The following is a 72,089-nucleotide window of genomic DNA, read 5'->3' on the forward strand; positions in this document are numbered from 1 at the left end:
CATCTCATTTGGACAAGTGGAAGGCAGTCAATGAAAATCAGAAAGTCAAAGCAATTTTGAACATGCTCAATGAAGTCAACCAAACATGCATCAACTTAGAAAAATCATAAATCAGAGATGGTGTATGATAAATGAATGGGACTAAAACCATGGCAAAGATGAGGATGTCTAGTTATCTCATGTAAAATTTCATGTCCATCCAATAAAGTATGAGAATTTCACAAATGAAATGGGAACATGTGTCACACAAAGTCAACATATAACCAAGCAGGGGAGAAAATCTCAAACAATTAGGAAATGCCACAAATAATTCCAAGAAAATTCACATGTAAACTAGACATATAAGAGTAGGTTCATGCAAAAAATCAGATCAATTGGAGGTCAAGAAGCATGGTAATGAAAATTATGAAGTTGGACATCAATGGTGTGACACAAATTGTCACACCCTAATTCAAAAAATCATAACTCACAAACCAGCAATGATAAATTCACAAACTCTACACCAAAATCACCATGAGTGTGTCTAGTTTAAGCACAAAATATTTGGGAGCCATTGGATAAAGTATCATCATTTCACAAATGTTTTGGCAAAGTGTACAAAATATGCATACATGTCACAAACCCTAATACCAATTAAAATCCATTGATCACAAAATTCTGGAAAAAATATGATTAAAAACTAGAGATTGAGATGAACACAATGCAAAAAATCCCATGATTTTTGGATTAAAATTGGATGCACGATGATTTTTGTGAGTTGATGCATCAAAATGAAATAATAATTGAAAACACACATGGTTTAATGGTTCAATGGGGTCCGGAAATGGCATTTTTGTAAATAAGCCATCCACTAAACAAAACGCCGCGTTTTGGCACGGCAGATGAAATGTTCCTATTGGCTTGCGCTAACAGAAGGCCATGCAGTACGTGAAGAACACAAAAATTCTGGGAAATTACATTTGAAAATTAGGGTTCTTAAGCACAGTAGCATTGTTCATCCCTTCCCAAATCGAGTTTCACAAATTTTTCCAGAAATCAAGATTGAGTACACATACATGATCAGCAAGCAATGACAAACATGAATCCATCATTGGTTTTCACTAAAACAAGTTATAACTCATGAATCGAGCAAGGAAAGAATCCATCATCAAACTTCAAACCAACATATCTTTGGAATTACTCAATCATTTTTAAAGCCAAAACCATCAATGAACTCAGCATCAAGAGACCTACCTAAAGCATGCATCTATTTCAAAAAACAAAGAGATCGAATTTTTACCAAAATGGAAAGGCAGATGAGATTCAGCTGTTGTTTGGTGCTTTTGGAGTGAAACAGATGAGCCTTAAGCTTCCTACAGTTGAATGATGCAAGGGACTTGGCTTGAGATGGCTTGGGATAGCTTCAAACAACTTCTGCCATGGATGAATGTTCTGCAAAAACAGTGCTGCAAGAAGCTTTTACAGGTGGAGAAACATGGTTGCAACAGGTCCACAATGTTGCTTGGACATTGTTTTAAGCCAGGCAAAGTTTTGTTCTTTGGGAGTTTTGGACAGAAAGTTGGAAAATGCCAAAAGTGTGATTTTTGAGAGAATGAGTTTTTTTCTGTGTTAGATGTGTTTGATGGCTGCTTCTGGTTTCATTTTTGACAGGAAATGATGTTTTGATCTTCTGTTTTGTGTTGCTTGTTGTTTTGAATAGAATTTGCAATTTGGTCCAAATGCCAAATGAGAGAGAATGAGGATTTTAGCATGAGTGAGTTCTGTTGGTTTTTTTTTTTCTTCTGCTGATTTCATGTGACAGAATATGATGTTAAGATTTTCTGTTTTTGAGTACCAAGCATGGTCCATGGATTTGTGGGATGGAGTTGTTGAGAGTTGTACTTTCTTTCAAGATTTCAAGCAACTTGGCATGGGCTATGTGTACTGCACAAAAAGGACTTGGAACATGCTGCAAATAACATTCTAAACAATTCCCAATTGGCCAAATGGTTTAAAAATCACTAATTCAAAAAGTCAACCTTTGGTCCACACTTGAATTTAAATGAGACAAGTCAAAAAATGCCATTTTGATTGGTGAAGTTTTGGTACATGAAAGTTACATTTTTGGAAAGAGGGGATCAAATGTGACTTGTAGGAAAAAACCCCACCCAAATTGGCCAAATGGTTTGAGAGATATGGCCTTTTGAAGTTCCAAAATTTCTGAAATCGATTCGATCATAACTTGCCAACCACACATGGGAATTGAGAGTTCTTGGACTTTTTGGAAATGGGAGAACAAGATCTTCAACTTTCATGTTGGGCAAAAATTCATTTGAAGCTTGTATCATGATGTAAGTTTGAGGATCAAGACTTTCCATTTTTGGTAAGTTTCAGTTACAGGTCCAGTTTCCATTTTTGGAAATTTCTGATCTGGCTTCAAATTCTTCCATGATGGTGTTTGACATGATATATGAGGACTATTTGGACATGAATAAACTCTCTCAAACCAAATCCAATCATCAAATCCCTGATTAAATGGACAGTTGACCAACAGTTGACTTTTAGGGTTTCTGGCTGTCTGTGCATTGACTGATGATTTCTGACCATCCAATCCTTGACCAAAACACTTCAAATGGATCCCCGTCATGTGAACATGTTGGACCAACCCTAGGGCCTTGGCTCCTTGAGAATTGTGCTTGCTTGCTTGACTGACTGATCTCCTAACTAGTTTGACCTAATTTCTTGATTGGCTTGCACTTGAGGCAAATGAGACAATGCAATGCTATGCAGTGGACCATGATATGCTATGACCTAATATGAGAATGTATGTACAATGATGGGTGCAAATTTGAGGTGCTACAGCTGCCCCTATTCAATCAGCTGGGAACCCGAATGGATGAGAGCAACGGCTGTCAGACTTTCAGGGTAAACAGGGATTGAATACCAAGAACCGTAGAATTTGCACAATACAGGGATCCACCAATGGAAACGTGAAATTCTGGTGTAGTCAGAATTCAGATGTTATCCACCACGACATGACATCTGATCTAACATTGTAACTAATACAGCAAGATAGTTATTAACCACTGTACTAATATGCACAGGTTCACAGATGTCACGACATCTCATTCTATGTCACCCTAGAATGTATGAACCCCTGGTTCTGTGCTTCAGGAAGAAAGACTCAACAGAAGTCAAACCTAGCACTCACTTCAGTTGTTTTCTTCCACAGTTATCAGCATGATGTCTTACTGTTGATTTGAACATCATCTGTTACAGCATTACAGGTTTACCTTATTTTATAACTGGCAAAATTATAACATGCAAAAGGTAAAAACACAAGTAATTGTTAACCCAGTTCAGTCCAACATGACCTACATCTGGGGGCTACCAAGCCAGGAAGAAGATCCACTATTAGTAGTATCAATTCAGAGTTAAACTCCCCCGTTTACAACTCATCACTTAATCCCTACCCAATGCAATCTATACCTAGGAACTCCTAGATAGAAACCTCCAGTTTCCATTCCTATCACTACAAATACAATGTAATGTGCAAACACCTTGAACTTGCTTCACAGCTTCATTCAAGAACATAATTACTCTTGCCTACAGGCTTTGAGTAACAAACACTCTCAGGTTTACCACTGAGAGACACATGGTAACCTTCCCACAGATTGGGAGGTTTACCTTACACACACCCTTAAAAATTCATTCTAAGAGGCTTACAAAGACTAGATTACAATCAGCTATTTATAACCTAATCACCCAAGTGGATTTGGGCCTTCAGAAATCGCAGCAAACTTCTCCTTTGCTGTTACAACATCAGCAGAAACTTTCTGCTACAAACAAGGTCTTCAATCTTTTAGTTCCTAAAATATCTCCATATTTAGTTCCTAAAATATCTCCATATTTAGTTCCTAAAATATCTCCATATTTAGTTCCTAAAATATCTCCAGACCTCCACAAATAATGCCACATAGGATTCTAACTAATTTCCACATATTAGTGTGCTAACAAATAGGCTATTTGTTAGGTTCCTTAATTGTAGCTTGGTTGTTGGTTTCCTGGATTTTCTCTAAGCTGTTGACTTCCTGAAGAATAGCCCAAGAAAAAGCTGAAACAGAAAACTGAACAACCTACAATTTAGCATATGTTGTCAGGCATGAATGTCACGACATTCAGCTTGACATCAAGGTCCATATGCTGAGTCTGTTTTTCCAGAAAACAGACTGTACAATTTGGCTGACCTGTACATGATCAACATGACCATACTACAGTAACAGCTTACATTAATAAATGTCAAAGTGTCCAACTTAACATTTACACATTTGGCCTTAAGTTAGTTCTGTTATTCTCTTGAAGAACAAACTAAGTTACATGCTGAAGTATAACATAACACCACTCTGTCTAATCTTCAGCAGCTGCTTTCAATGATGAATGTCATAACATCCAGTTTGACATTCAGTCAGTAGGCCTTATGCCAGGTCTGGTTCTTCCTTGATAACCAGACTGCACTTAAATACTAAGTTCTAACAGAACTCCTGCTGTTCTATTCCTTAGTATCTGTTGACAGGTATGAATGTCACATCATCCAGTTTGACATTCAATAAATCCTGTGTTAGCTAGTCCTGCAGTAACTACAATGTAGTTACACGTACATGTCATGACATCAGTCAAGACATTAGTACCCATCTAGTGTTTTACCATATAATGCAGCCAATTAAACACCTACAAACTCCCCCTTTGGCAAATTTTTGGCTAAAACACTTTGATCCCCATAACAGAGTTCATAGCAGCGGAATAATACTAGCTAATACACTCAGAGTGGCAGCACACTCACACACATGGAAGTTAAATAAAAACTTCACATAGCAGCACACACATATTAGAAGTTGCACCTAAACTTCAACATCAGCTGCAGGGGGAGGGAATCTTCAGATCTGTCATGAGAGTCTGTTGTAGAGACCCACTCTGTTTGTCAGGGGTGGTGGTTATTACTCCCCCTTTTTGTCAAAAATGTTGCCAAAGACAACAACAAGGCCAGAGAATAATGACAGAGTTACAGACTTGGTTTTACTTCACAGTTTCAACCAAGTTAGCATCCACTTGATCTTGCTTCACAGCTTTGATCAAGTAATCACCCACTTTTGCTTTACAGTAGGTACAACCATATCAGATTCCAAGACTTTGAGTCTGACATCTTGATCCACTCCTGCATGAACACTTTCTTGACTCCAGCAGGCACAGAAGATATCTTATGTTAAGACATCACATATGACATCTTGTGAATACTCTGTCCTTTTTGTTAACAAGGCAAACTATCAGCAGTTTAAACCACATAATAGTAGTTTAGTCAGCAGCAGGAGCAAAAACAATTACTAGTTATGGCTACTAGTAATACACATATGCACAAGGGTACTTCTTCTCCCCCTAAATCTGTGCATTCATCAAATAACAGCTGCTGTAACTCCAGCACCTGTACCAGCCAGAATGTCCTACTGGCATATGCTTCCATATTGTCATGACATCCGGTCAGACATTCTTCTCCTCACTCAGCCTTGACACATACCAACTTTATCCCACTAGCTAACAGGTTTCCAAACCTTGTTATCTGAGAACACATAGACCACAAGCTTGATGATTACTTGCAGTGCAAGGACAGAACTCCCCCTGTCATGAACAACCCATTCTCCTCTTGAAGCTTGGAGAACACACAAGGGCATATCCAACATCCCAAAGTTGGACCTTCACATACTTCCTGATTCAAAGAGACTCCAGACCACTTGATGAATGGAAAACATAAGACGCATCTTCATGTCTTCAAGAGCACACCCTCTGTTCAACCCTCTTAGCTGAACACATTCACACTCTGTGTCAATCTCTCTTCTAACCAGAACAGAAGACCACTTCACAAGATGTTCTAACATCAGCTGGGACATCCTTCATAACAGGACAAGACACACCATCTGATAGTCTTCAGATATCACTGAGTCACCGGGTTGATCAAGAAGAACCCAGACATCCATTGGGACATATACATTTTCATCCCATTACAAGAGATAATCTTCCATAGATAGCTCAGAACTCCTACCACAAGCTCCAAGGGATGAATAGAAAACACCTCCTTTAGTCTTCAACTTACTACTTTTCTGCTCAAAAGTAATTTGTCTCAGACTTTCCTCAAGAATAATCAGCTGCCATATGGATTATCTTGATTCTTCGAACTCACTCCTGAGATAGACCAAATGCCACTGGTTGATTACCTCCTTCATGAATCCTCATATGAAAAGGTCAAATGCTGCTTTTTGACCTCCCCAAGTTTATCAGACTTCTCCCAAAGATATTCTGACCTTCCAAGTGAGACTTGAACTTCAAGCTTTTTGAAGTATCCAATCTACAACCCTGTAGACCTTTCTATCTCAAGTTGATGTGCCACTTCACCAACTAAGAGTCTGATGTTGAACCAAATGTCACAACATTGTTTTGACATCTAGCTGTTGAATTCAGCTCCTTCTTCTGCCACTTGAAAGAGCTTCCTCCCTTCACAGAACAAGAGTTCAATGTTCTCATAGACTTGATTGTGGAACCAAGTTTGAGTAAACAACCTCCATCCTGCAGGTTTGCAGTTAAGTCATCCAAGCTCACACCTTGATGAATCCCTGCTTCTTCTCCAAAGACATCAGACACTCTGATGTATGAGTCTTCAGAAGGACCAGTTAGAAACTAACCCTTCAGCTCTACCAAGGATTCCACATCCTAAGGCAAGGCTGTTTCCATGATGTCAAGACTGCTGCCACTTGTTCTTGACTTCACAGTGTGCATAAGCTAATGCACTTCCTTACCTAGATCAGAAATAAACTGATCCAAGTAACCACCATCAAGACTGTGATGTCTTCTTCTTCTTGTACATACCAAGGCTGAACATGTTTCTTGCCAGGAAACCTTTTCAGAGATCATATGCTTTTGCTGCCACCAAAGAGATAGATCATAAGCCAAAGTACTATCCTTCCTGTGATTCTGCACAGGGGCTTGAAGAAGTGATGTTCCACCATCTTTAAGAACATCCGTTATCTTGAGCTCCAAGGATAATCAATTAAACACTTGCACTTGGCACAAGTAGACATTGATCTTAAATCCTTTCCCAATCATCCCTTCAGATACTTCCACCATAAGAATACTTTGAAAATACTCTTCTTGTGTCAACATCTTCTGCTTGCAAGCACCTAGACAATTTTGAAAGTCTTCCCAGATTAAATTCACCCTTAGGAATGAGAGAGATGAATTCTTCCTTGCAAATGTGTCACACAACCACCAGAACCCATGTGACACAGGTCAACAGCCAACCAGACCCTAGGCTGACCAGACTTGAGGAGGTTAACCAAAACTCCCCCTCAACTTAACAATCATGGATACTCCACACCAATATCCATGCATTGTACACATATGTCTCAACATGACATACACTATCCCTACCAGTGGCAACTAACTCCTCCAATCAGACTCCAGCTGACCATAAGTACTAGTGAGACACACAATACCAGTCGATAGTAGTTATGCATTGCCAGGGCATACTAATTCAACCAACCTCTGAATCTTCATATTCTTACTCCTTGACAGAACTGCCACTTCTGCACGTGGTGTTTGAATAACATGATTCATGGTTCCAATCCTCGTAGATGATACAGCACTCAGGTTACCCCATTATTGACTGCTAACATCCAGGGGACTTGTCTTTCACCACAGCATAGTACTTCAGGGAACACCTATCCAACCCTGCTCAATCTACAGGAATATGCCAAGCAGCAGGAGATTGCACACTGCCACAACTCAACCAGCTCAACTTTTAGAGATCAGACTTCTAAGGTGACCTTCTTGAGCACACATACAGTTGACCCTTCCCTTGTCAACTTAGCACACACAGATGTCTCCTCTTCCAGGTCAGGAGTAGGTTCCAAACAGAAGTATCCCTTTGTTTGATACCTAAAAACATCTGCTCTTCAACCAGTAGCTGCATACTTGTTGAACAACATGTTCTAACATCGCATAGAACATCAGTTCCACCTCCTTGGAACAAACCTTCCTTGAAGGTCTTCAAGGTCTTCATACACCCTACTCAAGTGAGTAAAAGAATCAGTGATTAAGTGATTCTTACCATCCTGAAGTGAGAACGTCATGATGAGTGGACTTGAGGGGACTCAAGTATCTTTGACATCTTCAGTAGATTATGATGAGATCTTGAATACAGCAGCCTTACATCCACATGAGGGGAACAACATCAGAGTTTGAGTTTTGCCAGGTATTATGCAGCGGAAATCATAATACAACTCAACCTATGAACACACACTTCACCAGATCAGCCTCAAAGACCATACCACGTTTGAATGTGATTCAATACTGGCACAGCTGTCCCACACACAGGCCAATTGCCACCCTCCAGAGACAGGTACACACCATTCCTGTCATGAACAGTCCATCCACCTACTTCAAGGGACCATTCAGGGAAAGTACATAACCTTTCACAGGTTCCAACATTAGTACTACCATAACTTCTTGCAAGATACCAGAAAGTATCACCCATGGATCTCATCCAGAGACAGAACAGGATGCCTGCTCTGATACCAATTGAAATTCTGGTGTAGTCAGAATTCAGATGTTATCCACCACGACATGACATCTGATCTAACATTGTAACTAATACAGCAAGATAGTTATTAACCACTGTACTAATATGCACAGGTTCACAGATGTCACGACATCTCATTCTATGTCACCCTAGAATGTATGAACCCCTGGTTCTGTGCTTCAGGAAGAAAGACTCAACAGAAGTCAAACCTAGCACTCACTTCAGTTGTTTTCTTCCACAGTTATCAGCATGATGTCTTACTGTTGATTTGAACATCATCTGTTACAGCATTACAGGTTTACCTTATTTTATAACTGGCAAAATTATAACATGCAAAAGGTAAAAACACAAGTAATTGTTAACCCAGTTCAGTCCAACATGACCTACATCTGGGGGCTACCAAGCCAGGAAGAAGATCCACTATTAGTAGTATCAATTCAGAGTTAAACTCCCCCGTTTACAACTCATCACTTAATCCCTACCCAATGCAATCTATACCTAGGAACTCCTAGATAGAAACCTCCAGTTTCCATTCCTATCACTACAAATACAATGTAATGTGCAAACACCTTGAACTTGCTTCACAGCTTCATTCAAGAACATAATTACTCTTGCCTACAGGCTTTGAGTAACAAACACTCTCAGGTTTACCACTGAGAGACACATGGTAACCTTCCCACAGATTGGGAGGTTTACCTTACACACACCCTTAAAAATTCATTCTAAGAGGCTTACAAAGACTAGATTACAATCAGCTATTTATAACCTAATCACCCAAGTGGATTTGGGCCTTCAGAAATCGCAGCAAACTTCTCCTTTGCTGTTACAACATCAGCAGAAACTTTCTGCTACAAACAAGGTCTTCAATCTTTTAGTTCCTAAAATATCTCCATATTTAGTTCCTAAAATATCTCCATATTTAGTTCCTAAAATATCTCCATATTTAGTTCCTAAAATATCTCCAGACCTCCACAAATAATGCCACATAGGATTCTAACTAATTTCCACATATTAGTGTGCTAACAAATAGGCTATTTGTTAGGTTCCTTAATTGTAGCTTGGTTGTTGGTTTCCTGGATTTTCTCTAAGCTGTTGACTTCCTGAAGAATAGCCCAAGAAAAAGCTGAAACAGAAAACTGAACAACCTACAATTTAGCATATGCTGTCAGGCATGAATGTCACGACATTCAGCTTGACATCAAGGTCCATATGCTGAGTCTGTTTTTCCAGAAAACAGACTGTACAATTTTGCTGACCTGTACATGATCAACATGACCATACTACAGTAACAGCTTACATTAATAAATGTCAAAGTGTCCAACTTAACATTTACACATTTGGCCTTAAGTTAGTTCTGTTATTCTCTTGAAGAACAAACTAAGTTACATGCTGAAGTATAACATAACACCACTCTGTCTAATCTTCAGCAGCTGCTTTCAATGATGAATGTCATAACATCCAGTTTGACATTCAGTCAGTAGGCCTTATGCCAGGTCTGGTTCTTCCTTGATAACCAGACTGCACTTAAATACTAAGTTCTAACAGAACTCCTGCTGTTCTATTCCTTAGTATCTGTTGACAGGTATGAATGTCACATCATCCAGTTTGACATTCAATAAATCCTGTGTTAGCTAGTCCTGCAGTAACTACAATGTAGTTACACGTACATGTCATGACATCAGTCAAGACATTAGTACCCATCTAGTGTTTTACCATATAATGCAGCCAATTAAACACCTACAAACTCCCCCTTTGGCAAATTTTTGGCTAAAACACTTTGATCCCCATAACAGAGTTCATAGCAGCGGAATAATACTAGCTAATACACTCAGAGTGGCAGCACACTCACACACATGGAAGTTAAATAAAAACTTCACATAGCAGCACACACATATTAGAAGTTGCACCTAAACTTCAACATCAGCTGCAGGGGAGGGAATCTTCAGATCTGTCATGAGAGTCTGTTGTAGAGACCCACTCTGTTTGTCAGGGGTGGTGGTTATTACTCCCCCTTTTTGTCAAAAATGTTGCCAAAGACAACAACAAGGCCAGAGAATAATGACAGAGTTACAGACTTGGTTTTACTTCACAGTTTCAACCAAGTTAGCATCCACTTGATCTTGCTTCACAGCTTTGATCAAGTAATCACCCACTTTTGCTTTACAGTAGGTACAACCATATCAGATTCCAAGACTTTGAGTCTGACATCTTGATCCACTCCTGCATGAACACTTTCTTGACTCCAGCAGGCACAGAAGATATCTTATGTTAAGACATCACATATGACATCTTGTGAATACTCTGTCCTTTTTGTTAACAAGGCAAACTATCAGCAGTTTAAACCACATAATAGTAGTTTAGTCAGCAGCAGGAGCAAAAACAATTACTAGTTATGGCTACTAGTAATACACATATGCACAAGGGTACTTCTTCTCCCCCTAAATCTGTGCATTCATCAAATAACAGCTGCTGTAACTCCAGCACCTGTACCAGCCAGAATGTCCTACTGGCATATGCTTCCATATTGTCATGACATCCGGTCAGACATTCTTCTCCTCACTCAGCCTTGACACATACCAACTTTATCCCACTAGCTAACAGGTTTCCAAACCTTGTTATCTGAGAACACATAGACCACAAGCTTGATGATTACTTGCAGTGCAAGGACAGAACTCCCCCTGTCATGAACAACCCATTCTCCTCTTGAAGCTTGGAGAACACACAAGGGCATATCCAACATCCCAAAGTTGGACCTTCACATACTTCCTGATTCAAAGAGACTCCAGACCACTTGATGAATGGAAAACATAAGACGCATCTTCATGTCTTCAAGAGCACACCCTCTGTTCAACCCTCTTAGCTGAACACATTCACACTCTGTGTCAATCTCTCTTCTAACCAGAACAGAAGACCACTTCACAAGATGTTCTAACATCAGCTGGGACATCCTTCATAACAGGACAAGACACACCATCTGATAGTCTTCAGATATCACTGAGTCACCGGGTTGATCAAGAAGAACCCAGACATCCATTGGGACATATACATTTTCATCCCATTACAAGAGATAATCTTCCATAGATAGCTCAGAACTCCTACCACAAGCTCCAAGGGATGAATAGAAAACACCTCCTTTAGTCTTCAACTTACTACTTTTCTGCTCAAAAGTAATTTGTCTCAGACTTTCCTCAAGAATAATCAGCTGCCATATGGATTATCTTGATTCTTCGAACTCACTCCTGAGATAGACCAAATGCCACTGGTTGATTACCTCCTTCATGAATCCTCATATGAAAAGGTCAAATGCTGCTTTTTGACCTCCCCAAGTTTATCAGACTTCTCCCAAAGATATTCTGACCTTCCAAGTGAGACTTGAACTTCAAGCTTTTTGAAGTATCCAATCTACAACCCTGTAGACCTTTCTATCTCAAGTTGATGTGCCACTTCACCAACTAAGAGTCTGATGTTGAACCAAATGTCACAACATTGTTTTGACATCTAGCTGTTGAATTCAGCTCCTTCTTCTGCCACTTGAAAGAGCTTCCTCCCTTCACAGAACAAGAGTTCAATGTTCTCATAGACTTGATTGTGGAACCAAGTTTGAGTAAACAACCTCCATCCTGCAGGTTTGCAGTTAAGTCATCCAAGCTCACACCTTGATGAATCCCTGCTTCTTCTCCAAAGACATCAGACACTCTGATGTATGAGTCTTCAGAAGGACCAGTTAGAAACTAACCCTTCAGCTCTACCAAGGATTCCACATCCTAAGGCAAGGCTGTTTCCATGATGTCAAGACTGCTGCCACTTGTTCTTGACTTCACAGTGTGCATAAGCTAATGCACTTCCTTACCTAGATCAGAAATAAACTGATCCAAGTAACCACCATCAAGACTGTGATGTCTTCTTCTTCTTGTACATACCAAGGCTGAACATGTTTCTTGCCAGGAAACCTTTTCAGAGATCATATGCTTTTGCTGCCACCAAAGAGATAGATCATAAGCCAAAGTACTATCCTTCCTGTGATTCTGCACAGGGGCTTGAAGAAGTGATGTTCCACCATCTTTAAGAACATCCGTTATCTTGAGCTCCAAGGATAATCAATTAAACACTTGCACTTGGCACAAGTAGACATTGATCTTAAATCCTTTCCCAATCATCCCTTCAGATACTTCCACCATAAGAATACTTTGAAAATACTCTTCTTGTGTCAACATCTTCTGCTTGCAAGCACCTAGACAATTTTGAAAGTCTTCCCAGATTAAATTCACCCTTAGGAATGAGAGAGATGAATTCTTCCTTGCAAATGTGTCACACAACCACCAGAACCCATGTGACACAGGTCAACAGCCAACCAGACCCTAGGCTGACCAGACTTGAGGAGGTTAACCAAAACTCCCCCTCAACTTAACAATCATGGATACTCCACACCAATATCCATGCATTGTACACATATGTCTCAACATGACATACACTATCCCTACCAGTGGCAACTAACTCCTCCAATCAGACTCCAGCTGACCATAAGTACTAGTGAGACACACAATACCAGTCGATAGTAGTTATGCATTGCCAGGGCATACTACTTCAACCAACCTCTGAATCTTCATATTCTTACTCCTTGACAGAACTGCCACTTCTGCACGTGGTGTTTGAATAACATGATTCATGGTTCCAATCCTCGTAGATGATACAGCACTCAGGTTACCCCATTATTGACTGCTAACATCCAGGGGACTTGTCTTTCACCACAACATAGTACTTCAGGGAACACCTATCCAACCCTGCTCAATCTACAGGAATATGCCAAGCAGCAGGAGATTGCACACTGCCACAACTCAACCAGCTCAACTTTTAGAGATCAGACTTCTAAGGTGACCTTCTTGAGCACACATACAGTTGACCCTTCCCTTGTCAACTTAGCACACACAGATGTCTCCTCTTCCAGGTCAGGAGTAGGTTCCAAACAGAAGTATCCCTTTGTTTGATACCTAAAAACATCTGCTCTTCAACCAGTAGCTGCATACTTGTTGAACAACATGTTCTAACATCGCATAGAACATCAGTTCCACCTCCTTGGAACAAACCTTCCTTGAAGGTCTTCAAGGTCTTCATACACCCTACTCAAGAGCAACTGTAGCAGACTTGCTGTGCTGATGTTGAATGAAATGATCCGCCTCTGCCGGGGATACGGTCTGATTGGGTTAACATATGAATGCATATGTTTGAATTTTTCTATGGCGTAATGCTCCATATTGAATGGGAATGCTACGCAGTTTGAGGATGCAATGATCACTAGAAATGCAAAAAATGCAAAAATGATGAAAAACTCCGGCTGGGGAGCCAAAACTGATCGGGTACTCCAACTCTGCGGGGAGACTCTGCAGGGAGAGCAACGACTTCTCACTCATGTTGGAGAATAGCATTGCTGCTGGGGGAAGGTAAACTCCGTTGGGGATATCCTTCAGTTCGCAGATAGGATAAATGCTGGAGATAAATTTCAATGAACCTGCCTCACTCGGGGAGGAAATCGGCAAACACAGGCCTGCTGGGGATAGGCAATCCTTAGATCCGTTGGGGAATAGAAGGCACTATCCACAGACGTCTCCGCAGGGGAACATAGCTCTGATAGCTTCCAAACTTGCTTGGGGAAAATATCTGCTGAGGAAGCGTCCTCACAGATGCCAATCTAAAAAACAGCACAACAAACTGCCCCCAGGGGATACATAGACAAGATACGCTCAAGTGTCCTCAACATTCAAAATGATTTTCAAATGTTTCATCTTTTTGCACGCCATTGTTTAGCCTTCATGTTCTTATATGCAATGCTTATCAAAAATTCGGACATTTTTGCAAACAAAACAGTAAAAATAAAAACCAAAAAGCTATTTATCTGAATAACGACTTTTATTGATCGAAAATGTGCCTGAAGAGGCAAATACATGGGAAGCAATTCCTAGAAAGAGGTAATTGCGCACAAAAGGAAAAAATCTATCCTAATGGCAATGTGAACACGGCATCCACTATTTCCCAATTCTGTTATAACTCACAGATCATCAGTTTTCCTCCCAACTCCTTGCTTTCTGAGAAGAATGACTGGACGGATCACATCTTTCGAGATGGCAAACGACAAAGCTTGATGAAGTACAGACAACTCAGACTGTAGTCTTCGCTTTAATCCCTAACTTTTGCCTGGATCGCCCTTTCGGGTTTTCAATCCACCGGGATACCCATTTTTGCCTAAGCCGCCCTTGCGGGTTTTCGACTTACCGGGTGTACAAATTCTTTTCATTTTATCCCTAATTTTTGCCCGAACCTTTTCTTTCTGTTTTTTTGGTTCGCCGGGATGCCCATTTTTTGCCTGGATTCTTTTTTTCTTTTTGTCCAGCGGGTCAATTTATGCGAAGTATTTTTTGACTACATCTGAGTTAACAGGAGACGGAAAATCTTCACCATCCATAGTTGTAAGCATCAAGGCTCCACCGGAGAATACCTTCTTCACAACATACGGACCTTCATAATTAGGAGTCCACTTGCCCCTGTTATCTGTACCGGGAGGGAGGATCCTCTTCAGAACTAGATCACCGATCTGATAGCTTCGAGGACGCACTTTCTGATCAAAGGCTCGCTTCATCCTTCTCTGATACAACTGTCCATGACATACAGCTGCTAGCCGTCTCTCTTCGATAAGGCTCAACTCGTTAAACCTTGTTCGAATCCACTCGGCTTCGTCCAGCTTGACATCCAACAAAACTCTCAGAGAAGGAATCTCCACTTCAACAGGTAAGACAGCTTCCATACCATACACAAGGGAGTAAGGGGTTGCCCCGGTCGACGTACGTACTGAGGTACGGTACCCATGCAAAGCGAAAGGCAGCATCTCATGCCAATCCTTGTACGTAACGACCATTTTCTGCACAATCTTCTTGATATTTTTGTTCGCCGCTTCTACAGCACCATTCATCTTCGGTCTGTAAGGAGGAGAATTGTGATGTTCAATCTTGAAATCTTTACAAAGCTCTTTCATCATCTTGTTGTTGAGATTCGAACCATTGTCAGTGATGATTCTCTCAGGAACTCCATAACGACATATGATTTCTTTCTTGATGAACCGGGTAACCACTTGTTTGGTAACGTTAGCATAGGAAGCTGCTTCCACCCATTTGGTGAAATAGTCAATCGCAACCAAGATGAAGCGATGTCCATTCAAAGCGGTAGGCTCAATCTTCCCAATCATATCAATGCCCCACATGGCAAACGGCCAAGGCGAATTCATGACATTCAGAGGGCTTGGTGGTACATGCACCTTATCAGCATAAATTTGACACTTATGGCACTTCCGAGCATACTTGAAACAATCGGATTCCATGGTCATCCAGTAATAGCCCGCTCTCAACAATTTCTTAGCCATTGCATGTCCGCCGGCATGAGTACCGAAGGAACCTTCATGAACTTCCTGCATTAACATGTCTGCCTCGGGTCTGTCCACGCATCTGAGCAAGACCATGTCAAAGTTTCTCTTATACAACACATCGTCCTGATTCAAATAAAAGCTTCCAGCTAGCCTTCTCAGGGTTTTCTTGTCATTCTTCGACGCACCTTCAGGATACTCCTGAGTCTTGAGGAAGTTCTTGATGTCATAATACCACGGCTTCTCATCAATCACAACAGACTCTGCTGCAAACACATACGCAGGCCTCTCAAGTCGATTCACTGCAACATGTGGCACATGATTCCACCAATGAACCTTGATTATAGACGACAAAGTAGCCAAGGCATCGGCCATTTGATTCTCATCCCGGGGGACATGATACAACTTCACCTTCTTGAAGAACGTCAGTATTCTTCTGGTGTAATCTCTATACGGAATCAAATGCGGTTGGTTCGTATTCCAATCTCCGTTGACCTGATTGATCACTAGAGCTGAATCTCCATAAATGTCAAGAGTTTTGATCCTCAGATCAATGGCTTCTTCTATCCCCATGATACAAGCCTCATACTCAGCTTCGTTGTTGGTGATGTCAAACGTCAATCTGGCAGAAAAAGGTATATGAGCACCTTTAGGATTGATCAATACTGCACCAACACCGTTACCATTCATATTCACAGCCCCATCAAACATCAGTGTCCATTTGTCATCCGGGTCCGGTCCTTCCTCGACGAGAGGCTCTTCGCAATCTTTCATCTTCAGATACATGATGTCTTCATCAGGGAATTCAAACATCATAGGCTGATAATCTTCAATCGGTTGCTCGGCGAGGTAGTCTGACAGAATACTACCCTTGATGGCCTTTTGTGACGTGTACTGAATATCATATTCTGTTAGAATCATTTGCCAACGGGCAACACGTCCGGTGAGAGCCGGCTTCTCAAAGATGTACTTCACTGGATCCATCTTAGAAATCAATAAGGTAGTATGGTTCAACATATACTGCCTCAGTCGGCGAGCAGCCCAGGCCAAAGCACAGCAAGTTTTCTCGAGCAGTGAATATCTTGTTTCACAGTCGGTAAACTTTTTGCTAAGGTAGTATATGGCATACTCTTTTCGACCAGACTCGTCATGCTGTCCCAATACACACCCCATCGAGTTCTCAGTCACTGACAGGTACATTATCAGAGGTCTCCCTGGAACTGGAGGTATAAGGATTGGAGGTTTCTGTAGGTACTCTTTAATCTTGTCAAAAGCTTTCTGACAATCATCATTCCACTTGATCGCCTGATTCTTTCTGAGTAGTTTGAAAATTGGTTCGCACGTGGCTGTTAGATGAGATATGAACCTTGCAATGTAGTTCAATCTCCCTAAAAACCCACGGACCTGCTTTTCCGTTTTTGGTTCAGGCATCTCTTGAATAGCTTTGACTTTCGCTGGATCAACCTCAATCCCTTTCTCACTGACAATGAAGCCTAACAGCTTCCCTGATCTCACTCCAAACGTACACTTGTTCGGATTCAACCTCAGCTTGAACTTTCTCAACCGGTCAAATAGCTTCTGCAAATTAACCAGGTGTTCCTCTTCTGTCTGCGACTTTGCAATCATATCATCTACATACACTTCAATTTCTTTGTGCATCATGTCATGAAAAAGAGTCGTCATTGCCCTCTGATAGGTAGCACCGGCATTCTTTAGCCCAAATGGCATCACCTTATAGCAGAACGTGCCCCAAGGTGTAATGAATGTCGTCTTTTCCATGTCCTCTGGCGCCATCTTGATCTGATTATATCCAGAGAAACCATCCATGAAAGAGAACACCGAGGATTGAGCCGTATTATCAACCAATACATCAATGTGAGGTAATGGGAAATCATCTTTCGGACTCGCTCTATTCAAATCCCGGTAATCGACACACATTCTGACTTTACCATCCTTCTTCGGCACAGGAACGATGTTGGCCACCCATGGGGGATAACTTGTAACAGCCAAAAAACATGCATCCCACTGCTTCTGAACCTCTTCCTTGATCTTAGTTGCCATGTCAGGACTCGTTCTACGAAGCTTCTGCTTGACCGCAGGACATCCTTCTCTAAGAGGTAATCGGTGCACCACAATGTCTGTATCTAACCCAGGCATATCTTGATATGACCAGGCGAATATCTCCACATATTCTCTCAGCATCTCAATCAGCCTCCTCTTGACAGAGTCCTCTAAAGCAGCCCCAATCTTGATTTCTCTTTTGGCGTCCTCAGTACCTAAATTAACAACCTCCAACTCCTCCTGATGAGGTTGGATGACCCTTTCCTCCTGCTTCAACAATCTGACCAATTCTGCAGGAAGTTCACAGTCTTCCTCACTCTCCTCTTCAGCTTGGTAGATGGGATTGTCGAAATCATATTGAGCCATAACAGAACTGTTCATAGTGAATGCCATAAGATCGCTTCTGCATGTTTAATGCTTTGTTTTAGAAAAAAGAGTTCAATAAAGTCACAAAAAACAAAAACATTGCCATTTTTATTGTTTTGAAAAAGGATGAAAACAAAAAAAAAAAAGACAGGGATCACAAAGTTTGATTTCAAAAAATGTCCTTCATTAATGATAATCATTAAAACATGATGAGGCCCTACAATGAATCACTACGCCTTGGGCAGAACGTAGGATTTTCATGCAAAAATGACAAAACAACAGAAAATTACTCTGTCAGAAGAGTAACTTGAACCACTTCTTCAGCCGTCCAGTTGTTGATAGACCCCCCTGGTGCACACGGGCGAACCCAGTTGTCCAAATCACAATCACTGTCACAGTCTTCACTACCGGTTGCAGAGACGTCGCCATGATTCATCAGCCCAGCGCTGGTAAAGGTACTCGGACCCGCTTGACCATTCTGCTCTGCTTGGAGAGGCTCGTAACCAACGCCAAATTTGTCTTCTTTGATAGGCAAGTCCACCATCTTGCCCCAGCCTTCAGCTTTGCCAGAATCAACAACCTCCTTAGCCTGCTTGTAGGAAGTAATCGAAGCACCTGGCTTCCTCTGCTCAGCGTACGCCACTTTCTCAAGAGCCACAGTCTCAAACGCCTGGCATAAGGTTTCGTGGATCTCGCCATCCACCTCAACATATTTGAACGAGGATAGATGACTCACCAGAATCTCTTCTTCACCGCACACGGTCACAATCTGACCGTTCCAGACATATTTGAGCTTTTGATGGAGAGTCGACGAGACTGCCCCTGCTGCATGAATCCATGGACGCCCCAATAAACAACTATAGGCGGGCTGGATGTCCATAACATAGAAGATGATATCGAATACCTCAGGACCTATCTTCACAGGCAAGGTAACTTCCCCACACACAGAACGTTTGGATCCGTCGAAAGCACGAACAATCAGGTCACTGGGAGTAAGCACAAACCCTTCCACATCAATCTTCTTCAGAATCTGCTTAGGCAGCACATTCAGCGACGACCCGGTGTCTACCAATACGTGAGACAACACTGCCCCCTTGCACTCCATGGTGATGTGCAAGGCTTTGTTATGGTTTCGCCCTTCAGGCGTTAAGTCCAGGTTGGTGAATCCTACACCATGCCTGGTGCTCACATTGGCCATCACACCCTCCAGTTGATTGACAGAAATCTCCTGAGGTACGTAAGCCAGATTCAACATCTTCAGCAAGGCGTTACGGTGTGCCTCAGAGCACAACAACAGTGAAAGTATAGAAATCTTGGACGGGGTTTGATTCAACTGATCTACAATCTTGTAGTCACTCTTCTTGATTATCTTCATAAACTCCTCCACGTCCTTCTCAAATGACCCCTCGGGCGCTTCTTTCTGGACAGGTTCTTCCTCAACCACAGCCTGCTTACCCTTCGCTTTGGCGAGAGCCTCAGCATTATTGTCCCTCAAAGGCTGCGGTGCGAACAGACGACCGCTTCTGGTAAAACCTCCTGGACCCCCTACATTATCCACAGCTGGACCAACAGTTGCAGGAACTCTATTCGGTAAACCAATTGTCACTGGAGTTTGATTCACTGGTCTCGTCTGACTTTCAACCCTTCTGTAATTGCGGTGAGCATTATCATACTTCCACGGCACGACTCTACTATTCTCAACAGCCCTTCTTCCAGACGCAACGATAGTAGTTGGAGCCCTGATGGTTACAGGCACGGAAATGGTAACTGGGGTACCATTTGTTGCAGGTGCACTAACGACCCTTTGTCCACGTTCTTCAGACGGTTTAAAGTAAATGGTGATAGTGGACACTGTTCCACGATCTTTTACAGCCCTACTGAATTGCAAACAACCCTCATCCATCATACCCTGGATACTGGCCCTTAATCGGTCGCAACCATTCTCTGATTCTGCACAGCCTAAACAATCCTTATCACAGCCCGAGTAGATACCCCCATTCAGCAGACGGCCCTTCACAACTAGCAGAGAAGTCTGAACATCATCAACATTAACAACCAGATCTTCAGCTTCTTTCCCCTCAATATTGTTCACTCTATGCCCACCATGCTGAGGCATAGGGTTGTTTACGACGTTAGGCACTAGAGCGAAGTTGATCGCCTTGGCATCGATCAAATCTTGGACCTTGTGCTGGAGAGCCCGACACTTCTCAGTATGATGCCCTGGTGCCCCAGAGTGAAAGTCACAACGGACGTTGGCGTCGTACCCAGGAGGCAATACTGTAGGCGGAGCCATTGTATGCAACTCAACCATCCCCAACCTGAGTAGTTTGGGCAGCAGTTCGGCGTACGACATGGGTAGCGAATCAAAACGTCGATCAGGCATCCTTTGTCTGGGCTGGTACGGACGTTGCTGTTGTTGTTGTTGCGGTTGTTGAACTCTTTGCTGTTGTTGTTGACGAGGTTGAGGTGTCGGAATGGTTACTGTAGCAGCTTGACGGTATTCACCTCTGTTCTGATCTCTGCGGTGTTGAACAGCATTAGTTTCACCCTCTCTTCGACGAGGTGCCCCAGCAAATGGCTTCTTAGAAGAAGAGGAACCAACATCTTGGATCTTCCCAGTTTTAATCAAACTCTCAGTCCTCTCTCCACAAATGACAACATCAGAAAAACTACCGAATGGGCAGCTCCCCATCCGGTCCATAAACACACCCTGAAGAGTACCGATAAACATATCTGTCAACTCCCTCTCCAGCATAGGGGGTTGAACTCTAGCAGCCAGTTCACGCCACCTCTGGGCATACTCCTTGAAGCTCTCATTGGATTTCTGACAAAGACCCTGCAGCTGAGTCCGGCTCGGCGCCATGTCCACGTTGTGTTTGTATTGCCTCAAAAAGGCCTCACCCAAATCCCTCCAACAGCGGATAGAATCTCTCTTCAATTCCATGTACCAGTCCAAAGAAGCCCCAGATAGACTATCTTGGAAAAAATACATCCACATCTTTTCATCATCGGTATACGCAGAGATTTTTCGATAATAAGCCTGCACATGGGTGCGAGGGCAAGAAGTACCGTTGTATTTATCGAAGGACGGTGCTTTGAACTTGTGAGGGATTCTCAAACCTTCAACCAATCCCATGTTAGTAACGTCAAAACCAAGGGAGTTTTGACACTCCATAGCACGGATCTTCTCAGCAAGAGCCTCAACTTTGCGGTCCCTCTCATTAACTCTTCCCAGAACGTCTTCGTCTTCACTGAGCAGAGAGAACATATCCTCTTGTCTGTCAACAATCGGAACAGGATTACGGGCCGGGGCACGGACTGCTCTGGCATTAGCGGCATCTGGAACAATAGGTTGACCGTTGATTCGAATACCCCCCAACTCATCACCTACAGCATAGTTGTTGATGGGTACAGCAGCAGCAGCATTGTTATCATTGATCGGGCCTCCCTCTGGCGGAGCATGGTTGACCGGTGGATTTGCAGCCTCTTGTCTCTGAACCATGGCTCGAAGTTCTTCTTGACCTTGTGCAACCCCTTGCATCATATTCATAAACTGGGCCATGTTAGCCTTCATCTCAGCCAACTCAGCTTGAACTTGATCCATACCTCTCTGTTGATTCAGTCTTGTTGAGTAGCGGTGCGGACGTTGATCAGCTATCCTGCCTAAAACAGGAACCAGAGTGAGAAGCCACGACCAAGAACACCTGTTATGCAAAATGATATGAGTATGATGCTAATGATGCGTATGATGCACATGATATGCTCATTTCTCAGGCATTCAAAGAGCCTGACCCATCCTGAAAAATGGCAACTTGCAGCAACAAGAGAACAAACAGATACAAGGAAAATGAGAACAACAGGGAAATACTGGCAACCTTATCCATACATAAGGGTAAAAAGGTCAACAGAAAATTCGCATAAACAGAGTACAAAGAAATGAATCCCGTCCAACAAGCCTGGAGGTGATTCTCAACAATGAAGATCCAAAGACGGAGTACAAACAAATGAATCCCATCCAACAAGCCTGGAGGTGATTCTCAACAAAACACAAACAAAGATACAAACTAAGACAGACGGTCTTCTGGAATGAGGGTCTTCAGGTAATGGCACTGGTCTATCAACAGTGTGCATTCTGAACATTCTGGTAGAGGGGTAATCTTCTCCTTCAACTGTCTTCTAAGCTCTAAGACTTCTCCTCCAAGACGGTTCTCTGATGCCTGTCTCAAGTCTACTTCCTTCTTCAACTGGATGTCTTTATCTCTGAGTTGCTTCTCCAAGTCTCTGATCTTCTTTTGATAGTTGGCTTCTGCTCTCTGCAGCCTCAAGCACTCCCTATGCTCTGCATCCAACATGGATTCCATCTCATCATATGATCTCTTCTTGTTCCTTGCTCTGCTAGCATCCTCTCCTTGCACTTCCCTGAGTTGATGGGCCAAGTGCAGCTTATCAGCTTTAGCTTTGTACAGCTCCAATTGGGTATCTTGCTCCTTCCCTCTCAAACGGCGATTCTCCATCAGGGCTTGCTTGTAGTGCTCCGCAGGCACACTCTCAGCAAGGATCAAAGGTGGTTGCTCCTGCAACGGCTCCATCCTATCGTAGGGTAACAACAAAGTTTCTACTCTCTCCTTGACCCAATCAGTGTAATCGGGCATAGCAACGGCAAACTTCTTCCCTAAGGCAGATCCATCCTTCACACCGATAGACTTCCAAGCTCTTCCAATCTGCTCCAACCTAACAAGGTCATCCTTCTTCTCAAAATACACACTCTCGGTTACCTCAGCCTCAAGTGGTCTTCCTTTCATCACAAACCCCAACTGGCGAAGAGAAAGAACCGGGTTGTAATTGATGCAACCCTTAGTCCCCACGAGTGGCACATTACGGAATCCTCCACAGCTCATAATGACGTTACGCACATCCATCCGGTAAGATTGCCACCTGATATCATAGGAGGTAAGAGACATAACCCTCTGAGTCCACTTATGCGTGCTCTGAGCATCCACAAAAGGTCCGCTGACTGGCAGGAGAGACAAGAACCATCTGAGCCAGAGCGGGAGACAGCACCTGATAGCTCCACCCTTACCATGCCTACTGTGAATAGCATAGTAAGTGTCAGCTAATAGAGTAGGAACTGGATTTCCTCCAATGAAAATACTGACTGCAGCATAGTCAACAAAATTTGGCATACTCGGAAACAGGACGATCCCATAGATCATGACGGCCAACTGAGCATGAAAGGCTTCCCAACTTCCCTTCTCTGCTTCTTCTCTAGCTACCCTCAACAGAAACTTCAAAGGCAATCCTACAACATCCCCACTGGACTTCCAACTATCACTGACTTCCTTGATACCCAAATGGAGAGCTCTGGCGACAACTCTGAAATCAACCTCCTTGGGCACATCCAAGAAAGGAACCTGATACCGGACCGGGACACTCAGCAGAATGGAGTACTCCTCAAGAGTAGGCGCTAACTGATAATCTTGAAAGGTGAAACAATGAAGCTCTGGGTCGTAGAACTGTAGAAGAGTCTGCAACGGCACCGGATCGACTACCATCTTCAACAGGGTCAGAATATCTCCATACTGGTCAACAAACCCCTTCTGGTTACCACTGGTCATAAGGTTGCTCAACTCAATCAGAGACGTCAAAGGTTCACGGTGAAAGCTGTAGGAACAAGTCTTCCGCTTCAACTCTGGGACTGTTGCCATCTCTATCAGTGAACAAGCTATGGAATGTACCTGAGAAATGATATGCATGCAGGGATTAGTTTTTTTTTGTTTTTCCCCTTTTTTCTTTTTTTTTTGTATCTTTTTTATTGCGTTTCTTTTGAAAAATAAATATGCTATGATGCAAATGATGCAGACTGGACTGGTTGGCTGGGTCTCTCAGAACACAGGATCAAAGCTTCGGCTTGAACTCGGAACCACAAATTCATCTGAAACCCAAAGTCATCTGAGACCCCAAAATTCTGAACCAATAGTCACCAATAGGATCACAAGTCACCGACAAGTCACCAACTGTACCTGTAATAATGATCATTCCCTCCCCACTCACGGGTGTCGTCTAGGCCAGGGTAAGGTCGAGAGAAACGCAGCATAAATAACCTTTCGCAGAATATCATCATATACACACCCGAAGTATGTAACGATAATATCCCACCAGGGTCTGAACTGCTCGTGATATCAATGTTCCGCTAAGTGGCGCAATACCACCCGCTTCCCATGAATCACTCTATTCCTAAGTATCCTAGATTTCACTCATGGCCTGGGTATTGGGCCTTTTACCTCATGTAACTCCCACCCCAACAGAGAGAAACAGACAACCAGCCAGACGAACAGATGAATAAATGCAAGCATTAATGCAAACAATAAATGCAAACGATAAATGCACATATATACAAATGAATGCAATAAATACAACAGCAAACTGCAACCAAACCCTAACCTAGAGAGCGCTAGGAGAGACTCGCTTAGGGAAGATGGACCAGCATAGGTCAACTTCTCTTAGTCCCCAGCAGAGTCGCCAGCTGTCGCATCACGCGAAAAACCGGCGGGAAACAAAGAACAACAGAGCCGCCACCGTGCGTTATTTATCCCAAAAGAGGGAAAGGAAACGCTCAGAGTAAACCTGGAAAGAACATGGTCTCGCGACCAAAGAGAATGGGTTCGGGAGTCGGTTATGCGAAGGGAAGGTATTAGCACCCCTACGCATCCGTAGTACTCTACGGGATCCACGCACAATAGGAAGGAAAATGGTTGCTATAAACACTGCTCAAACACACATACACACTGGCTGAAAGAGACACAAGAAAACAAACAAGACTGACTCGGCAGGATATCGCATCCTGGGCCTACTTAGTCTATCAGGCATAGACATCAGAGTCGAAGTAGTTCGGATTGGGGAAACAACACATGCTCGCTAGGATATCGCATCCTATGCATACGTATCTCCTCGGACGAGAGAAGAATCATAGCATTCGTAGCTCGGCTGACACGCACACAAACAAACACAGGCAAACGTGGAGCCTGACTGCCAATCACTGGACTTACATCAGCATCCGAACCAAAACACACAAGAAGGCAAACATGGAGCCTGAACGCCAATCACTGGGCTTACATCAGCATCCGAACCAACAAACACACACAAGGGTGGTTAAGACACAAAGGGTTGAAAAAGAAAAAGGGCGCCCGGAGAGATCAGCTCAATCTCCTGCCTACATACTTCATCTGGTATGAAGATCAGGGCGATGTAGTTCCCCTACAGAGGGATAAAGGACTAGCCTAACCAGATAACAGAGGGAGACACAACTAGGGAGACTACGACTCGAGCCTAGATGTTATCATGCAAAATCGACCCTAAGTTAAGGTTTCTAGCTAACTTGCACAGGAAGCAAGCCTATCCTAAACATGACTTGCACAGGAAGCAAGCCACACACACACCTAACTTGCACAGGAAGCAAGCCAAACAATCCTAACTTGCACAGGAAGCAAGTCAAACAATCCTAACTTGCACAGGAAGCAAGTCAAACAAGCATACAAGCACAGATAGCACACACTATACATAAGCAAGTGGCTCAAACAAGGGTTAGGTTTTAGTCGAGGGGTCATATCAACCTCAAAAAACAAACCTCTGGCACTGGGTAAATGTTGCTCTTAACCTTGCCATTGAGAGACTAAGGTGAAGCAGATGAAAGGTGAGTGAAGATGAGACTTCACAGCTCTTATCCCTGGCCTGGGAGAGCTTAAGACAAGAATGTGTGGGTTCAGAAAGTGGGAACCCTTCTACACATTTGATACTGACTCAACTGTGCAATTGCACAAGATCTTGGGTTTTTATCTGTAATGCATCAACACAGTGGTGTGAGCAAAACAGGAGACACACTGAATAGCAGGGGATAGGTTGCTTATCCCTTGGTTCTGCCAATTGCCTCTTCACTTAGGAGGTCTTTGACTCTATGCAAGGACAAAATTAAACATCCACAAACATTGCCTCTTAAGGAGGACTTCAGACAGTTGCCTGGCCAAGTAACAGGCCAGGTCTTCCAGACTACATGAAGTTAGGAAGTTATACCTCAATGCAAATTGCTTATACAAGCAAAGCAAAGCAAAAGTTCACAAGGAACTGAGCAACTAAAAGCACCTGAAACAGTCAAGCAGATGTTAGTATGCAACTTCAAAACAAAGCAAAAGAAACAGACATCAACAGTTAGTCAGAAGCAAATGAATGTGCAAGGCACAAGGCTTAAGGCATGTGAGCCAAGCAACCTACAAAACAAAGAGGTTAGACAATGATATTTAAGCAAGCCCAATCAAAAAGAATTGGTCTCATTGGTCATTTGTTGGTCAACCTGAAAACACAAGCTCAAAAGTGAGTAACAGGACCACTAGGACAAGCCTAGGGTCAAAAAGGAATGAAAAAGTCAAAACAGCAAAGGGCAAGCATCCAAAATCATGTTCAAACAATCAAGAAGCAAACCCAATTGGGTTCACATTCATATCAATCATCATCATCATTTCATGAACAAATTAGGTCAGAGCATGGCATTTAGAAGCTCATAGAAGTCCACAGCAAGACTTGCATCAAAAGCAATCTTAAACATTTCCAAAAATCACCAAATAAATCATGATCAATCACAACCCACAGCATGGTAAGCATGTCAAATTTCATCTCATTTGGACAAGTGGAAGGCAGTCAATGAAAATCAGAAAGTCAAAGCAATTTTGAACATGCTCAATGAAGTCAACCAAACATGCATCAACTTAGAAAAATCATAAATCAGAGATGGTGTATGATAAATGAATGGGACTAAAACCATGGCAAAGATGAGGATGTCTAGTTATCTCATGTAAAATTTCATGTCCATCCAATAAAGTATGAGAATTTCACAAATGAAATGGGAACATGTGTCACACAAAGTCAACATATAACCAAGCAGAGGAGAAAATCTCAAACAATTAGGAAATGCCACAAATAATTCCAAGGAAATTCACATGTAAACTAGACATACAAGAGTAGGTTCATGCAAAAAATCAGATCAATTGGAGGTCAAGAAGCATGGTAATGAAAATTATGAAGTTGGACATCAATGGTGTGACACAAATTGTCACACCCTAATTCAAAAAATCATAACTCACAAACCAGCAATGATAAATTCACAAACTCTACACCAAAATCACCATGAGTGTGTCTAGTTTAAGCACAAAATATTTGGGAGCCATTGGATAAAGTATCATCATTTCACAAATGTTTTGGCAAAGTGTACAAAATATGCATACATGTCACAAACCCTAATACCAATTAAAATCCATTGATCACAAAATTCTGGAAAAAATATGATTAAAAACTAGAGATTGAGATGAACACAATGCAAAAAATCCCATGATTTTTGGATTAAAATTGGATGCACGATGATTTTTGTGAGTTGATGCATCAAAATGAAATAATAATTGAAAACACACATGGTTTAATGGTTCAATGGGGTCCGGAAATGGCATTTTTGTAAATAAGCCATCCACTAAACAAAACGCCGCGTTTTGGCACGGCAGATGAAATGTTCCTATTGGCTTGCGCTAACAGAAGGCCATGCAGTACGTGAAGAACACAAAAATTCTGGGAAATTACATTTGAAAATTAGGGTTCTTAAGCACAGTAGCATTGTTCATCCCTTCCCAAATCGAGTTTCACAAATTTTTCCAGAAATCAAGATTGAGTACACATACATGATCAGCAAGCAATGACAAACATGAATCCATCATTGGTTTTCACTAAAACAAGCTATAACTCATGAATCGAGCAAGGAAAGAATCCATCATCAAACTTCAAACCAACATATCTCTGGAATTACTCAATCATTTTTAAAGCCAAAACCATCAATGAACTCAGCATCAAGAGACCTACCTAAAGCATGCATCTATTTCAAAAAACAAAGAGATCGAATTTTTACCAAAATGGAAAGGCAGATGAGATTCAGCTGTTGTTTGGTGCTTTTGGAGTGAAACAGATGAGCCTTAAGCTTCCTACAGTTGAATGATGCAAGGGACTTGGCTTGAGATGGCTTGGGATAGCTTCAAACAACTTCTGCCATGGATGAATGTTCTGCAAAAACAGTGCTGCAAGAAGCTTTTACAGGTGGAGAAACATGGTTGCAACAGGTCCACAATGTTGCTTGGACATTGTTTTAAGCCAGGCAAAGTTTTGTTCTTTGGGAGTTTTGGACAGAAAGTTGGAAAATGCCAAAAGTGTGATTTTTGAGAGAATGAGTTTTTTTCTGTGTTAGATGTGTTTGATGGCTGCTTCTGGTTTCATTTTTGACAGGAAATGATGTTTTGATCTTCTGTTTTGTGTTGCTTGTTGTTTTGAATAGAATTTGCAATTTGGTCCAAATGCCAAATGAGAGAGAATGAGGATTTTAGCATGAGTGAGTTCTGTTGGTTTTTTTTTTCTTTTGCTGATTTCATGTGACAGAATATGATGTTAAGATTTTCTGTTTTTGAGTACCAAGCATGGTCCATGGATTTGTGGGATGGAGTTGTTGAGAGTTGTACTTTCTTTCAAGATTTCAAGCAACTTGGCATGGGCTATGTGTACTGCACAAAAAGGACTTGGAACATGCTGCAAATAACATTCTAAACAATTCCCAATTGGCCAAATGGTTTAAAAATCACTAATTCAAAAAGTCAACCTTTGGTCCACACTTGAATTTAAATGAGACAAGTCAAAAAATGCCATTTTGATTGGTGAAGTTTTGGTACATGAAAGTTACATTTTTGGAAAGAGGGGATCAAATGTGACTTGTAGGAAAAAACCCCACCCAAATTGGCCAAATGGTTTGAGAGATATGGCCTTTTGAAGTTCCAAAATTTCTGAAATCGATTCGATCATAACTTGCCAACCACACATGGGAATTGAGAGTTCTTGGACTTTTTGGAAATGGGAGAACAAGATCTTCAACTTTCATGTTGGGAAAAAATTCATTTGAAGCTTGTATCATGATGTAAGTTTGAGGATCAAGACTTTCCATTTTTGGTAAGTTTCAGTTACAGGTCCAGTTTCCATTTTTGGAAATTTCTGATCTGGCTTCAAATTCTTCCATGATGGTGTTTGACATGATATATGAGGACTATTTGGACATGAATAAACTCTCTCAAACCAAATCCAATCATCAAATCCCTGATTAAATGGACAGTTGACCAACAGTTGACTTTTAGGGTTTCTGGCTGTCTGTGCATTGACTGATGATTTCTGACCATCCAATCCTTGACCAAAACACTTCAAATGGATCCCCAAGTCATGTGAACATGTTGGACCAACCCTAGGGCCTTGGCTCCTTGAGAATTGTGCTTGCTTGCTTGACTGACTGATCTCCTGACCAGTTTGACCTAATTTCTTGATTGGCTTGCACTTGAGGCAAATGAGACAATGCAATGCTATGCAGTGGACCATGATATGCTATGACCTAATATGAGAATGTATGTACAATGATGGGTGCAAATTTGAGGTGCTACACTTTCATCTTCTCTTCGCCATATCTTTGCACAAAGGACCTCCTAGAAGCTTTGGACCTTGTGATTGCTCAAGCTACAAACAAGAGATGTTAGTGACATATTTTTGTGCTTTTGATTAGTAAATAAAAATGAGAAAAACAATAATATACAAATCAAGCATGCTTGGTGACCTCAAACCAATCACAAGAGATCCCACCCAAAGGCAAAGGGAACCAAGATGCTTATGATCCTTGAGGCTTTGCAAATGCAATGTTATGATGCCATGAGGGATCCTAGGGCCAAAATTGGGGTCTTACAATTACCCTGTCTTTCCTGATGGTTCCGTGAAAGTCATGTATGACTCATCATCTTGAGGAATTCCCAGAAGCTTGGAGGTTTTTCGTGTTAAACTCCAATGATGTTGGTTTTATTTGATTTCTTTGTAAAGAATTATCATAGCCTTTTGCGTGGATGATCTACTTATAAGAAGACTCCCGTTTATCTTTGTTTGTACAAATTCCATGTTAGAAATCTCCAAAATCTTTGATCGGATGGATTTCTTGTGAGAAATCTCCAGAACTGTCAGAGGTATTCTAAAGTGTCAGGTTGTGTATGTACCTATTGATGAAACTTGCTTTGTATGTTTTCCAATATTCTCAGGTCATGTATGAACCCATTGATAAAACTCACTTTGATTTTTCCCAAGTGATGTCAGGTCATGCATGAACCTGTTAATTGAGAATTCTTTGAATAGTCAAGTGTTGTCAGGTCATGTATGAACCTGTTGTTGAAAGTTCTTTGAATGTTCCTGTTTTGTCAGGTCATGTATGAACCTGTTAATTGAAATTCTCTGAATAGTCAAGTATTACCAGGTCATGTCTGAACCTGTTTTGAAGAATCTTTTTCTTTGATTATTCCAGTGTTGTCAGGTCATGTATAAACCTATTGCTGAACCTTTTGTTCCAATGTTGTCAAGTCATGTATGAACTTGTTGTGGAAATTTTCTCAAAATGTTCAAGTTGGTCATCAGGTCATGTATGAACCTGTTGATGTACTCTTTTTGAATTTTTCTGAGTTTGTTAGGTCATGTCTGAACCTGCTGCCAGAACTTCTTGATATCCCCCAGCATTGTCGAGCTTTCATTCCAGTATCACCAGGTCATGTATGAACCTATTTTGAAGAATCTTTCTCTATGATTGTTTCAGTGTTATCAGGTCATGTATGAACCTGTTGTAGAAATTTTTCTTATTCGGGTTTAGTAAGTCATGTGTGAACTTACTGCCGAAATCTCTTGTATTCTAAGTGTCGTTCCTCGAATTTCACTTAGAGTGCTCTCTAGTGTGTGTCTGATTCTCCAGCAGGATTGTTTTCCCCAGCGAGTTGGTTTTTACCATTTGTCTGTCTCCCTGTGGACCATCAGCATTCCCCACAGATCTTTGTTTCATTCTGTATCCATCATAAAGCATCATGCTAGTGTTTATCTTATGTCTGATCATATCCCTAGCAAATCAAATAAAATAGAGTCATTCATTCAGGCATTCATCTCATATCATATCCTATCATTTGCATTTCAGGATCAAAATTCGGGTCTTCTTAGTATTTAACTATCTCCCACTATGATCATATGAAGATTGTACTTCTTCATATTCTCATGTTGAAGATACTTAAATAGGGGCAACTGTCACACCCCAATTTTGACCCTGAATCGCTGATTCAATACATTCATCATAGTTATTGCATCTCTACATAGCATACCATGCATTCTATACCGCATAATGCCTAGGATGTCAGTCGAAATGAATTTTCAGATTTACAGACAAACCGGTTAAACCAATTATCAAATGTGTGTCAAAATAGCAGACGAAAAAGTTTCAAAATCAAGCTTGCAGACATCAGTTTTATTAATCTATGTTTCACGTAGTTTAACCTAGTATGCTCGATTTATTTTTCAGCTAATTTTTTGGTCACTTTTTGATCAGCTCGAGCCTGTTTAACCGGTCAAAATTTATTTCAAAATTAAAAGAAACGTTGTATTTTTCCAATAAGTTTATTTCGCAATGATCATTTTGGTGCATTCATTCTAATTTTTCGAGCACTTTTGCACCCGCCCTTTATCCATTTTGAGACATTTTATTTTTATCTCTTTGTCAAAATGTTTGATTCAATTAATTAGAATTTTCTACGTCTTTGTTTCAGTTTAATATAGTTTTTATTTTAATAATTTAATTTAATTTTAATTAGTTCTTAAAACTCATTTTGTTCTAAAACTTTGAAAAGAGGGGCATTTTGGTATTTGTCTCAAATTTAGCAACCCTAGTTTGACACTATATAAATCCTAAAGATGCTGATAAAAATGAGGGACGGCGCATTTCCTCTTGGAGTTAGCTCCATTTTCAAAATTTTATGTCAAAAAACTGAACAAGAAACGTTGAGGGAAAAGAGGACTTTCCTCTTCATTTTCATGCTACAGTAACCTCTTCTACCTTATTCATGTTGCACACTCCTTCATAAACTCACTTCCCTCATCTCTCAAACTACTCTTTCCATCCATACAACTTCACACCATGTTAACAATACCATAATCACACATAAACCATGTGGAGAGTGACATAACAGTACACCATAAACCTCTTGCTACGTTCACTCTTTATCACCCTCCAACAACCTTACAACACACATTCATATTTTCTCTCTCACACTTTCTCCCATTCTCATGCCGCAAGGCGGTATATTTGGTACATTTGTGATTTTCGATTTGTCTGGGTTTCTTTGGGTGTTGGTATGGTTGTCAGCAACATCGAGCACTCCGGACCGAAGTCCTTAAATATCAAAAATATGAGCTGGAGTATATGTTGAATAAAAGACAACAGTCTTTTCCGGTGGAGGCAAATAAAGTTAAAGTTATCCCTCCTTTCAGACGCTTGCTTTCAAAGATTCCAACATGGTCTCTAATTGTCGCAAACGCCATGCATAGCTGGGGGTTTTTTGTTGTTCTTTCTTGGATGCCAATATACTTCAACTCAGTATATCGGGTGGATCTCAGGCAGGCGGCATGGTTTAGTGTCGTTCTGTGGATTGTGATGGCTATCATGATTTACCTTGCTGGCTTTTGGTCAGATATGATGATACAAAGGGGTACAAGTGTTACTTTGACTCGTAAGATTATGCAGTCCATTGGTTTTGTTGGTCCTGGAGTTAGCCTCATTGGTTTAGCAACAACAAGAAACCCTTCGATTGCTTCAGCTTGGCTTACGTTACCCTTTGGCTCAAAATCTTTCGGTCACTCTGGTTTTCTTGTGAACTTTCAGGATATCGCACCACAGTACTCTGGTGTTTTACATGGAATGGCAAATACTGCTGGAACACTTGCTTCTATAATTGGAATAGTTGGAGCTGGCATTTTGTTGAGCTAGTTGGTTCGTTCCGAGGATTTGCCTCCGTGAGTTATAGATCCACACGAACACAAAAAAAACAAAAATATGCCATTGTTAAGAACAACAACACAGAGCCAGCATCACACACGGATCTGTCAGAACCGCAAGCCACCAGCCAGGTCAACAGTGAATACCGGCAACGGAACCCGGAAACTGCAGCTGCAAAACAGAATGTCAAAACAAAACCTTTTCTAACAGCCTGCAACAATCAAATCCAATGACGTTCCAACGGCACTTGATAACCTGAAAGATTGCGATGTGGAAGTCTTGCGAATGTATTTGATCCTTTCTTGGAACCATTGCAGACAAGGTTAGCGACCTCCTTGAGTAACACACATTGGGTGCCTCAGCCATTGATTTGAAGTTCTCACGAAATTTCCGGCGCCGCTCACTCCGAACGCACCTTCAAGCTGTCGTACCAGATCCGCCATTAAAGGACCTTTGTTTTACGAAACCCAGTTAGCTTTCTTCTTCAATCAAATCGCTTCTCGCGAACTCGCTCTGATCCACACTCAGAAAGAACAATTGAAGGACATCGCCGGTACGTCACCGTTTGGAATCGCCGGAACAACTCAGTGTCACCGGTAACATCGCCGCTTCCGTTGAACGCTTAGAGGAACCTTCCTACTCACACCGTTCGCCTTTATCGTCTGTGAAAGTACCCGTCTTGTTCGCACTGTTCGCTTCCATCATCCATGAAAACCTCTATTTGCTCAATATCTCCGTCGCCGGCTGAAAGAGAAATTACGGATTGAGAGATTTGTTATGTTGTTGGAGAAATAAAGGAAAAATGGAAATGAAATTGTGAGAACCATAGCAGGTATACTCTCTCATCAGCCTTCCCTATTTTGGAATACAATCTTTTTTTTCGTTGGTGTTTGGACATAGAGGTGGTCGAATGGGCCTTAGGCCCATGAAGTTTTGTTTTTTATTTTCCTTGCACACCCCCTCCTCTTTTCGTGTTTTTAAAAAAAAAATTAGGTTATTTGATTCATATGATTAATTACTAATTGGCAAGGTTAGTGATTAAGGTTATTATTTCACTTTGATCACAAATCAAATCATTTTCCATTTTTAATTTATTTTAAAATCCCAACCATTTTTTTTACCATTCCAATTTCAATTTAAATCTTGTCTCAATTTATTTGAATGAAACCTTGACCAGGTATCAATTGACCTCTCTTAAACCAAGTGCAATATTCAATTGTCTTTTCTCCATAAAGTTGGAAGAAAAAAGATTACCTTGATGGAATATCCAGTCGTAATCCCGAATATTGGGCCCAAGTTGTAAGAGCTTGTAAGCCCTATGTATTCGTCTTCTCTTCAAAATACTTATAAATATTGGACTTCTTTTCTCAGTAAGTTGGAAGAAACAGACTACCTGGGTGGAATATCCAGACGTAGTCCCGAACATTAGGCACAAGTTGTAAGAGCTTGCAAGCCATAAGTGTTCGTCTTCCCTCCAAAACATTCGTAAATATTTGAACCATTTCTTTAAGCAATTTTGGAAGAAAACGATTACTTGGGTGAAATATCCAGACGTAGTCCCGAGTATTAGTCCCAAGCTATAAGAGCTTGCAAGTCACATGTACTCGTCTTTCAAACTCCAAAGTACTTAATTCCTATCTTAACCTCTTTCAATAAGATGGAAATGGAACATGGTGGATACCGTGCACTCCTGAGATTAAGATTCGAGGTGGATGCCTCGCCTATCTTAGCTTTCACCATCATTTAAATTTGTCAATGCGATTTCTTCAAACCCTTTCTCAATCAAACCTCAAAACACTTAATTCTTATTAAACATTTTTTTCAAATAAGATGGAAATGGAACATGGTGGATACCGCGCACTCCTGAGACTAGGATTCGAGATGGATATCTCGCTCATCCAAGTTCTCGCCATTACTCAAAATAAATCCAACCAATTAAACTCTATCTCGCCGTCGTGCGATTAATCAGAAAACCGTTTTTATAAACGAAAGACATCTTGTCTTAAGATGATGCAAAGCAATGTTTCGGCCACGATTGTTGAGTTGAGATAAGAGACGTTTTTCCGAATGTTGATTTGTAAATCCATTTGATGTATGGTACACGTCTGCTCCTCGTCTATTTTGGGTAAAACAATGTTTTCGTCGATTAATACAATATAGCTTTCGCTAAAATCGACCAACAAACAAACATTTTTCTACCCAGAACTACGTAAGCCTTGATTTCTCTGTTGAGATACGTAGGAGCAGGATTTGTAAATCTTGTCATGCCCACTAATAAAAAACTTAGGTTTAGTCCTTCGTCAAAAATCCAAAAACATTCTCCTCTCTTCTATTCTTTCTTTCCCACCTAATAACTTGAAAAGCCTAACATTTCAAACTAACACTAACGCGCACAACTAACCTAATGGTTCCCGTTGAGTACAACGGACGTGAGGGGTGCTAATACCTTCCCCTTGCATAATCGACTCCCGAACCCTGATTTGGTTGTGACGACCATAATCATTGTCGTTCTTTCTTGGGTTTTATCGATATTTCCCCTTTCCTTTTTAGGAATAAATAAAGTTCGGTGGCGACTCTGTTTAGTCCATCATGTGAGCGTGCGATTGCGCTTCGCTAAGTCGTGTTCTCATTTTTCGAGGTGCGACATATATATATATATATATATATATATATATATATATATATATATATATATATATATATATATATATATATATATATATATATATATATATATATATATATATATATATATATATATATATATATATATATATATATATATATATATATATATATATATATATATATATATATATATATATCCCGCTAGATTGAGTACCTCACCTTGGGGCAATCTAGGCAAAAATTAGGGATTTGGCAAGTAACTGCATCTTGACAAGACTTTGTTCTACAATTGTCGTTTGTCAAAGATTCTCGATCAGTCATCGTCAACTGAAGCTTCGAATACATTGGATTCAGAGTTGGTGGAGAAACGGTCATTATGTTCAATGTAGCCTTTTTCCAATATATATCACCAATTTCAAATTTGTAAAGATCCATGGAATCTCGCCATTTGCAGACTACCATTCTATCAAATAAATTTGAGCCTTTATCCAATTCTTGGCACTCTTATTTGTTTCTGCTTAACAAATGTTTGCATGTTTTAATTGATAAATATCATTGTTTTAAATAAAGTTTTTTATATAAACTGTTTTTAAACAAAGTGAACATTCACAATGACTGAAAGGATAAATGGAATGTCCTCGGTGCTCTCCCAAGGATAGTATGATCTCCAAAAGGGTAAGAAATTTGTTCATATTCCTAGCATATTTTATTCTCTTCATCATCTTTCAGGTTGTCTCCTCCGTGAGCGCAGAGAAGGGTGATATGTCATCAAGTCCCCAAAGAGTTTGGAGTTTTGGCCTTGATGTGTATACCTCTACCTCCATCCTCAAATCCCCAGAGAGGCTTAGTCTAGCATATGTGTTTCATCAATTATATGGTTGTCATCCCTTGTGTGGACTGACCTAAAATCCCTTATAAATTGATATGCTATCTTTTCGAGGAAGTTGGTCTTTCCCTCAGCATAAATGGAAATCTCCCGCAGAGTGAGAAGGAATTCCCAGCATGAGTGGAAATCCTCAACAGTTTGGCTTGTAGCCTCTCCTCAGCAGGTTGACTTACAACTCATCCCCGGTGGGGTTGCTCACAGCAAATTATCCCCAGTATGATCTCCTTCAGTCTTCCCCAACGGAGTTGCCTGATCAGAGCCTGATATTTGTATTCCCCACGGAGTTTCATATCCTCTCCCCTGATAAGTTCTCTAGTAGAGTTTCTTCTACGATGGATCTTATCTCTGTTAAGTTCCCCAGTAGAATTTCCTCTACATCGGATCTTTTGTCTGTTCAGCAGCGAATCCTTGGTGGTGACTCTATAGCTTCCCCAGCGGAGTAATTTGTTCCTGCTCCCGACGGCAGAAATGTTTCTGCATGTTCCTGAGAATTGTTGGAAGATCCTTAGCATTTGGTAGTTGTGACCTTTGCTAATCCCCAACAGCGGTCCATGATCCCCAGTGTTAGTCTTCGCCCCTGGCAGCGACTCTGGTTGATCCACAATGATGATTGGTGTTTCATGGTATTAGATGCTCCCCACCAGATTGGATTTCCTTCTGTGGGCCTGGCTTTTCTCTTTTGAGATGTTATATCGGATGTCTGTCCATTGTTTCTTGGACCTGTTTGTGTTAGATATGTTTGTTTGTCAACATTCATTATACATAAACCATGCATATACATGCATAATTACAGCATTCAGATATTCATGTTGCATTCTTTGCCATATATCTTTGCTTGTTATTTCCTGCTATTGGTGAAAAGTTCTTCCCCAAGCAGATGTTTGTGTCTAATCTCTCCATATAGAGTCAGCCCTATAGGCATAAAGTGTCTATCTTTCCTTCTATATTCCCCACTGAGTTATGTCCTCGTGGATGATTATTGTTTCAGTTTCCTCCCTAAATATGTATTGGGATGGAATTAGTCCCCTGAGTTATATCCTCATTGGTTTGAGTCTTGTTTGATTGTGTCTTTTTAGTTTGTTCCTAGATTGACCCCTTCCTTGTTATTTTCCCCTACAGTTCCTTGTGGTTCAGGTGATCAATTACTCAGTAAACAGTAATTGTTCATTCTCTCCCCAGTGGATGTTGTGGCCTTCTACCCAGTAGTCGGTAGTTGTAAGTCCTATTTCTGTGGTTTTCTACCCAGTAACCGGTAGATGTAATCCCCTCTTTGTTGGTTATCTTTATCCAATATTCGGTATTGGTATTCCTTCATTATTGAGTATACCACCCAGTAACCGGTGATATATCTTTTGGATAATTGCTCTTGTTAAGCAATTTATCCCCTACGAGTCATCTTTCATTTTTACCCTTTTGTTGGGTAATCATTTTATACCCAGTAGTCGGTATCCCGATGACCTTTCTTTTCGGTCGATTTATCCTTTATTAACCCAGTAACCGGTTGTGGATAATCTTCCATGCGAGTATGTTATTTACGTTATGACAATGATAGATAATATATCTCATGCGCTCTTCAGTCGAAGTCTTTTTCTTCCCTAGTTGAGTAAGATTCGTATTTCCTTATGGAATCGAATGTCCATCCTGTAAATAGAGTTTGCTTTTTCAGCTCTCCCTTTGGATGATGAGTGTCTTGGATATATTCCCCAATTCACGCCTGGTTGGTCACCTATTATATGCCCAGTAACTGGTATCCCTGGTGTTTCTTCCTCTTGCTCCCTATTATGACTTTCTGTCCCCTGTGGAGTCAGATTTTCCTGAGTTGAAATATACCTTTTAGGTCTTCCTCAGATGTTTTGGATGATTGATATCTCTCACCCTTATATCAGTCTTAGATATTCTGTCTCCCTGAGCGTGTTGGTCTCGCACCCTTATACCGGTGTGCGATCACATGTCTCTGTTTTGAGTTTTATTACCCAGTAACCAGTAATACCTCATTCATTGCTTCCTCAGCTGAGTCCTTAATGGACATCCCCACCTGAGTCCGGATTTTTATCCGAAGTATCCTTTATGGATAGGGTTGCTGTATTGGCATATTCCCTAATACACGCATCTTTGAGTCAGCTCGAGTCTTTCCATTGATTTATTTTCATGCAATCCCTTCGTGTCTTTCAGCAAGTTTTCAAGTCGTGACCTGCTCACGCATTTTATTCCCTTTATCCCCTCAGAGTCTCTATATCCTAGTGAGTTTTCCTCATGGAATGTATTATACTCCCGCGGACTTTCAGTTTCTCCTGATTTCTTTTTCTTTGTGGCCATATATCCCCATAGAGAATTAACTTCTGCATACATACATTTTCATCATGAGGTCTCTTAGGGACCAAAATTCGTCTCTTCGTTATTATTTAAGCCCATTATACCTCGTCGAGACGAAGATTTTAACCTTCATATCTCCGGTTATAATGACCTTAAATAGGGGCATGTGTAAGACCCTAATTTTGACCCTAAGATCCCTCATGGCATCATATCATTGCACATTGCATTTGCCTCAAGGATCATAGAATCTTGGCTCCTTAACCCTAGGGTTGGGACTTGTGTGAGTTGGTTTGAGACCACAAAGCATGTTTGAATTGTATATTATTATTTTTCTTATTTTGTTTACTAACCAAAAGCACAAAAATATGTCACTAACATCTTTTGTTTTGAAGCTCAAGCAATCATGAGATCCAAGGCACCTAGAAGGCCCCTATGCTCAATGAAATGGCTAGATGAAGATGAAAGCAAGCATGAAAATGGTCCCCAAAGCTCTAAATCATCATATATGTCTCCCAAGCATCTCAATTTTCCATTTTGATCAAGATAAACCAAGGGGCTTGAGGATTGTTTCCCAAGGAAACCCTAATTCATCTGTGCATTGATTGTGCCTTGCTCATGAAGAAACCTCAACCTATGATCAAATTCAAACAAGGGAAGTTCTTTCATTCATTATTTTATTCATATATGAGCCTATGTGAGTATCCTCAATCATTCATTCATTAATATTTGAAGTTTGGGCTTGAGAAGTTGACCAGTCAAATCATCTAACTAAATTGAAATCCACTGAGACCTAACTTTTGATGTGTTTGTCAAATGATGATGACCCCAAGAGAAAAAAATGTTCTTAATAAACATATGAAAAACTTTCATGTTCATCACAAATCCATTTGAAACTTGTAAGGTCATCATTCATTTCAAAACATTATAGGTCATTTTGACTGAAAGCCTAATTTTGGGTCAACTTCCCAAGGACCTAACTCCTTCATTTTTTATGATTTTGAGGTGATACCAAGTTCATTGGAAAGCTTAAGATGTCTAATTAAAATATTATGTTGGACAAAATTTCATAATCCTAAAAGAAACACATGTGATAATACAAAACATTATAGGTCACTTTGGACCAAAGCCATTGAATCTTGAAAAGTCCAACTTCAAGTGCCCATAACTTTCTCCTTAAAAATCCAAATGATGCAAACTTTAAGTCCACATTTATTGTCTTGAAAATATATACAACTTTTATCTTGGAGGGTTTTCCATTTGAAGCTTGCATCATTGAAACAGAAGGGCTTGAAGTTGGTCACTTTTGGCAAAATTTTCAAGACATGTTTTGTACATCAAACTTCATGGCCAGTTTTCATAAACTTTCAAACTCCAAATGGATTTTTGTTCAACATAGCTTTTGTTCCTTATGTAAAGGCCTTTCCAACCATTACTCACATGCCTATGTTTGGACTTGTTATATATAACTTTCTAAGAAGGGAACATTTAGGCCCAAATATGGAATTCACATGAAACCTTCATGCACAAGCAATTTCCATTCAATCTGCACGTCCAAACCTTCTCCAAATCACTTCAGCTTGCAATTCCAATTGGTTTTGGGCCTCACATGCGCCTGTACAGGCCCATGCATGGAGGATCCAATGATCGTGCACACGAGTTCCATTCACTCTCCTTGCAGTTTCAGCTATAAATAGATGCATTGCTGCAATCAATTCTCAACCTGAAGGCGCCTAAAACTCTGCTGGAATTGAATCCCAACCTCAAACCAAAGGAATTTTGCATTTTCATTTCACTTTTCAGGTTTGATTTTCAACAACGTCAGTTGATCTTCAATACTAATTCCTAAGACTTGCACTCATACCATACCTCAAGATCAAGCTGCAAGCAAGAGATTGGTTGGATCCTGCTCATCAAAACTGCACTTCAAAGGTTTACATCTCAACTGTTTTACTTCGAATCTCATCATATATTGTGTTTTGCTTGAGTTTGCTTGGTTTTCTGAAGTCCTCGTGTGAGAGGCAAGTCAATGGTGGCTTTAATTTCATGAATTGATGAATTGCAGATTGAACACCTGGATTTTCCATCTCAGATTTCTCCTTCCATAGGGATCTTAAGTGAAATCCAAGGTTATAGGGGTGATGTACGTCACCCCAACTTTAATTTGATATAAGGCACGCGTGGTTTGGTTGGGGTTGCAAAACCTGCAACTAGTGGCCAGAATTCGTTGGCTCACCGGAGAAGACGGTGGTTTCCACCACCGTCCCTACGTGGCATCTCTTTGGCCCTTGGATCCAATTGCCATGATCTAATCTGAGCCTTTGCCTTGTTTGACCTTTTGTAAAATATTTTGCAACGCGTTTGACTAATGTACATGGTGAGCATGCGTATCTGAGCCACATGATGGTCCACGTCAATTAATGAGGTTGGATCATGCGCTCCAGATTTTTTCTCTTTTTATAATTTCTGTTTTATTTTCTTTAAATCCATTTATTTTCAAAAATATGGGACCAATTGCAAAAAAAATCTCTTAAATTCTAGATTCATAATCTGATTTTTAATTATTTTTATGATTCCATTTAATATTTTTTGTGAATTATTTTGTTTTTAATTGTTTTTAATTCATTTTAGATACTTTTTGATACTCAAAAATTCCAAAAATATTTTCTTAACACAATTGGACCATGGTAAGTCTATGAAAATATTCTCATAAATTTCTTAATTGATTTGAGATATATTTGAGATTTTAGTCCATTTGTGTTATTTTTCTTCATTTTTAATTGTTTAAAAATAGTTTCTGTTTTCAAAAAATGTTGAGGAAATTTGTCAAACCTAGTTTGACCATGTTAGACTTATGATGATCCAATTGGACTTATCCAAGTTGATTTGAATTGGATTTGAAGTTTGACCTTACTTTGTTCATTTTATTTTATGTATTATTTTAATTCCAAAAAATACTAAAAATATGTTTGACCTTTCTTGACTTCTAATCTTCATTTCACTTCTGTTTACCATTGATTGATGTTGATTCCATTCACATTTGATCATTTTGTTTTGGTTATGTCATTTGAATTTTCATTTTGTACATTTCATCTTCATCTCTCATCTTCTTCTTTTTCTTTTGACAAATGAGTTAATGATTTGTGGTTAGTCTTGACATATGAGAGGCTTAACCTTCTTTGATCCAAATCAAATTCAACTTGATCAAAGATCAAGTGAATTGCTTTGTGTCCAAGATAGGTTACTTCTTGGTCAAGCAAAGAACCTGAAATCCATACAAGGTCATTCTTCTTTTCTTTTGGCATGACAACTTGTAGGAGCTTGGCTTACTAGTCATGGTCTCTATCTTGTATTTATTTGCCTATATTTTTATTAACCGGCCTCAGATAGGTGTGACTACTACATTAGTCCACTTACGATTGCTTAACATAGCGCTAAATTGCCTTATTGCACACTAACACTAATTACTAATCACTAACTTTTAATTCAAGCATTTAATTCTTGCAATTTACTTTAATGAAATTTAATTTCTTGCTCATTTATTCATATTGTCTTTTCCTTTTGCTCATTTGAGCTCATGTTTATGTTTATGCCATTTGCCTTTTGCTCACTTGAGCACATTATTGTGTAAATATACTATTGCCTTGTGCTTGTTTTGTCTTTGTTTGTGTGAACCCAATGCAAAAAGGAGAAAGGACTTAGAATTAGGACCTCACCTATGCTTAATGGAGTTCAAGAGCAACTAGGCCTCATGCCTTTAGAATGCTAAAATTGTTGAAGAGCAATTAGGCCTCATGCCTTTAGAATGCTTATATCTTGATGTTGACTTGAAGGACCCCTAATCTAAACTCTCTCTTTGTCTATTTCTATTATTGCATTGTGAACTTTTTGATTGTTTGTTCTTGTGTGATAGGGATTCCAAACTTGAGATAGTTAGAAGGACCATTGTCATGATCATCCAAGTTAAGAGACAAGCCAAATGAAGATCCTATGAGCTTGATTGAATATTTGTTTGATTGCTTGAGTTAATTGCTAAGTCCAAAGGAAAGGAGCATCTTGGATCATCTTTATGATCTCAAGAAAGGAACTCCAAGGGTTTTATTCTCTTCTCTCATCTTTGCATGTTTAGGGCTGGCCCTTCTCTTCTTCTCTCCACTCTAACCCAAGCCAAACTCATTCTTGTGCAAACATTGACATTGTTTTCAAAACTAGAAACCTAGGCCATATGCCTTTGATTTTTTTTAAACTCTTTTCATTAATACTTATTTTGAATTGAATCCTAAGTCAACTTTGACTTCATTTTGTGAATACTTCTAATTGGTAAATACAACTCACTTCAAGTGATTCTTATGGTTCCAATGGCCATCTTTTTTCATAAACATTAGCCATAGGTTTGAGTTATCATAGTGGTTGATGTGAACCTCACCTCATCCTTAGTGATTGGACTATAAGTCTTCCATACTTATTATAGGGTGGATCCCTCACTAGTATGTTGAAGCTCTCCTCACATGGTGGATTGTTGGTTTAGGTTGAGTTTTCTCTCTTTGATAACAAAAGACCTTAAAGCTTTTGGTCGAATCAATTCACTAATATTTTGAGATTTTTACCCCGAACTACGAGGTTTTGATCCTACCTTTGTGATGGTACGTAGGCAATGGGTTTATCCATTCAAACAACAAAATTGTAAATAATTTGTGTATTCTTTTCTCATCTCCCCAATAATGTTTGCACAAATATTTTCACAAATACCAACCTACCATACAAATTTGTAAAAAGGGATCCCTTAGAGTACTAAGGATATTTTGGGTGCTTAAAACCTTCCCATTGCATAACCAACCCCCTTACCAAGATCTCTGACATTTTTATTAGTTTTTGATTTGATAAAACTTATCAGTTTTTGTTCGCTTTCTAACCTTTCCCTTGGATAAATAGAAGTGTGGTGGCGACTCGAATTGTATGATTTACTTTTGATTTAGTCAATAAATCTAAAGGTAATGAATACCCCGCTATAGTGTGCAAGTGTTTTAGTTTAAAAAGATGTTTGCTAAAAATATAATGAGAGGATGAGAAAAGAATTCATTATTTACATTTTTGTGTTTGACAAGACGTTCGGTCTTATGCCTACGTACCAACATAAAATGAGGGATCAAAACCTCGTAGCTCATGGTAAAAATTTCAAAGATGGGTGGATTGATTTTTAACAAAAGCTTAAAGATCTTTTGTTATCAATGGGAGAATACTCAACCAAACATCCACCGATAATGAGGGCTTTACAATATTTAAGAGGGAGGGCTCTAACTTGGATTAAATCAACAAGTATGTCACTAACCCATAATAAATGGAAAGTCTTACAATCAATATATTATGGAATGGGAGAATTATAACTCAACCAAAGATAACTCAAATCTAAATGCTCTCTTTTGAAAAGTTAAAAGACACAAAGTGGCCAAAAGGATTAGATGATGTTGTTAGTTCTTTTTTGTCTTTTTGAAAATAAAGTTAATATGATTAAGTTCATTTACAAGTTTGTTTAAGAAAATATTTTGACAATCAATGGCATAAGGCTAAGGTTTCTACTCATTAAAACAAGTCTAAGTTGGAAATCACAAGCAAAGAAGTTTTAAAAATGAGGGAGAGATTTTGAAATTAAAGAAGTAGGAGGAGATAAAGGGACTATCCTAGACAAGATTTAAAAGTTTAAAGTTGAAAAGATCTAACCAATGTGAAGCATCCACAAGACAATAGTGTCAGATAGAAACCCATTTTCTTTGGATTGACAAGCAAACAACAAAGCATAATCATCCAAGCAATTAATAAGAAGACCAATGGTATCAAATAAAGATAACCAAACATACAAGCAAGCACTCCAAAGCAAGCAATCTTCAATGTCCTTCAATTGTATTAGATGAAATATCCCTTTAAACATACTCAAAGAGAAACCATCAAATAATATCAATAAGATCAAAATAACAACTTAGACATAGAGAAAAAGTGTATCATATAAACCAAAGGGTTTTGCTCAAGCTTGTATCATATGAACGACATTGGCCAAGAAATGGTCTCAAATTAATGGCATTGGCCAAGTTCTTCCATAACTCAGGGATGTTGCCTACTCTAAGTCCATATGTCCAAATCAAGTCACAGACAGAGGTCCAATAGTCCACCAATGTATTTTTTTAGGTTTTTTGTTTTTATTAAGTGTTTTAAGGTCCTAAGACCACAAACAAAACAAAATCACAAGCACACAATATAATACAAACACAAAATATGGCTCAAGTGAGCAAAATGAAAATGACTGAAATATAAACAAATTTCATGAATATAAATGACAATGAATGATAAAGTGCAAGAATTTAAATTGCATTAAAGTAAATGACATTAAAATAAAGTCAACATAAAATATATGTTAGTGAATGTTAGTGGAAGAAGAAGAGATGTTTTAAGTCATTTTTTGGAGAACCCTCAACCATCCACTCACAAGCATGAAGATGTGAACCTAGACATTATTCATGAGAAGGGCTCCAACTTGGATAAATCAACAAGTATGCCACTAGCTCTCACAAATGGAAAAGAGGAAAAATATCCATACAATACCATGAGGAATAAGAGACTTACAATCTCACTTACAAAAATGCTAATGCATTTGGGATAAATTTAGCGCTATGTTAAGCAATCGTAATTGGAGTTGTGTATAAGTCACAACTATCTGAGGTCGGGCAATAATAATATTGGTGTTAGTACATGCTAGAGACAAGGTATAAAGACCAAGCTCCTAAAGCATACCACACACAAAAATAAGATGGGGTGGACCTATCTCAATCAAGCTCATGTTGATTCATCTGACATAAGGTCATTGATGAATCAACTAGCATTTTGATATATGAGAAATCATTGGCCATGAATGGATTGGGAAATAAGTGAGATCAAGATGAAGATATTGAGTGAAAGAGATCCCGAATTGATCAAGGGATGAACCTCACTTGATCAATACCATTCATTCATCTTGAGGGATGAAGTTTAAACTTCATAAACCCCCTAAATCCAATGGTATTGAGCAAATTAAAGTCCAATTCAACCAAGATCAAGGCCAAATAGAAGTTGAGTCAACACAAAATCAATAAAATAGATCAACCAATTATTAAAGCAATTAAATCAATTTAAATCCAATTTTTAAAAATGAAGAAAATACATTTTAAAAGGTCAAAAACCTAAAATCCCTTCAAATCACCAAAGAAATGGCCAAGGGATTTGTTATAGGTCAAACAAGGTCAAAGGACCATTGACTATTTTTTTTGGCATTTTATGAAAGTCAAAAGTATTTAAAAATCAATTAAAACAAGTCAAAAATCACAAAATTCACTAAAAATATCAAACTCATCCCAAAAATTAATTTTAATTCAGAAATGGGAAGATGAAATTATTTGTGAAATTTTGGTGGTAGTCCCATAATTTTTGGATTAAAATTGAAATTATAGTGAATTTAGTAAGGAAATGTTATTTAAAAAATTAATTTGGAAAATAAGATAAATCAGAAAAACAAGGGTCATCGGATCTCCCTCATTAATTGAGGTGGAAAATCTGATGGCCACGCACATGTCATCCACCATAAGACTTAGTCAATGCACGCGTAGCAATGGTAATCACAATGGATGAACCAGATTAGAACATGGCCATGGAATCATATGATCTGGACTGCGCCGACACACCACCGGAGCCCTAGCTCCGGTCATCTTCTCCGGCCACCTCACCGGACTGGTCCAATAAAAAAATCACCCAAATGAATGGATCATACATCAATTCGAAGATAAAATCACGGGGATTCCAAATATGACATCCAGATCTTTCAACTCTTATTCTATAATGAGAAATGTGGAGTTGAAAGTTTCGGTACCAAAACTGAATTGCTTCGATTCAATGTCAAAGTAACTCAATATCAATGCCTACATTGGTAGGGCTTCAATCATGCACAAAAAAAGCCAAGATATTAAGAAATGAGTGAGAATCGAAGAGTTGAAATTTGTGAAAATTCACCTTCGGATAGTAGTTTTGAAGCTCGATCTTGATGCAATTCCACTTGGTTCTTCTTCCTCTTTCTTGCAGGAGTGGATTGGAGTGAAAAAGGATGTGAATCCTTGGAGTTCTAGTTCACAAACAGAAGTTGAACTAGAAGCTCGATTTCAATGAAATCCTTAAGGTATTCTCTCAAGTATGGCTATGGGATTGTTGGGCAGAGCTTGGCAAGGGTTCTCTTTAATTCTGAGGCAATCCACATGTATTTATAAGCTCATGAATTCATTTCTACACCATTTCAAATTTGAGCCAAAAATAGTAATTTCATGTGCATGAGTGCATGGGCATGTGTATGTGTCCAGGCCCAAATGATCATTTCAATCCAACCAAATTTGTGCATAAATAATGTTGATATCATAACGTGAGGCCATGCAAAGTTGTGTGACAATTGGATTCAAATATTGTCAAATCAAGCCATGAAAAGAATCCACGTGAAAGTGTTTTAAATCTTGTTCAAATGAAATGATCTTGGTCTATTTGGAAATATACCATCATGGGAACAACTTTGATGTTGGGACTTTTTCCATTTGAATCTTGGAACATGATGAATTCTGACCTTGAAGTTGGAAGAATCAAACATACTTGAAAGTTTTCTAAGTTAAAAGTCAAATGACCCCTTTTTCCACCTTGAATAACTTTTGCTATGAGATTCAAATGAATTTAGTTCCTTCTTAAACGTTGTAGCCCTTCCAATTATATTCAATTTGATCACAAATATAATACCATTTGGAGCTTGCATGATAGAGTTATGGATTTTAGAAGTTGAGGAAAAATGTTTGTTCAATGATGAGGACCAAAATGGACCTATAATGTTTCCTCAAGGAAAATGACCTTGTAAGTGGAATTTGACCTTTCTATATTAATAAAAGTTGAATAAAACATCTTGAAATTTATCATGAAACTTGGACCATCTTCATATCATAAAATTTGAGGAAGTTATGGTTCTTGGAAGTTGACCTTCTATCTAGGGCACAGACAAAATGACCTATAATCGTACACCATAAAAAATGACTTTCCATACAAAATTAGCTCTTGATGTCAACATGAAATTTGTTTGGAATGTCATAAAGAGTAAATTTTATCTTGTAATCATTTTAATATGACAAAAATTATAGGAGATAGGGTCTGGGGAACCCTAGATTTGATCAGTTGACTTTTCTGGTCAACCTCCTCGAACCAACTTGCAAACTTGAAGTTACTTTGATCTTTTAGGCTCATGGAGGATCATATATGCTTATGATGAACTAAAATGAAGTATACCTTGATATCTTTGACCAATTGTTGAAGAAACTTGTTGAGGAAGGCACACAAGATACCCAGATGAATTAGGGCTTCCTTGACAAATAAGCTTCAAACTCTTGATGAAATCTTGATCAAAATGACAAGTAAAGAACATGGGGAACCATATATGATGATTTGAACCAATTTGGACCTTTTTCTAACTTGATCCCTTACATTGAGGGTCTCAAACCCTAGTTGTGAGCTTGATGGGGCACAAGTGGACATACACACTACCTACAAAAGAAACAAAGATACACAGATATATTCTTGTATTTTTGGTTGGTAAGGAAAGAAAATAAAGTATGATATAATCAGATATGCTTGGTGATCTCTCCCAATGCAAACCCAATGAATGATATGTGAGGAGGATACCAAGGTGTGATCCCAATGCCAATGCAAAGTTATGAGATGGCATGAGGGATCTTAGGGATCAAAATTGGGGTCTTAAAAAGTCCAAGATGTTTTAGTTCTTTGGTGTAGAGGACATTACATAAGCTTCCATCATCCACAAGTAATCATGTTATTGTGCGAGCTGCAAATGTGACTGCTATCACTAATGGAAGCTCTGCATTCAAAATTCCATCCACTTTTTTGCGATCTAGAAATCCTAGCATCGTTTGATATTTACTTCATGATCTACTATCACTTGTTGCTTGAAGATGTAATCTGGTGGTGGATCTCCGCCAGATGTTGCTTTGGTGTGGATCTCATTGATGGGTGATAATTTAGGCGAAATTGGATTGGAAGTTTCAAAAGAGTTCTTCGGTGCAACGTATACGGTCGGTGTCTCCATTCCTCGATGGTTCTAGTAGAGATGTGGCTTTGGATTACGGATTATATATCCATGAAATTTAGCGAGAATTAGGAGTCATTTCCCACAGTTGACGCCATTGTTCCGTAGTAGAACCAAAATTGGTGATGATTGATGACATAGGGCTCTAGAATTGATGGTGTTGAGTGTAGTAAAAAATGGAGATAAAAAAAATGTACATTGAATCTCGTGTATGCTAAATATATATGTTAGATAATCTTAACTAGGCTTATGTATGATTAAACCTTTGTATTGAGCTTTAGGCTAACTCAAAATAGATACCAAAGATCAATTAGACACATAGATGATTGGAAAAAAAGTGTATGCTTTGATTTTTCAAAGCTTATCAACATTCATTCTTGAATGAAACTCTTGAGCTTGTTTAACAATACCAAGTATTCTCTACTATCCTTTTTTCATACATAATTGTTAACATAAAGTTAATAAAATATACAAGTGATTTCTTCTCTTATAATAGAATGTGTCATTTTTTCATACATGCGATTGTTAACAAAAAGCTAATAAAATATACAAATGATTTCTTTTCTTATAATAAAACTAGTATAAGACATGTGTGTTCGCACGAGAAAGTTCATTCATATCTTAAATCATTTGATATAAATGTTATAAATAATGAAAAAAAATTGATGAGTGTGTGTATCTATCTTAATAATCTATACATGTATTAAAATTAAACGATAAAGTGTGAATTCAAAAAATGACAAGAATAATCATCTCAATAAATATTATTGTAAATTACTCTAATTAAAATTTTCAATAGAATATCTATGAAGAAGTTGAAGTATATTTCATCACCTACAACAATAACATATATAAAGAGATTGAAATATAATTCATTAACTCATCTTCTTTCTAGTGACTTGTACAAGTCTTCATTAACTTTCTTCAGTTATTGATACAGTCAATTATATTTTATAGAAGTTATAATCTTTGTCTTTATAACTCCTTTTCTATGTTGTATGTTTTCCTTGTATCTATATATGTGTATATATAGAAAATAAAAGCCCTCTGGCACAAAATTAGATGGCATTCCCCAAGGGAATCCGGCTGGCATAGTTGGAGCGAAATGGGCTGTTGCAGCAGGCACTGTTGAAGTAGTTATCTCAGAAATGACCGTCCTCGCGGGAGGAGTTGCAGGAGTTGGTGAAGCTTGACTTTGCGCGGCCAGAACTGACTCCATCATGGCAGTCAGCCTAGCAATCTCTTCCTTCAGGTCCTTGTTCTCTTGTTCGAGATGTTCCATTATCTTCGAATGATTTGCTCTGGTATTATACCGGTGTGTCAGCTTGTCTTCAAAATAAATGAAGAGCAAAGAGTTAGACCACTGATCAAGAACTCAGAATAAAACCTGCTTATGCATATGATGCATGCAATGCTTGTGCATATGATTTTTTTTTAATCAGAGGAACTTTTTAAAGATCTGTTTGCAACTATTTGGGAAATATTGAACTTTTAAGACATATATGGAATACTCATAGCAATAAAATTTGCAAACTTTTTACACCAAAGAAGTAGTACAGTTTTGGCAACCAAATACAATACAAGAGAAAAGGAGAATGAGCATCCTGTGGATCCCTAGAAGCAATCATCCAAAGCCTTCGAGATTGGAAGATAAACTGTGCGAAGCCTCTTCACCTCTCTCTCATAAGTTGCTTCCATGTCGGCCTTCTCCTTGGCAATCTGATCATACTTCCTCTTCCAAAACCTAGATGAGTGAGGAAGAAGAGAAGTAATCAGATCATCAGGCTCATCAATAACCTGATGCTCTAGAAATTCTATCACTGCATCTTTATCTTTGAGCTGCTGAAGAAGTTCCTCACGCTCACGAACCCATGCACACGACTGGTCTTCGTCTCTCAACTCCTCTACTCCTTGATTAGGGAGGGTTGAGGGTCCAACCATAACCATAGGGGTAGGTCTCGGATATTCATACGGCATGCGGTACTCAAGAGCTCTCTTCCTCATCCAAGTGGTGTAAGGTTCCAAAACGACACAATTCTTCGGACCAAGCTCATTCCTCCCTTTCCTATGAACCTTGCGCCAGTCGCGGACCATCATATCCTTCAAGTTTTTGGGGTCTTTACCCTCTTGAAAGAACAAGCCTTCCAACAAAATGTTGTTAGGTTTATCCTTTAAGGGGAACCCAAGCTGACGACAAGCCAAAGCAGGGTTGTAGTTAATTCCATCACATGTACCAAGAAGAGGTACATTGGAGAACTCACCACAAGAATCAATAATCTGAACGCCATCATAAACACGATTATACCAAGAGATATCATCATTAGTGAGAGACATAAGTCTCGCAGACCACCGTAGACATCCCTTGTTCTCCTTGAAGGCAAGCGTCTGAGGCAAGTGCGAAATAAACCACTTGTACAACAGAGGCAGACAACACACAATGGAACCACCACCCTTTACATTCCTCATATGCAAAGAGAAATACGTGTCACCCAACAGAGTCGGAACAGGATTAAGAGAAGAGAAAATCCTAATAGTGTTCACATCCACAAAGTTGTCGATGTTGGGAAATAACACTAGCCCATAGATGAGGAGTACAAATATGGCTTCAAAAGCTTCCTTACTCATGGCCTTCCCAAACAAGGTAGCTTTGGCAATCAGAAACTCAGATGGGAGACCTTGAATTCCACCGTTGGTAGTCATATGGGCAACAATGTCAGATACATCTACGTGAAGTATGTCAGCAATCTCTTGAGAAGACGGAATCTTCTCTAAGCCACTGAACGACAACTGGTCAAGAATAGATATACCCACATGATAGGCATACTCCTCAAGTGTAGGCAAAAGCTGGAAATCCGGAAAAGTGAAGCACCGATACAGAGGATCGTAGAACTGCACCAACACATTCATCAGACCTTCATCCACCTTAGTAGAAAGGATAGACAGAAGCTTCCCATGGCGAGCTTTGAACTCCAAGGGCTCTAATACATAAGATGCCAAACTCCTTAACTCTTTCAAGTCGGGTTGTTTGAAACTGTACTTCTTTGTATTCCTTCTTTGTTTATCCATGTCTGAAAATTTGCAAATATACCTCTTAAATTCCTTGAAAATCCTTATTGTTGATGATATGGATGTGAATGAATGCATGAATGCATGGATGCAACAATCAAACTCAAGGATCAAGCAAGTCACACCACATAAAGGTCACGGGATGGCTCAAGTCATCGTCAATATCAATCATCCATTTTGGTGGATTATGGTTTACACCTTATCAACACCCAAGTTCCATTGATATTGAGGATATACGAGAACAGATCAACCGCGAATCAAGGGTTTGTTATAAGTCACGAGCATGGAGTCTCGGTTAAGGACCACCCAATAGGAGTGTACTATGGTTAAACCTGACAATCATGTTCTAAAAAGGTCCACATAGTCATCATCTCTTCTTTCAGATATTATCGGATAAAACGACTACTCGTATTCCAAAAATATTCTCAAGAGAGACTCTTATGAGTGTAGTATCGCATAACAATTGCCTCAAGTCTTACACTTGAACGACCTTCGCACTATGTCCTAAAATAGGCCAAGATGGGCTAGGTATCTAAGGTCCTTGGCTTCTAAGGTTTATATTGGAAAGAGTAATGCCTAACCATGACTACTCGTGTGACATTATTAATCCCAACAAGACCTCCACCAAGTGAATGGGCTCGCAAGTCAACTTGTTAAGGAATAACTCCACACAAGTCAACAAGACTATGCCATTCTCCTATCATAAGTGCACTCGAGTTCGGGTATAGAACTCATCTCACAAGAAACCACCAATCATACAAGCAATTAATATATCAAGCAACTCATACATTACAAATAATACACTCATCCCAAATTTGCACAAAAATACGTCACCAATAAAATATAAACATACAACACACATAAGCAAAAAGTAGGCTAAACCCACTAGAGTTAAGTCCCCAGCAGAGTCGCCACTTTTTTGTAGCGGGGTTTTTGTTACTTTTAGGTTTATTGACTAAGCCAAAAGTCAACATACAATTCGAGTCACCACCGCACTTTTATTTGTCCAAAGGAAAGGCTAAAAAGCGAACAAAAGTCAAGGTAAGAAGTTTTTCAAATCAAAGACTAATAAAAATGTCAGAGATCTAGGTAAGGGGGTTGGTTATGAAATGGGAAGGTTTTACGCACCCAAAACATCCTTAGTACTCTAAGGGAACCCTTTTTGCAAACATGTGTTATAGGTTGGTATTTGTGAAAAGATTTGTGCAAAAAGATTGAGGGGATGAGAAGAGAATAGATTATATTTACAAATTTTGTTGTTTGAATGGATAAACCCATTGCCTACGTACCATCACAAAGGAGGATCAAAATCTCGTAGTTCGGGGTAAAAATCACAAAGATTGGTGAATTGATTTGACCAAAAGCCTTAAGGTCTTTTGTTATCAAAGGGAGAAAACTCAACCTAAACCAACAATCCACCATGTGAGGAAGGCTTCAACATACTAGTGAGGGGTTAACCCTATAATAAGTATGGAAGACTTATAATCCAATCACTAAGGATGAGGTGAGATTTACATCAACCACTATGATAACTCAAACCCATGACTAATGTTTATGAAAAGGTTTAACAAAGGTGGCCATTGGAACCACAAAATCAACTTGAAGTGAGTTATATTTACAAGTTAGATTTATTTACAAAAATGAAGTCAAAGTTGGATTAAGATTTATTCACAATGAGTATTTATGAAAAGATTTTGAAACGTCAAAGGCATAAGGCCTAGGTTTCTAATTTAAAACAAAGTCAAAGTTTTGAAGTAAAGATTTTTTTGGCTTGGTTAGAGTGGGGAGAAGAAGAGAAGGGCTAGTCCTAAAGCATGCAAAGATAAGAGGGAAAGATAAACCCTTGGAGTTCCTTTTCTTGAAATCATAAAGATGATTCAAGATGCTCCTTTCCTTTGTACTTATCAAACAATATTTGGATTCAAACTCCTAGGATCTCCATTTAGCTTGTCTCTCTTAACTTGGATACTCATGACAATAGTCCTCTTTTCACTATCTCAAGATGGAATCCCTATCACACAAGAACAAACATCAAAAAGTTCACAACACAATAAGAGGAATGGACAAAGAATAAGTTTAGATGAGAAGTCCTTTAAGGTCAACTTTGGATTTTAGCATTCTAAAGGCATGAGGCCTAGTTGCTCTTAAACAATTTTAGCATTCTAAAGGCATGAGGCCTAGTTGCTCTTGAACTCCTTTAAGCATAGGTAAGTCCTAATTCTAAATCCTTTTTCCTTTTGCATTTGGTTCACACAAAACAAAGACAAAGCAAACACAAGATAACAATATATTTATATACAATAATGGGCTCAAATGAGCAAAAGAAAAATGACATAAACATAAAATATGTGCTCAAGTGAGCAAAGGGAAAAACAATATGAATAATGAGCAAGAAATAAAGGGCATTAAAAGTAAAGGGCAAGAAATTAAATGCTCAAATTAAAGTTAGTAATTAGTATAGTTATGTTAGTTTGTCATAAGACAATGTAGCGCTATGTTAAGCAATCGTAAGTGGACTAATGTAATAGTCACACCTATCTGAGGTCGGTCAATAAAAATATAGGCAAATAACACAAGTTAGAGATCATGACTAGTAAGCCAAGCTCCATAAACTTTCCATTCCAAAACAAAAGGGGAAGGGCCTTGTATGGACTTTAGGTTATTTGCTTGACAAGGAAGCAACTTATCTTGGACACAAAACAACTCACTTGATCATGGATCAAGTTGAGTTTGGTTTGGATCAAAGAAGATTAAACCTCTCATTTGTCAAGACCAACCATAAGACATTAACTCATTGGCCAAATCATGAAAAGAATGGGATGAAGATGAAAGGGAGGGAAAGAGAATACAAGTATCAACTTCAATTGATCAAATGTGAACCAAGTCATCATCAATCAATGCCAAACAGAAAAGAAATGAAGATTACAAGTCAACAAGTCAACCATAATTTTTTGGTATTTTTTGAATTAAAATAAAATGCAAAATAAAATTAATCAAATAAGGTCAAACCTCAAATTCAATTCAAATCAACTTCAACAAGTCCAATTAAATTCTCATAGGTCTAACATGGTCAAACAAACTTTGACTAATTTTCTCAACAGTTTTGGAAATCAGAAAGTATTTAAAAACAATTAAAAACACTAAAAAATAACACAATATGAATTAAAATTTCAAATAAATCTCAAATCAAATAAGAAATTGATGAGACTATTTTTCATTGACTTATCATGATCCATAGGTGTTAGGAAAATATTTTTGGATTTTTCAAATATCAGAAAGTAATTTAAAATGAATTAAAACTATTAAAAACCAAATAATTCACATGAAATATTAAATGAAGTCACAAAAATCTTTAAAAATCAAAATATGAAACTAGATTTTTCAAGAAAATTTTTGGAATTGGTCTCATATTTTTGTGACTTCAAATAAATTTTTTATGAATTTTTGAAAATAAAAGGAATTAATTGAAATTAAAATGCAAATAGAAATAATGAAAAATCCAGCGCCACAGGATCAACCTCATTAAATGACATGGCGTGGATCAAAGGCTCAGATGCAAGGGCGCATGGTGGACACAAGTCAAACGCGCAACATGAATCATAAAACGAAGTAATCATAATGAACGCATGAGATTATAACGTGGAAAAGCAAACCAATGGTTAGGAAGATGCACACGTGGTGATGGTGGTAGAAACCACCATCTTTTCCGATGAGCTACCAGAATCCGGCCACCACTTGCAGAGAAAATTTTTGTAACAAAAATGAAAAACAAGGACATCAAATTGAAGCTCGGGTGATGTACATCACCACTGTATACATGGATCTTCCTCACTCTTCCTATTTTGAGAGAAATGTGAAGTGGAAGATCATGGTGTTCAAACTGAAAGTGCACGAAATGGAAAATTGAAACCACCATTGGCTTGCCTCAAGTGTGAGGACTTCAAAAAACCACACAAACAAGAGAAAACTACATTGAATTGCAAGATCTAGATCTAAAAAGTTTGAAGTTCTACCTCTGAATTGGAGCTCTTAAGGCCACGAATTCTTCAAGATCTTGATTCCTTTTAGCTCTGGAGATGTAATGGATATGAGAGGCTAAGGAATTGAGCTTTGAAAATCAACTAATGATGTTGAATTTCAAGCTTGAAAATGAGAGAAAAATCTAGAAAATTCCTTTGGTATTGGTTGGGATTTCAGTGTTGCAGCATTTCAGGTCTCCAAAGGGTTGCCAAATGAATGAGATGGAGTGCTTATTTATAGTTGAAATGTGGTTGAGTTCATGATTCCCTCGTGTGCATGGCAATTTGAAACTTGATGCATGGGCCTGTACACGCGCATGTGAGGCCCAATGATGGGTGCAAAACCAAGTTGAACTCATTTGAAATGGAATTGGACGTGTACATGTGATGTAATCAGCTTGCACATTAAGTTTCATCATGAAATGCAAAAATGAACATAAAGAAAGAGCTCTTCGATAATCACTAATGGAAAGTCCAAAAAAGTAACGTGAGTAATAGTTGGAAAGCCCTTGAAATAAGGAACAAAAGTCATGTTGGGCAAAAATTCATTTGGCATTCGTAAATTTATGAAAACTAGCTGTGAAAGTTTAGGTACAAAACATGTTTAAGTCACCTTTGAAAATTTTCACCAAAAGCAAGCCTATTCAAACCCCTCTGTTTGCATGATGCAAGCTTCAAATGGAAAAACCTCCAACATTAAAGTTGTATATATTTTCAAGATTATCAATTTAGATTCAAATTTTGCATCATTTGGATCTTCTATGACAAAGTTATGGGCATTTGAAGTTGGGTACTTTTTCAAATTCAATGAATTAGGTCCAAAGTGACCTATAATGTTTTGTATCATCACATGTATTTATTTTATGATTATGAAATTTTATCCAACATAAAATTTTAAGTAGACATCTCAAGATTTCCAATACATTTGGTCTCACCTCAAAATAATAAAAATTAAGGAAGTCGTGTCCTTGGTAAGTTGACCCAAAATTAGGGTTTCAGTCAAAATGACCTATAATGTTTTGAAAGGAATGATGACCTTACAAGTTTCAAATGTATTTTTTATGAACATGAAAGTTGTTCTTATGGTTCTTAAGAACATGTTTGCTCTTGGGGGCATCTTCATTTGACAAACACATCAAAAGTTGTATCTCAGTGATCCTCAGTTTAGTCAGATGACTTGACTGGTCAACTTTTCAAGGCCAAACTTCCAATCTTGATGAATAAATGATTGAGGGGCCTCACATAGGCTCATATATGCATAAAATAATGAATAAAATAACTTCCCTTGATTGAATTTGATCATAGGTTGAGGTTGCTTCATAAGCAAGGCATGGTCAAAGCACAGTTGAATTAGGGGTTCCTTGATCAAATTGGCAAATTGAGATACTTGGAAGAAATATATGATGATTAGGACCTTTGTGGACCATTGTCATGCTTTTCCTCATATTCATCTGGCCATTTCATTGAGCTTTGGAGCCTCCTAGGAGCATTGTGGCACATGATCACTTGAGCTTCAAAATAAAAGAGTTAGTGACATATTTTTGTGCTTTTGGTTAGTAATCAAAATAAGAAAGGCAATAATATGCAATACAACCATGCTTGGTGGTCTCAAACCACTCACACAAGTCTCAACCCTATAGTTAAGGAGCCAAACATGTTATGATCCTTGAGGCAATGCACTTGTGCAATAACATGATGCCATGAGGGATCTTAGGGTCAAAATTAGGGTCTTACAGATATTCAACAAGTAAAAAGAATGCTTTTAGTAATTTTAAAGTGTTGTCTCATAATTTTAGTAATCAAAGAGTGTGAGGGATCACTTCTAACCACCTTTTACTCATAATTTCATTGTACTTCTCTATATTGTGGACACAAGATATTACTAAATATTTATTGAAATAGACATTTAAGCCTATGTTACTAAACCAAACAGTTGAATTCTAACATATTTTATTTAATAAAATAAATCTATTTTACTTTGTCATTTATGCCAAATGTATTTTTTCAACTAAAATAAAAAATCATGCAGACACACAATAATGTTATAGACACATAGTAATAATGACCATTTAGAAAAGATAAAATAAATAAAGAAGTTAAAACTTTTATCTCATCTCCAAATAGGTCTTTCTTTCCTACATTAATGTTTGATCATTTGTAAAAAAAACAGAAGGCGTGTTGGTTATGATAATGTGGAAGAAAATGGTTTTGGTTGCCCTTAAAACAATCCTTCATAAGTCATGTGTTAATTTAAGTCCGGTTAGTTAATTATAAATAGAAATGTAGTTATTGAAAAAAAATTATCGTATTCCAATTTTGTGTGAGCATTTCCATCCCATTTAGTTATTGGTCATCTTTTCATTTTTTGTATTAGTTCAAAGATAATTGCTTCATGTTTTAATTGCACTTTATTTTTCTCTTTTATTTTAATTACCATATTTTATTTTCCACTTTTTAAATCAACAACATTTTCATTAAAACCAAAATACAAAAAATAAGTCACATGTTTCATTTTTGCCTCAAGTAAAAAAAAACTAACAAAATTTTATCAACTATTTTTCATTTTTACATAATCAATTCATTTTTTTTTACAAAGTCAATGTAATTTCAACAAAATTTCAAGAAAAGTCTAAAAATATTTCTTACATTATCATTATACATACCATATAACCATTCATCATACTTTGCATAAAAGATAAATAAATTTTTTAAAATATCTTTGTTATTTCAAACCATTCATACATCCATGCTCTATTATGTCACTAACTTAAAAGTTAACAAAGTGGAACAAGAGACCAAAAGGAAAAATTCAAAAATATATCTTTACATCATAATGCATACATTGGCCATACATGCCATACAATTCTCACTTACATGTGCAACTCTAACTAACTTTTATATTTTTTTTCAATCAACTTTCTTCTCACATGGAGTCACACTTTTGATCACTCCTTCTCACCAAAACATTCACACAGATCACACTCATGCTCACCTCACCAATTCTATTTCCCTCTAATTCATAACCAACTCACATGCTCACATGCTCACATGCTTACATTCACACACTTCTCACTAATCAACCCTAAAATATATTCTATAAATTAGAGTGAATTGAGATGAAAAAAGGGGGAGAAATATTAGGCAACCCCTATTTAGCAAACCTATCGCTCAAGCTCTTACTTTGCTAATAGAGAGTTTCTTCTTCCTCATGAAGAAACTCCAAAATTTGTTTTGAGTTGAAGCATCACCAAATCGAGCCACACCTCTTTTCATCACCTTATTCATCATAGCTCTCTCCTCCTCTTCACCATCATTTGGGCCACCTTCATATCATCTTATGTCATAACATAACACATATGATTAGTAAATTAGCAAGTGTACTAATATTCCAATATAGTAATAATTAGAAATCCTAAATATCGATCTCAAGGACTGCTTGATGATACATAGTTCGAGTTTTAAATCAGTTAAACAAAAGACTTGGGGTTTTGAATTATTGTTTTTAGAATAGAAAATAAAATAGCAAATAAAAGTAAACAAAGTAGTTGAACCGTTTAAAGTATATGAGTGAACATGCTAGGAAAGGTGTATGATTGGATCCTTTAATAATTTTGACCTGACCTTACAACAAGTTATTCTAAAATATTGATTACCAGTTCTTCATGGTATTTACTCCTAAGTCCTTAGTGAGAAAACCTTTAAACATTCAAATTAACTCATATGTCCATAGTGAATTGTCGATGAATTTAAGCATTATTTTATCATGAATAATCCTTAGTCCTATGTGATATATACTACAAAATACTCTTAATTGAGCCTTAACAATGACGGTCCAGCCTAAAGATTAACTGTAAATCAGACTCAATTTTTCTGAAAGACAAAGCATTAAGAACAAATTGAAATTAAATCAAATATCATAAAATTGTTGTTATCACAAGGTTCAAATTGAAACCATTAACAAATTCGAATTAGGGACACCCATAGCATTGGGGGGTTTACCTACTCATAATAATAAATAAAAATATAATACAAAGTGTAGACATTACAAATAATAAGATAAAATTAAGTCTTCAATCACTTAGGATTCATGAAAATCTTGATCCACCACGAAAGTCTGAGTTCTCTAGCCTTCAAAACATGTTCTTGCCATGAAAAATTGTCCAACCTTTAGAAATTTGTATTCTCTGGCTAAATAGGGTAATTATGGGCTTTTTCTGATATGGGTTGTGTCATATGTGTAATGTCATCTCTCATATGAACCTTTTTTAAACTATGTCATACATGTATGGCCCAAGGTAAGGCGTATACCCTGCCTAGACCCAAACGCGTAAGGGTTTGGCCTGGCCCTAGAGGTTTGAGTTGTGAGCCCAATACTGAAGGAGAATTGCCATCCAAGGCACAGCGGAATTTAAAAATTTCTCCATTTAGTGATCCTTACGAATGGGCATGATCAGTGATAGAATCGTTACCTCTTATGGCGATTCAAACCTTTGATGCAGATTTCTTGTAATGATCAAAACCTTGGATACAAATCCACGGAGCGACCATGAACGTTGAACGATGACAACGTCTCTACTCAGTCCACACGAACGGGTTCCTTCAATCTCAGTGTTAGCTGGTACGAATGAAGGCTTTGAGTGAGAGAGAGAGGGAAAGGAAATTCCAAGTTTTCACTTGAGTTGAGTCTCAGTGACACTGCTTCTACCCAAGGGTTCTATTTATAGAACCACTTGTGTGGGCTTCAAGCTAAAAAGCCCACTTAAGTGTATTTTGGCCCATATCTCATAATATGCCAAAATCACTTAAGTATTCGGTACCTTACCATATTTCGTCTCCCACTTACGTGCACCGTACCTTACGGTGTTCCTTAGTTACTCTATTTCTCATCAATCCGTCCTTGTGTGTGACCCTGTAGGTTTTCACGACGTTGGCAATTATATTAAATCACGCATTTAACATAATAAACAGTGAGAGGTATCTAGCAACACATCACTGCTACCCAAGTCACGAAAATGTCATGTGATCTGACAAAACCTCCTATGATAATAATTATGTGTATAATTACCCTTTTGCCCTTATGTCTATATTGAACACAAGGTATAGATCGTGTCATCCTTGTCCAATTCAATATTGGGCCCATAGACATTTATCCTGTTACGCAGGATGGGCAAATTCCATCTAGGACACTCATGTCCCTCAGCATGCTTTGTGGAGTACCCATCAACTGTCTTTATGGTTATCCAGTTACGGACAATGTTGGATCAGCAACAAAGCACTCGACTCTACATCTATGGTCCATAGTGGTTTCAGGTCGAAGAGTGGTATACACCATTATCACCATGAGAATAACTTATGACACTTTGCATAACTTTCTATATAATATTCTCATAGCGGGTCAATCCGGTATAAATATTACTCTTAATATTCATACCTATGTTTAAGACTTGATAACTCTTTATCCATGATCCATGAGATGTGATCATCAATCTACAAACATAATAGTCTTAATGCTTTAATGTTATCCCACTTCACAATAAAGCTCGACTACAGATACTTTAAGAATAGTGTCCCTATGTTTAATGTGCTCTCATGATCAAGTCACATTTGATACATTAAACGGACTATCTATTCTAGGGACTTTATTAAACAAACATAATAAAGAAAAAGCCTTTTTATTATTAATAAATAATTCGATACAAGTACCAAAAGTATTGGCCTCTAGGGCTTACACCAACAAATACGTGTATGGACCACCTTATACACGTATGTGAAAAGTAATAATTTTAATACCCTTTATACTCTTACGCGTATAGCACGTGGTGGAGAGGAGTGACCCCCTCATACATGTATGGGCAGAAGATGCTCACTTTTCTCTTTTTTACCTTATGTTCATGCATTTTTATCTGATCATTTTCCTTTTGTCTCTTCAGACCTGTGAATACATGAAACACTACCTCAAGCACGTAAAATAACTAAGAAATAATAAACTATAGTAGATCAAGACATGACAAAAACTTACGGAAATCATACCTAAACTACTACAAAACCAACCGTAGTTCACAGGCTTTTGACATTCAAGCGATGATAAATATAAAATAAATGGTGATTGATCAACATACCTCTAACATAAATCAAACACAGTCAATTAGTTGAATTCAGAAAGAATTGGGGTAGAAAGTGAGAAGGGGGAGTAGAAAAGAAACAAAATCAAGTGGAGAAGAGTCAAAATCACGTTTACCTAGATCACCAAAAACTGGGTTTGGTCGTCATAAACTTCTTTAGGTCGCCAAAAAATCATTGGCAAATTCAACCTGGCCAAAAAAACTCACTAGATTCTGGAAAATTCAATATTGTTGATTTTGTTAGTTTCATGTCTATTTCTCTTTTTTCTCTAATTAAATCATTTCTGCACCAATTACCTACCATTACCCTATGATATAACATGCTACTTGCGCTTGAATGTAACAACCCAGTTTGATTTTAGATTAAGGGTTCTTGTGGTTTGAACTTGCTTCCAGAAATGAGTTTTGGTTAGACTTGTTTTTGTTATGTCGATTTTTTGAGAGGTTGAAAGATTTTATTTTATTGTTGTGTTGGAATACTGAATTGAGATGAGAGAAATTGTGAGATGTTGGAATATTGTACGTTTTTGGAAAATTGGAGAAGGAGAGACTTTAGCTTTTTTTCCTCCCTAAAAGAAGAGGCAACCACCTTACCCCTTATGTGGTCCGCCTCTCTCTGTTAATATTTTTTTAATAAAAAACTAGGTTATACCTTATCTTGTTGTATGTTGGCAATTGGGTATTGGATTATGTCTGAGGCCATTAATTCATTTTCACGCCCTTCCTTTACTCTTCCCCATTTCATGTTATTTGTTAAACATATTGGGCCTCAAGCCCAGTTGATTGCTAAGCACCCACATTCTACTTTCCACACATCCTATGATGGTGTGTGTTTAAGAGATTTGAGCCTCTTAGGCCCTGGGTGCATGCACACCCCCTAAGTGTTGCAACACACCTCCTCCTTTATTTTTTATATTATTAGTTTTTTTGCATTAACCTTTTTGTTTTTTTCCTCATGAAACCACCATGTTACTGCTTGCACCTCAGTGCTTTTATTCTTGATTATCTTTTCATTTTTTAAATTGACTAATTGATTAATAAATATTAAAACTATTAATCTCTTTTACTTTTAATTTAATAATCAATTTCGATTTCACAAAGAAAAACAACTACTTTTTTTAACAAAAAATCGGATTAAAAAGGACAATTGGATGCACACTCTTTTGATCCCCGAATAATCAGACCTGAGGTATACGCAAAAAAAACTCACTAGATTCTAGAAAATTCAATATTGTCGATTTGGTTAGTTTCATGTTTTTTTCTCTTTTTTCTCCAATTAAATCATTGCTGCACCAATTATCCACCATTACCCTATGATATAACATGCTACTTGCGCTTGAATGTGGCAAACCAATTTGATTTTAGATTTAGGGTTCTTGTGGTTTGAATTTGCTTCCAGAAATGAGTTTTGGTTAGATTTGTTTGTGCTATGTTGATTTTTTTAGAGGTTGAGAGAGTTTGTTTTATTGTTGTGTTGGAATATTGAATTTGAGATGAGAGAAATTGTGAAATGTTGGAATGTTGTACGTTTTTGAAAAATTGGTGAAGGAGAGAGTTTAGTTTTTTTTTCTCCCAAAAACAAGAGGCAACCACCTAACCCCTTATGTAGTCCTCCTCCCTTTGTTTATTTATTTTTAATAAAAAACTAGGTTATACCTTTTTTTGTTGTGTTTTGGCAATTGGGTATTGGATTGTGCCTGAGGCCATTAATTCATTTATATGCCCTTCCTTTACTTCTTCCATGCTTCATATTATTTTTTATACATATTGGGCCTCAAGCCCAGTTGATTGCTAAGCACCCCCATTCTACTTTCCACACACCGTATGGTGGTGTGTGTTTAAGAGATTTGAGCCTCTAAGGCACTGGGTGCGCGCGCACCCCCTAAGTGTTACAACCCACCCCCCCATTTATTTATTTTCTATTATTAGTTTTTTTTTTGCCTTAAACCATTTGGTTTTTTCCCTCTCTCATAAAACCACCATGTTACTACTTGCACCCCTGGTGCTTTTATTCTTGATTATCTTTTCATTTTTTAAATTGACTACTTGATTAATAAATATTAAAACCATTAATCTCTTTTACTTTTAATTTAATAATCAATTCCGATTTCACAATGAAAACTAATTACTTTTTAAAACAAAACTTTGGATTAAAAAGGATAATTGGATGCACACTCTTTTGATCCCCGAATAATCAGACCCGGGGCGTATGCCTCGTTCCAACTAATTATTTATCTTCTGTCAAAATCCAACTCTCTTTGTCATAATTAAATCAAATTATCTTCACAACTTAACTTAAATCTTTTTCTCAATAAATCATATTTAAAAAGGAAAATTGGGTGCACACCCTTTTTATCCTCTAGTAGTCATGCGCAAGGTGTACACCTTGTTCCAATCGACTATTCGTCTTCCACCCAAAAACACATCATCAAAATCATATTAAAAAAAGGAAACTTTAGCTCACATCCTTTTTATTATCGAGTAGTCGGACCCGAGGCATACACTTCATTCCAACCGATTACTCGTCTTCTACAAATGATTTTTATAATTAAACTTGGATTAAAAAGGACAATTGGGTGCACACTCTTTTTTGATCCCCGAATAATTGGACCCAAGGCGTATGCCTTGTACCAACAAATCATTTGTCTTCCGCCTAAAAAATTTCAACCAATCAAACGTACATTTTTCGCTCGAGCGCGACTAGGGAACTTTTTCACAAACGAATGTTTTTTTATCCATTTCGACGTGATATACAAACAAAAGCTTCAGCCTTCCATGAGCGAGCAATAAGAAATGTTTAATTGCTCGAATGCAATCAGAACATGGTCCATTCTAGCGTGACATATAAACAAAACGCTTCAGTCTCCCATGCGCGAGCAATAAGCAATGTTTAACCGCTCAAATGCGACCTAAACATCATTCACTAAAACCAACCAACCAACAAACATTTTCTACAGAGAACTACATAGATTTGAGTTCCTTATCGCACCTATGGATACGTAGGAGCGAGATTCAATGTCTCATCGAGCACCATAAAAAATATTTATTTGTTCTCCCCAATAACTACGTAGCTTGAATTCTCCATCGCACTTAGGGATACGTACGGGTAAGATTCAACATCTTGTCAAGCACCTTAATAAAAAACTTATTTTTTAGTCTTTTTATCGCTTGTAAATATCCCATAATAATGAGAAGAAATCATAAACACACTATGCTAACATTATTATTCGCGAAGCTGACTAAAGAGTTCCATATTGAGTACAATTGGTGTGTGGGGTGTTAATACCTTCCTCATGCATAATCGACTCCTGGACCTGAATTTTATTGTGATGACCATATTTTTGTTCTTTTATCATTTTATCTATTTTTTCCTTTAAAAAAATAAACTTTGGTGGCGACTCTGTTGATTTCGAGCGTTTGTTCACTCGGGTATTTTTTGTGTCGCGAGAGATTGTGACTCAATTGGGGACCCTAATTAGAGAGTCAAGCCTAGTTTAGTTATCCTTGTGATGAATGTTAGCTATGCTTATATTTCTTCTTATGTTTTCATGTTTTCTTATCTTGCATGATTATGATACTTTTTTTTTGTATATTCATATATGGGACTGGGAAATGGTATTTGAGTGAAGCTTTATACCCGAGCTTTGAGAAAATCCTAAGCTTAAGTTTAGAAGTTGTATAGTGTTATCCCCCAAGGTTCCCACCTAGTATGGGTAACATGAAGACTCCACCTAGAGTATATCTTTCTTACAAATCTTGTCATAAATTGGCTAACCCATTGCATGACGAAGATCCGACTAAGGTTTGTAACTCTAGGAACCCTTTATCAAAAGCCCTAGAACTAACCTCTCTGAGTGGTTTAGGTAGAATGAACTTATAACTATCTTCTCATAAGTAGCCTTCCCATATAGGTTATTCTATCATAAAATTACTCAGACCATCACAATGGCTCATAACCCTCATGCATCCATACATGACATGGCATTGCATTTTCGTAAAAATATTTTGGCATATTAAAAACAAAAAACTCATGCATCTGCATTCATCAGCATGCATGCATATTTTCCACATAAAAAACCTCATCCCACCTTGTTTCCATAACTAACAAGTTGATTTCCCAACACTCTTACAAGATACGCATCAATTTTCGAAAAGTAATAGATCAATTGGAACAAAATCAAGTTTCCTTAAGAGAAGACGTGGATGTGATGAAAGGAAAAGTAGATCAGATTTTAGAAGGTTTCCAAGCTCTAGAAAGAAGGGAGGACAATCCTTAACAAGTCATTGTTACTTAGAATGTCATTCCAACATTTGGACCTACTTCACACCCGCACCCTATAGTGACTAACCCAATGTATGGTTTTCTTCCTGGTTATATTCCATCATAAGTAGATGGTCTTGCTCAACCCCAACCCATCCAGATCACGGTATTTAACGTGAATGATGACCGCACCATGCAAGAGAACCCCGTTGTTTGGGCCGAGCTTGCTTCACCTCACGATTCTCGTGAGGATCCTCGATTTGTATACTTTATGCCAAATCTCAAGGGGCACACCCAATGACAAGCTATGAGGACCCTTAGAATGCGGAATCCACTGAAAAGTATTGTATGCCGGAGGGAAGGATGAGAGTTGTAGAAGGACGTGATGCATATGATCTTGATGCTTTTGACATGTGCCTAATACCAAATGTAGTCACCCCGCCTAAATTTAAAGTGTCTGACTTTTAAAAGTACAAGTGTCTTAGCTATCCAAAGAACCATCCGCGAATATTCTGTCAGAAAATGGTCTCTTACTCTTGTAATGACAAGTTGTTGATCCACTAATTCTAGGATAGGCATAAGTGGGGTATCATTAGACTAGTACATGTAGTTGGAGAGGATCCATATTCATACTTGGAAGGATTTAGCTTACGTGTTTCTAAAACAATACAAGTACAATACTAATATGGCACTTGATCATACGCAATTGCAAAGTCTTATTTAGAAAAATAATGAGTCATTCAAGGAATATGCACAAAGGTGGAGAGAACTATCATCTCGAGTGCAACCACCACTCTTGGACATAAAGTTGGTAGACATATTCATGGGTACTCTAGAAGTCCCATATTACGAGAAGATGATAGGGAGCATGTCATTAGGGTTCTTTGATCTGGTGATAATTTGGGAGTGCATAAAAAGCCATATCAAGAATGGGAAAATTTACAGCGCCCTGAGTAGCCAGACTGGTGAGAACAAATCCCCTAATAACTTCCAGAAGAAGAAAGAGGGCGAGACCAATGCAATCACTGAAGGTGTTGGTTATTCTCATGGTACACCGGCAGGACCTTACGGTCCCATGTCTTTTCAGCAGTCACCATTTCTAGAGCCATGTTATCCATATGTGGCAGAAACGTCACCAACTTCTTATGGGCAACCAAAATTCCTAGAGCGCCATACCAACAACCCTGAACCGCCCCTTCTTCAAATTAGCAAGCCCAGGACCGGGAATCTCAGCACACAAATCATGGACAATTTAGGACCCAAAATAATATGGAAAGAAGGAATGATCCTCTTGACCAAATCCATATGCCATATAGTCAACTCCTATCATATTTGGTTCAAAAATCGCACCTGGTTACCAGATCTCTTAAGCCTTTGCCACCAGCATTCCCGCCTGGGTATGATCCAAATGTAAAATGTAGATATCATGTTGTATCAGTGGGTCACTCAACTGAGGACTACATAACTTTTAAGGCCAAAGTACAAAATTTAAATGATAACAAATGCTTGACCTTTAAAGAAGAAGACTCGTCGGTGAATAGAAACCCATCATCGGATGAGTACAAAGACTTCATAAAGCATCTCCTAGAGTCGGTGGATTAGACAGGTAAGCTCACCCACGAAGCTGATGATCTTTAGGCCATTTTATCATTTTCATTTATAATTTCTTTTTTTTTGTTAAGTGCTATTTACTTTTAAACTTGTTGCTTTTTGAATGGTAATATTAATGAAATGAGCATGTATCTTTGGAATTAGTCATTTCGTGTTCACTCATTTTTCTTTATTTTTCACCGGGGAAAAAAACAATATCAATATTTCTCTATTTCACTTTCCTTTATCAACTTTTGTTTAAGCAAGGATTGTATGGAGGATGATGTAAACAAAATACCCAAAATTGCTAAAGTGTGCTTTTGAATAAAACCTTGTTGATGATGTAAGGAATTGTTTCACTTCCCAAACACTCAGGAGTTAAGGAGATTTAATCTCTAGTCAACCCCTTTGAGCCTAGAAGTTGATGTTTTTTTTTCTGTATTAGAAAACATTTAATCTTAACCAGGGAAAGAGTAATTGTTTCAGTTAGTTTGACTATGCTTTCAAATGGAAAGAGAATCATCCCATATGAACACCTTTAAATAAGAGGTTCAACCATATTTTTTTCCTCGCACACGCCAGGAAGCGTCAAAGAAATTGCGAAAATATAAAAGTTTATAGTGGTTGTTCCTCAGTAACAATAATCATTGCAGTCACAACCCTTGTCCAAATCAATCCAAAAGAATAAACTTCATGGAAATTGTTCCAAAAAAATGAAGAAGAATAAGATATGAAAAATCCAAAAGAAAAAAAAAAGCAAAAAGCAAAAAAATTTTTTGAAAAGAAGGTTCACCAAAATCCTTAACAAAGAAAGGAAGAACAAAATTAGGTGACTACCATATAAAAAAAGAGAAACAAAAAAAGGAAAAAAAAAATAGGTGACTTCCACCTCCAAAAAACCTCATTGGTTCTTGAATCATCACTTCTTCACCTTCAAAATTCTCTTGGAAATTGAGTGTACGTGTCAAATTAAATGAACGTAGGAACAAAGATCATCAGAAGGAGAATGGGAGGACTAAAGTTAAATTTTTTGAGCCGTATAACCTTTTGTTAGAAAACCGTGAACCAGACCACGTTACAACCCTCAAAAGACCTAACTGAAGCAAGGTTTATTTTGAAAGCATACTACAATATGATTGCGTTAACCTGACTCCAAAAATACTTGCTAATCATCTTCAAGCATATCATGCTTTGACACTACTTCTTTCATACTTTGAATGTCTAAATCAACATTGCATTTAGACCAGTGATCCAATCACTGCACATCACGATATCATCTCAATAATCACTTTGAGTTCAAAACCTACATAAGCACTACATTAGAATTACCATTTTGAAGGAACAATTTTATCTTCAAGTCAGCACTTAGCACCAGGGAAGTTCCAATAATGTGCAATCAATTGCAGAGCTTGATCATTCATAAATGGTCACATCAGGGGCACATTTCCTTAAGACATGATTAATCAAGGGAAAACAACCACAAGATCATATTGGGGAAAGAAATTTCAAGATTACAATGGGGAAAACCACCTCAAGATCACATCAGGGGTAAACCGCCTCGAGACCCTATTGGTCAGGAGAAAATATCCTAAAGACTCTGTTGATCAAAGGAAAACCACTCTAAGAGTCAATTAATTAGGGGCAGACGACTTCAGGAATCAAAGTATTGGGGCAAGCCGTCTCAAGATCGTCTTATGGCAAGCTGCTTCCAACCTTATTTTGAAGAAAATTTCTTCAAAGACCCAGTAGACTGGGACAAGTTGAGCTATAGAGGGGAGAGTTCTATCCATATGTCAAGGTTCTCAAGTAAACCCTATGATACATTAGCAAAATCATGTTTAAAATGAGTGTCGGGAGATCATGCTAGCATAATATCCTAGAAAATAACCTTTTCCTTTGACAAGAAAACTTTGCTGCAAAAGAATCATCCATTCATTACCCACCATCTGGGCACTTTTTGAAGCCTTCAAGTCATCACATGAATGGGGCATTCAAATCATCATCATGCATTGTCTTTATATCAATCATGTTTGCATATATCATTCATTAATCATGTTTGTGTTGCTTTAGCATCAAACCACGCATCTCATCTCATACATCACGACATAGTTTGATAACATTTGGCATTACACATATGCCACACAGAAAGCCATCAAAGAGAGTCTGCAAGTAGAATATATCTCTCACCAACCCGTGGAAGGCTATCAGCCAATGCGGTTTATGTTTCCATATGAGGATATAATGGTTCTAGATGACAATGAAGGTCCAGAAAAATGAGCTCCCTCGACTCTTGTGTTCGATGATGCCTCAAATGCTTTGGGTCATGGAATTAGAGCAGTTTTGATCTCTCCAAAGAATTTTTATATACACTCTATAGTAAGGTTATGTTTTGACTGCACCAATAATATAGCAAAATATGAAGTGCGCATCATGGGTATAGAAGCAGCCAATGACATGAGAATCAAAATTTTGGAAGTGTATGGAGACCCAACTCTCGTTATCCATCAAGTGAATGGAGATTGGGAAACTCGTCATCTTAATCTATTCCCTTATTGTGAGATTTTCGTTGAACTAATGACTCACTTTTATGATACCACCTTCCATCACGTCCCTAGAGAGGACAATTATCTAGCTGATGCTCTGGCCATATTGGCGTCAATGTTCAAAGTAACTTGGGCCAATGAAGAACCAGCAATAAGGATCAGACACTTGGTAAACATGTATTCTATTTATCAGTAGAAAGAGAACTAGATGGAAAACCTTAGTTTCATGACATTAAATGATATCTCTAAAAGCAAGACCACCTAACACGGGTATCCAATGCAGACAGAAAAACCTTGTGAAGGCTAGCTTCTAAGTTCTTCCTCGATGAAGATGTGCTCTATAAGAGAAATTACGACATGATTCTGCTCAGATGAATGGATAGATACAAAGCAGAAATTCTCATCAAATAAATCCATGAGGGATCTTTCGAGACTCATGCCAATGGGCATACAATGGATAAGAAAATTCTAAGGTCTGGGTATTATTGGTTGACTATGGAGTATGACTACTTTAGACACATCACATGCGTTCTGTTTATCAGTAAAAAGAGAACCAGATGGAAAACTTTGGTTTCATGAAATAAAATGATTTCTTCATAAGCAAGAGTAACTAGTAGGGGAATTCAGTGGAGACAGAAAAACCTTGTGAAGGCTAGCTTCTAAATTCTTCCTCGACAAAGATGTGCTCTATAAGAGAAGTTACAACATGGTTCCACTCAGATGTGTGGATAGACACGAAGCAGACATTTTCATCAAATAAATCCATGAGGGATCTTTCGAGACTCATGCCAATGTGCATACAATGGATAAGAAAATTCTAAGGTCTGGGTATTATTGGTTGATTATAGAGTATGACTGCTTCAGACACATCAAGAGGTGACACAGGTGTCAAGTCTATGTTGATAAAGTACACGTACTACCAACCCCTTTGAATGTCTTAACAACACCATAACCTTTCTCTATGTGGGGAATAGAAGTGATCATCCTCATTGAACCCAAAGCCTCAAACAAACATATGTTCATCTTGGTTGCCATTGATTATTTCACCAAGTGGGTGGAAGCTGCTTCATATGCCAATGTGACAAAGCAAGTGGTTGCTCGGTTTATCAAAAAGAGATAATCTCCCGTTATGGGCTTCCTAGAAAAATCATCACTGATAATACTACCAAATTTAACAACAA

The 72,089-nt window shown here is 38.4% G+C and overlaps 1 protein-coding gene across 1 annotated transcript; it reads left to right on the top strand.

Moving 5' to 3' along the window:
* Positions 1 to 32,764: 32,764 nt before the first annotated feature.
* LOC127115463 (probable anion transporter 4, chloroplastic) lies at positions 32,765 to 33,339 on the top strand. Its single transcript, XM_051047003.1, has one exon. It carries the CDS (start codon positions 32,767 to 32,769, stop codon positions 33,328 to 33,330), a length of 564 nt encoding a protein of 187 aa, XP_050902960.1. The 5' UTR covers positions 32,765 to 32,766; the 3' UTR covers positions 33,331 to 33,339.
* Positions 33,340 to 72,089: the final 38,750 nt, after the last annotated feature.

The sequence above is a fragment of the Lathyrus oleraceus genome, chromosome 1, assembly GCF_024323335.1.
Source record: "Lathyrus oleraceus cultivar Zhongwan6 chromosome 1, CAAS_Psat_ZW6_1.0, whole genome shotgun sequence".
Classification (NCBI taxonomy): domain Eukaryota; kingdom Viridiplantae; phylum Streptophyta; class Magnoliopsida; order Fabales; family Fabaceae; genus Lathyrus; species Lathyrus oleraceus.

What these genes read in the sequence shown, in the direction of transcription:
- LOC127115463 (XM_051047003.1), top strand. Translation starts at nt 32,767, where the DNA reads ATGTTGAATAAAAGACAACAGTCTTTTCCGGTGGAGGCAAATAAAGTT.